The sequence below is a fragment of the Ammodytes marinus genome, assembly GCF_949987685.1.
Source record: "Ammodytes marinus genome assembly, chromosome: 5".
Lineage (NCBI taxonomy): Eukaryota > Metazoa > Chordata > Actinopteri > Uranoscopiformes > Ammodytidae > Ammodytes > Ammodytes marinus.
This window is the reverse complement of record NC_137234.1, coordinates 10,429,321-10,501,409: the sequence shown is the minus strand read 5'-3', so window position 1 is coordinate 10,501,409 and position 72,089 is coordinate 10,429,321. Positions and strand designations below refer to the sequence as shown.

The window sequence follows — 72,089 nt, the reverse complement described above, 5'->3', positions numbered from 1 at the left end:
CCCTTTGGTTGTGCCGGGACATACATTTCATATTCAAATTATTTCAAAGAGAAGCAGTTCATCTGCAACCAACTGGATAGTTAGCATGAGCTGCAATGGCCACTGTAGTGGAACAGGCATTACAAAATAGAGGTAAGCCGCATTTTGTCGAAGTTATGGTAAAAATACATAAAAGACATGCCAGACTTCTGCAGGAGAAACTTTTGAGATTCTTCATTTTTCTGAGTGATTGACTTTTTCCAAGACATTTAATTTACCAAAGTTTTGTTGAGGGAAGAATTGTTCCCCTATTGCAGAGCTTTTTTAAAGCTGTTCTACTCCAGTGAGTACAGTCTTTCAAGAATTTAAATAAAAAAAAATCATTGCAGTGCAATCAAGTGCCAAGCAAAATAAGCACAAGGGGATCATTTAAATTAAATTGAACACAAATGCTTTCCTCAATGTGTTAGGCAAGATACTAACTGCACTCACTTCTGTTCAGATCCGGACACTGTGAGATGTAACCCTGTGGCATCACCAGGATCTCCACGTCCTGCATCACTCCCTGCGCACAAAAACAAACACACACACACACACACACACACACACACAAGACCAAACTTTTATCAAATCCAGAAGAATAACACTTCACAGACAGGCAATAGGCATGAGATGAAGCATGCTAATATACAGTAAGTGGATAAGGACCCAGAGGGAGACGGTTAGGTTGCTGTCTAAGTGTGTATATGGTACATTTTCCACATGAGCTAACATGTGTTACCCAAGTGTATGCAGGACATGATGCAAACACAAAACCAACAACCCTGTTCATGGCGGCTTCGGTAAATGTCGCCGCAATCATAAAAAAACGGAACACAGTGAACCGGCAGTAAATCTGGAGCTGGTACAAATTAATTTGTTTCCATCTGTGGGAGTGACAGACGGAGAAGTTAGTCGTGAGAGAACATGTCTGCTCGGATGAATCATCTCATAACCGGGCACCAGCAGGAAGTTAAGTGAACCAATGATGTGGGAGTTTTGAGTAGCTAGATTGAATTCCTATTTTTCCTCGTCACCCTCTGATAAGCATAAACAGGAGATAGAGATTCAATTTGATTCATAAGACCCAATTGATAGCTATTTTCAATCCTGTGGTCGAACCCTCCATACACAATAAGCACAAGGATACTATGTCGCCATGGCAACCTGGCGCCCATGTAGAACAATTTGCTACATCATCATACTGTTTGAAACAGCACACTGCTGATATAGCACTGAAATGATGTCACTACAAAAGTAGGCTAAAATATATGTAGCCACCTCACGATGTGTGTGGATTGTGAAGAGACCATTTACGAGAGATGTGAAGCATAGGTGCAGTTACTACTACCGGTAGTGTGATTTTTCTCGTCTCCAGCTGACACCCACGTACAGACAGTCAGTGCCTGTTTGCCTGTGAGCGTGCTAGTAGTATGAGCGCATATGTACTAATGAAGCAGTGTGTTTTAAAGGAAGACAAGCCTTCCATAGCCACTAATCAAGGCTTCAGAGAGCAGCGAGAGGAGAGATGCCGCTACGTGACAAGATTAGCGGGTGACCTCCGTGGCTCCTTTCATCTACCAATTAACACAGAAGAAATTCAACAGCCTGGACACAATGTGTAAAGCGTTAACACAGGCACACACCCACACACACAAACGCACACGCACGCACGCGCGCACACACACACACACACACACACACGCGCGCGCAGACACACACACACACACACACAGAGCCAGTCACCAGCAGACTGATTAAAATAGTTATGGTTGCTTGTAAGCTGACATCGTGCACCGACCATGTCTCCCCAGGTGGTGAATTTACGACTGCAGTCCAGTCTGGGAGAGGCGATACATGTCTCCCTGCCTGATAAATAATTCTATAGACTAAACTTAATGAGCGTAGTCCAGAGGCTATTTAATGATTTCTCTTCCCAAATCAGCGATGTGGGGGTTGCTGAGATAATTGCACAGGGCTTAGATGCAGACTCAGGCAAAGGCAGGGAACAAACAATGACAATAAAAAAAAAAAAATTGAAAAAAGGAAAGTCAATTCCTAGGGTGGAGGCAGAACAATCCTCACATTAAAATGGTAAGCCTTGAGAAATGCGCGCAATTAAATCCTACAGCTATAATAAATAAGAAGCAAACAAGCCAAACAAACAGGGGAGGAAGACACAGCAGTACACACAGACTGCGAGTGAGCACACAGGGGGCTAAAAGCCGAGATGCATTACTTGTTCCATGCCATTCTGAATCATTTATCGCATATCAGGGAAAAAGGCATCAACATGTTTGAGTACTGAGAGGAGTTAGTTTGTACGCAGGCGCTAACCTTGAAGAAGCCATGAGCGGCGTTTCTCTGTCCGAGCCAGAAGGAAGCGTCCTCGGGTATGTCCATATAAGGGACCTCCACCACCCGCTCGTAGATCCTGCAGGACATAAAAACACAATGCGCATAAGAATCCCCTTGCAGCTTATGAGTTCTGTTTATGATTTTGAATTACTTTAATTTTCTAACTTATAACAACAACCATTTTCCACCCGCATGCACGGCACAGGTCTTGCCCGGTTAAATCCTTGTGTCAATTCTTTCCCTAAGGAGGGTAAAGATAGCCACATGCTCTGTGTGAGTCACATGGCGTTGCCGTCTGCTTCTATTATCCTGCCAGGATGCTTCTTCACACACAAACAGTAACAAACCCCTACCATACAACAGATGATGCAGTTCAACCCAACGTGCACAGAGACCTGCATTAGACCCATTTACTCTATATAGACGAGATAGAGGTTGCTCTCTGGATGTCGCTGTATGCAGAGACTCAAGTCTGTGGTGTATTTCCATTCACTTAACCTACTAAACCACAGAATTACATCTAATTACACTGAATAATTACCCATTAAGTTTGAGTTCCATCTTGGACTTTCAGTCCATTTGTATGCTTGCACCTCTTCTTTTCTCTCTCTCTCCTTCCACTTCCAAGGAATTGGGTCAATGAATTTGTGTGTGGTGTATAAATGGGTCTAAAACATTTAGAGCAACTGTATAAGTCTCCTTTCTAAGGACTGTTTTGTTCTTCGATAATAACAGAAGAGCAGTAAGGTCCCCATCAACAATACAGCATTTGAGACTTTCCTGCCAAAGCTGGCATCTACAATGTTTTTTTGCACGTTTTTCATTAATTGAAATGCCAAACTTTAACTTTTATCAAAACAAGAGATTCTATGTGACAGCTACAGATGTAATATTAAAGTGGAGAATGTGTGGATCCCATTGTTACTCCCAAATCTACCAGCCCTTTATCATTTCATGTCATATCTGATAAATGCAATTCATCCCCAGCAGCATCTTACCTGTTGCAGTCTATGTGTAGAATGACATGAGAGGCGCTTACAGCCACAGAGACCTTGTGCCACTGGCCATCAGCCAGGCTGTAAGGGAAGACCTCAGTGTGCGCCTGTTGGCCTTTGGTACGATAGTGAAGACGAATCTCACTGCGCTGGCCACTGCTCTCCAGCTCCAGGAACCTGTCAAAATAAAAGCACCAGCCACGGTTTATCTGATAATCTGCATGCCTTGCATTGTACATTATTGTTGCATTAAAATCGTATTACTGAAAGCAAATCCTAATTTCTCACAAATCCTCACCATGCATGGATCACCAAATTGTCTAAACTCAGGGAACCTCTGGGCCGCAGCTCAGAGGTATAAACATGTCACTCATCTTCCAAGTCGTGCCTGCACCCATATTTCTGTCAGATTTGCAACACTATTTAGAATGTCTTAATCACATCACTACTCAAGCGGAATAGCACTATGTATGGCGGTTAAGTGCAACATCAGCAAACACAGAACAAAAGCTCCCGTGCGGAGGTTCAACTCTTTTTACATTGGCGTATTAGTATTCTCACAGACTCCTCTTGTACCGCACAACTGCGATCCACCCAGCAGAGTGACACTAATGGAAGGAGCCGCCGTTAAAGACAGACTTATTTAAACTGGCTGGAAACATTATTCATAAAGAAAAATAGACACAAGAGTAGCAGTGGAATTGATTTATCTGCAAACCAAATCTAATAGATTTACTCTCCGCGCGTGCACATCAATCCCTGCTCCATAAACGCACTAGCTAAGACTTCTGACGCTGAATTTAGACCTTTTTTACTATGTTTCCAAATGAAACCATGCAGTGCTGCTTTGTTGCATGTGAGTAGCTGGGAAAGCTAATCAGCAGAGGGGGGGAAAGTCATTAACATCCCTGTGAGCTCCTCTCAGGACTGACTTTAATGTAGAAACCCGCTCAATCAACGCATTACGCGGGATTCAGATTGCCGTTTTGATCATCCAACGGCTCAGCTACCACACATCTAATGGGAAAACATTGGCATGCTAACGGCAGATAGCATCTCATCAGTTTTCCATCCACGACTGCAGACTCAATGTTTGGATCGTTGGTGGACTGTGAATAATACGCTGGCATACCAGGTTGATTTGCTTTGCTTACTACACTGTTGTGTAAACCATCCCAATGCTTTTCATCAAAATGCAAATATTCATGTTTCGATCAAAACATTACTGCTGTTGTAACAAGGCAGAGCGTGGAAAATGTAGGAAGCATCCTTAACTCTGACTGTATTAGCTTTACTGTCCTGTGCTCCATGTGCCATTGTGGGCTGTGGTTCTGTCTCGCACTGCTAAATTACGCATCTCAAATTAACTTCACAGTATTTAAATGTTTGCCAGAATCTGCATTATCACAGTTTTTCACATTATATACAGGCAAGGATTTGAATTTGTGATCATGGCAGTTAAATAGGCTTTTTGGAAATATGTCAGCTAAAAAAAGTGTGTTATATTTTGATTGGATGGCCTGGGCTACCCTTTTTTCTATGTAACATAAGTTGAGATGTGAGAAGATCATATACAGTACCTGTGCTCAGAATGATGGATGGAGAGGATCACCCCGGAGTTGAGGTGATCTTGTTTGAGAGTCACCAGCACAGTAAACTCATTCTTGCCTCTCAACTTCTGGACCATTCTCTCAGAGACGTCAACAGGAGCCACCACTTCCCTGGAGGACCCTAGAATGAGGAGAGAAAACCTCTGATATTATTCAAATGGATAAATGGGAAATTGGCGGCAGTTATTTAGCGCTCTTATCCAAAGCGCTTTACAAAATTGCCACCTATTCATGCACACGCACACGCACACACACACACACACACACACACACACACACACACACACACACACACACACACACACACACACACAGACTACCGACACACAAAGGGAGGAAAGCTACCACGGAATGTGCTGCCCTAACCATCGGGAGCAGTCTGGGTTTCAGCGTCTCTGCTGAGGACACTTCAAGCCGTGAACAGGAGGACCTGGAGTTTAACTGGATTAAGCTGCTAGCTATTAGAAATATTATGGCTATTTCAATGAACTATACTATTAAGAGACATTTCCTCATGGGAGAAACCTAATGACAATAAAAACAAGACGGAAAATGTATTTTTTATATGTAGGCTATTCTTTATTAACCCCATAAAGACTCTTTAAAGTTACACATCACAGCTTCAGCTCAAGGTTACTTATGAATATGAATTTGAAATACTAAAACACATCAGAACATTACAGTGAATTAAGATGAGCAATTTTACATTGATACTGCTAAAAAGGCATTTTCTCAACTTAAAATTACCTACATGCTCTCAGTAAAATGAACACCAGAGGTCTATTTTATTTAATTGTATGAAAAATAGATTTCTAGAATGAGTACATGATGGTGAAATATGCTGTAGTGTACGTAACGTGTCAAGATATGTAGTATTAAAAATGGGAAATGTGGTATTTTATTAACCGGCCACATGCTGTAAATATTTTATGTATTCACATAAACTCTAGGAGAGTTTGAATGTATAAATGTGAAATGAACTCCAAACCAACTAAACATGCATGATGTGTTTAAAAACGTCAAGAAGATGTGTCATATTGGTGTACTTCCTGTAAAAATTGTTCATAGCTCTAGTCAACATTTGATACATATTTTACAGGGCTCAAACTTGTTTCCCCAACAAACCCACTTCATTTAAACTTTAGGAAGCTACACGTCAAACACTATCTACTCATCCAATAACGCTTCTAAAATCATTTCAACCTCAAGACTTCTTAAAATAATAATGATGTTTTTTTCAAATTCATGGGTTTTAGGAAAGTAGCCAGACACTCTGAAGCTTGAGTGTTTTCAAGATGATGTCATCCACTCGTTTAAACCATTAGATAACAACCATTTTTTTCTCTCGCAATATACACTTTTTTTGATTGTACCAGCTAGCTAGCCAAAGATTGTGTTTGGTGTAAGGCTTGAGATAGGAAGCCGATGGATATTGGCAAGAAGAAGCTAAAGGCTAATGTTTGCTGGTTTGGATGGGAGGGCATTTTTCTGTGTAGTTAGCTCGTAAACTCCTGTTCCCACCGGTGTGACCCCTCCCTCGTCTCCAACTCCACACTAGCCCTCCATGCTACTTTAATGGAAGCTATCAATAAATGATGGCGTTTCTCAGAAGCAATCACATCAAAGAGTTCACTTCCAGCTGCAAGATGCCCTGGCACATTCAAGCGCTCCAGGAAGCTAGCGTGGCAGCTCCTCCTCAGTGTATTACCATTACTTACAGCTGGTGGGAGTAGCCAATTAACACAATGCAAACGCAAAACAGCCAGCAGTGCCATGATGAAGACTGGCAATACACAGTGTAGCCTACTCATCGGATGACGGCATGCTGAGAATACTGTCTGTGTGGACTTGCTTGGGCTGTCTATGCTAGACTTTGAAGCCCATCAGCGACACATTTTGAGTCATTTTCTGTCAAAATAAAAAAAGTGCTCAGCAGAGGAGATGCAAAGGACACAGTTTCATGCATATTGCATTGCCAGCGGAGTAACATTCCAGTGTCATTGGCAGACGAGGGACAGATGGTCCAATGACTGCTACAGGACCTCTGCCTAGCAATAATCTGCTGCCATGGCCAGATCCCACTCTAAATAACCAAATCAAAATCACCACTGCTGACATAATCATTTGCAATTTATTTTTCGTTTTAGGGTGTGTTTTCATCCAAATTACTGACCTGTTATTCAAGCTAAAATTGTTTTTTTTTTTACATTCAGTTTGATTTTTTGTTATCTTTTTAGAAATTCTCTGAAGCAAAGTTGAACTCAGGCCTTTACAGGATTTACAACGACTACGACAATATTTGTGGTCAGACTATTGCCGTGGCATGTGTTGAACATGAAAGTGCACTGACATCTCAATCATGGGGGAAATGAGCGCAGTGGGAGCAGGTGTCAGGGCGGGGTCCACACTGAGAGAAGGCTGATGAGGCAGTGAAGGGGGTGGGGGGGATGTTGTGAGGACAGAGGAACCTCTACCACTGGTCTATACTTTGGTCCAGAGCTTGGCAGCCACAAGCCTTTGATCAATGAGTGGTTGACTCTCATCAACCACTCTTTATACTGGGAGCGGAATGGGGGGCTGCCTCAAATGGGACTATGGGGGATTGGAGGGCGGACGCATCTTCTCAATTAGATGGAGTGATGAGATTGGTGTGTGTGGAGATGCCTGTTTGAAAAGCACAATGATGGTCTCAATCCTTCTTTACAGGCACTCAAACGAAGATTAAGACAGCCACAGCAGTAACAGCTCTGAATTCTAAAAAACATACATGAACGAGCAGGAGATGAGTTTGTGCTATGATGAGAAAGGCCAGTATTCCTTTCTCCCAAATCAATGTGGCCCTCCCCGATGCTCGATTATCTATTGGCAGGCGCCATGGACGGGCCAGCCACCTGCTTCTAATAACCACTCTGATGGGAGATACTGACACAAAATAGCTTGAAAATGATGATCGTGCTCATATCATTACAATCAGCATAACACAGCTCTTGTCATCTATCCCAGTTGTGTACAGGCCGATTGTGAGAATTTTTTTTTTAGACATATACAGAGTTGTATGAGCTGACTGGAGATCTCCAAAAAGCCTCCAGCTCAATAGCATGGCTAGGATGCGCAGTTTTGGACTACAACCTAATCTTAAATCTGGGGTACGTTGCGCTTTAATGGTTACACTCAGGCCGCATCCCTCCGCTTCACTTCTAATCTCAAACTTTCTAATATGGTTTTATTTTGTCTGACCCCTACCCACACAGCCCTAATCCCCCCACACTTCCATCACTGCATTATCATGGAAGTACATTGGCAGCACTGCACCAATCACTTGCTCACACATTTAGCATTTAGAAGAGGTGCCCCGCGGCACAGCTTGAGAGGCCAGATATACCCCGGCTTTGCCACAATCCTTTTCTCACACGCTGTTTGCACTTCTACCTGTATTTTGGAAAATAACTTTTTTTTTGTACTGGAGAGAGGTGTACAGCATCCCCTTTTGTTCAAGCCAAAAACAAGATACTCCTGAAGCAGGTTAAGTATATTTGTGTTATGTGTCAGTTTGGCTTGTAGTTTATTTATTGCCATGAGGAACTTGTGTGACTAAAATCAGTAGTACTGCTATTAGATAAGAAAATCACAGGCTTTTGTATTTGAATAATTTGGACCTTATTTCTGTCGTCCCACAAGTATTGCCAGAATAACATAACACCTCCTCCAACAATTTTGCAAAAAGCAAGCCATCTCTTGACCATTAGAAACAGTGAGCAATCACGAGACTCACAATAAACACGGAGACAGTAGCAGGAATAAACACAGTGACCCAATCAGCAGCGATAGGGACAACATACTTGCTTTACCCAGGTAAAAAAAGGCACTACTTTTCTTATTCTTATTGCATAATGTTTCCCGTTAGAGGAAATGACCTAGCATATTTCAAACAACACATTCGCCGCCGGCTTGAGTGCAGAGAAGGATACGTGTGGGAGGGTAAGGCAAGAAGAGAATATCTCTCCAGTGGGATTACAGTAATGATAAACTCTCCAGGGGCAGCAAACACCAAACCCTTCATTACTGTCCACACACACACACACACACACACACACACACACACACACACACACACACACACACACACACACACACACACACACACACACACACACACACACACACACACACACACACACATCTGCGTCGGTGACCACATATAGACGGCAACATGGGCAGACACACACACACAGATGCTAGAGCACATATACATTGTGTCTGGCCTGCAGCTTTCAAACAAACGTTGAGTCAACACAAAGAGAGAGAGAGAGCGAGGGAGAGAGAGAGGGAGAGAAGGACACCAAGTTATGCAGAAACATGGGCTAATACAAAGATAAATGCACAGACATACACACGCACTCGTACACAAACATACAATCGGCTACTAAAAGCTGGTGGCTACTGCTCCTGAATATTCTAGTCAATCTGCATGCAACGGGGCCCTCTCTCCCCCTCGCTCTGTGTCTCCGCTCTCCTGGAACAAATACTAAACTGAGCCAAGGGCACCTCCAGGATTGCTTTGGCCAGCAAAATTCCTCCCCCCAATTCTCAGATCACCTCTCCAGTGAGTGACCGCCTGTCTGACATTCACACATACACAGAGCTAATGACAGCCTTCGGGCCACCCAACTGTATAGCTGCCCAGGGGGGATAGAAATACAGTATCTCTCCCTCCCCTGGTCATTGGCCCTGTGTGGAACGTGGGATCAGGCTCGCCTCAGAAAGCAGCAAAGCAAAACAAACTGTAACCGCAGGGAGTTGGGGATAGTCAGTCAGTCAACAGTTTGGAAAGGTGGGGTGACTTTCAGGTCGAAGCAAGATCATTTACTGCAAGATCTACGGCACATATTGAAAGAAGTGTGTACATTTGTTTTTCATTTTGTTTGGTTTATTAAAAAACAAAGAAATAAGCCCAACATTGTGTCCTTTTAAGTCTTATTCTACTAAAATATGACACGCAGAATTATTTCATTTCTTGGAACAAGTCAGAACAGGGCAGATTGTGACACTATAATGCCAAGAAAAATTCTATTTTATTCTAGAAAATTCATGACACATCCTCCTGGTCACGTACCCATTTTTTTCAAAATGGTCTTAATGCAGGACTTCCATGCCTTTAAGTAAAGTGATTCAGTTATAGGTCGCTGTAAACGTTCATGCAGCTGAAGACTATTTTAATATAAGAGATGTGGTACAAATCCAAAATCCTTCTTCTGGGCCAAAATACTGCAGTGCACCTCAAACTAATGTGAGGTTTCTGAAGTCCGAGTTAAACAAATCAGTTGGGTATCTTCTCCAAAGTTACAGTCAACTAACTTTACAATTTCCACTTTGACAAAGTTTTTGGTAACTATCCCTCTGCTGCAGCTCAGCAAGGAAACGCTGTCTGTCTGCAACACAAAGAGAAAATATTACATGAGGAGAAACCCAACTGAATTGTGTGACTCATACCGCAGACGCCTCATATTAACTTCAGCTAATCACTTTATGAAGGGATATCCAGCCAGTTTAGAAAGAAAAAACAATGACAGCTGCTAATATCCCGTGTAATCAATGACTAATGGGCATATATCAGTATTGTTTTCAGACAATAAAAAAAAAAAAAAAGTTAACCTATCAATTAGGCTCTTCACTATCAGGGTGAACATCGGAGAACTTCATATCCTTTTTCAAGGATCATATATTAAAATGAGTCCTACTTAAAGGTATTCATTTCTTAACTCTGAATACATTATTTAAGCTGCTTTAACTTACAATTCAAGAGTGGCATTGTCTTTTTAAGGCCTAATTTAAGGCTAGATTGTTGTACAGGTTTTTACCTCATTAGAAGTTTTCGAATTTTGCAGTGTTTTTACTTTACCTGTACTACACCTTCTGCGCAACAGAATCAGCAATGAGACAAATAACAAAAGAATACACCAAACTTTGGATTCATGGGTGTATTCCATTTGCTAGTTGTGGCTCTGTTTAAAAGCACCTCACAGCATATAGATCATAGAGGTTAAGCATGAGTGTTACACAAACCACTTTTGTCTGTGTTAATTACCTTATTGATTCCTGTAGGTAAATTCTCATTTTGCTCTCATTGCACTTTCTTACAGTATAGCGTTGGCTACAAAAACAGCCCCCATGCTCATTATGAAGCTCCTTTCCTTGATAAACGCTTAAAACTAGGCTCTACAGTTGAAGGACCAAGAGCTGCCCTCCCACCTATTGCATTACATCCTTCTATAGTGCAGTATCCCAGTGTATAGTATGTATACGAGCAGCGCCAGTGCATAGTACGTACCTACAGCGGAAACACACTATTTTCATTCCTATGCAAACACTAATATCTGTTACACACAAACAGACATTAATGCAGACAAACAATATATAGTATCGTATAGTCCCCTCTGCCTTCCTCACTGCTTCACACACATTCACAAGAAAACGTGGACAAACACACACACACACACACACACAAACACACACACACACACACACACTCTCACACACACTCATGATGTTGCTGTATTATAAATGAGTCTCTTCTATCTTGCAGTCAGAGACATAATCACCACAACAGGAACACCTCACCGGCAGTGTTCAAAAAGTCTGAGCGAGAACATGCTTTCCGAGACAGACAGGATTCACATGCACACACACACACACACACACACACACACACACACACACACACACACACACACACACACACACACACACACACACACACACACACACACACACAAAGACAGACAGAGAGATACAATTACAAGGGAGTCTTGCGCTACAGCTGCAAGGATGCTTCTAGCAATTGTGTTGTTTGCACTTCGAACGAGAGTTTTGGTCCGTACGCTAGTAGCCGGAGAGGGAGTGAGTGAATGAGTGAGTGTGGGTGTGCGTACATGTGTGTTGGGGGAAGGGGGAAGGGAGGGAGGGAGTGCTTGTTCTGGGTGTGGCCCCCCTGTGCTCATTTCTATAGACACAGATAGAAATCGGGATGTGGAGATATTAAAAACTGCGAGAGAGGGGAGGGGGAAGTGCTAATGATGTGTGCTGATTTTCGTGTGTGACGTAGCTGAGCATCACCTCAGCATCGGGACATGAGAGGAGCTCTAGCCCGGGGGCTTTTCTCTCTCTCTCTATTATGCCCGTCCCCCAGGTCCACCTCTCCTAATGCCATGCAATGCAGCGCTGACAGCTACCTTCAAAAGGATCAGCAGGGGTGCGCTAAACAGCTATCCCCCCCCACACACACACCCGCCCACAACCTCCACCTACACTGCTAACTGCTCTCCTCTTTTTTCTCCGACACAAAAAAAATATATATAAACTTCGGCAGACAGAGATACATAGCGAACCGAGCAGCACAATTGCTTATCCACACAAACACACACACACACACACACACACACACACACACACACACACACACACACACACACACACGCACACACACACACACACACACACACACACACACACACACACACACACACACAAACTATGCATACATACACACACACACTATACATACACATTTCTATACTGTGAATTGCACTGCTCCTTCTCCTTTTAGCTCTCAGCAGCTACCCCTCCTCCTGCCTCCACCCAGCACCCAGAGATAACAGCCTTCCCTTCGGGCAGGCAGGCAGGCAGTCAGTGGAGAGGACAGCCATGGATATGTTCTGCCTGCTATCTAATGAGCGTCGGAATGTCACCGTGGGCCCTGGTCCCAGCCAGCCAAAGCATCCATACATGTGGAATCAGCACAGTCTATCAAACAGATGGCAGACAGGCAGCTCTCTGCAACCCCCTATTGCTCTCTCTCTCTCTCCCCCCGGTTCTCTCCTTCTCATCTTCTCTCTCTCTCTCTCTCTCCATCTCCCTCTCTCACTCCTTCCTTCCGCATCTCCACAGCTTGTGCCTCTGATTATGTACTATATACTGTATGTCTATGTATGTCTATTTCTGATCAACAAACAAGCAGAGGCCCGGGTCTGCCTTTGCCGGTACGCCTCTCTTCCTGCCTCCCCCTCACCCCAACACAACACCACTGACTTAACATAGACATCCCGAATGAAGAATGGAGGCAAGCCTCGCCATAAATAACAAGGCGCCGCCAGCTCCGCCTGGGTAACTGAACGTACTTAGCAAAAAGGTAATGCAGAGAAATAAAGAGTGTGTAATGACCGAGAAGTTGCCAGTCGTGTTCCTTTCATTTCTATTTCTTTTTTGGCAACAAAAGCGATGGGCGCTTCGTGCAATAACTGCCTTTGTTTCTCTCATGTCCCTCTCTCTCTCTCGTTTTCTGAAACTCTTTCTTGTGGTCTCTCGCTCTCTCCCTCCCTCCCTCCCTCTTGCTACCTGCCTGCCTGCCTGGGTAGAGCACTTCTGAGTGGTGTCTGCACACAGAGAGGACATCAAATGGCAGCTGCCTTCACAGAGATGCTGGAGTTTGCTGCTCCATGCAAGAAGTGCTGCTGTCTCAGCCGACGGTGCAGGGGGAGAATAGAAGATATCAGCAAAGGATAGGAGGGGAGAGGGAAAACTGTCGACAAATGATTCTGGTGTGTTTTTCCCTGTTCCAAAACAACATTATACTTTGGCAGTGGCACATTATGTGATCCATGTTTGAGATGCCACTTGAGAGGAGATTTCAGATGTCGCCCCCGTCTATGGTTTTGCCACTGATCTGAAAATGTCCTCTTCAGCTTCTTCTGGCTGGGCTTTATGACAGACATCTTCCTCCCTGTCTGTGTGTGTGTGTGTGTGGGGGGCGGGGGGGCTGTTAACAATCTCAGTTGGATTGTAATGCGTGTCCGACATCAAATGACAAAGACGTAAGACTGACTCTTCTACACATTCATATGTTGGCCTTTAGAAAGAGTTGAGGCTGCTTATACCCTCCAGATGATCACCAGTGGGGTAGATTCAAGCGAAGGGGCCCATTCCCTCACGTCACACATCTCCGTGAGGCGCACAGGGTTTTTTGTCCCGGGCCTAATCTGATTATGCCCCATTCTGTCCATGATTCCTTGCATGATCCACCCAATCTCTCCCCCTCTGCAGGCCCTGCTCACCCCACTTTTTCATGGGGACCCCAAACTGTGCCTATTGTTGGGGCAGGTGGCAGTCTGAAGGCCCCCCCATAACTAAGTCCTACTATAGAGCGAAACTGCAAATCCATCGTATACACTGCTGGTCTTGTACACAGTTGTGCTACAGACAGACAGAATCATATACAAGTGTACGGGCTATGGTATTATCAGATGATCTGACATTTTCACCAAAAGGCATCCCAGTGGGGGAGCTTATCTGCGGATTACTGGACTGCACCCAGTACAGTCCCACATTATTGGTCTGACAAGTTGTTGAAAGCAAATGTGAAACGGGAACAGACAATCACTTCTTTTCATTCAAAGCAGTTTGGTTCAACGTTGCTTAACATGTCGATCGCATTTTATGTCTAATCTGTTAACAACAGTACAAGGAGTGTGTGTGTGTGTGTATGCGTCTGTGTCACTTTACCCTGGAAGTGGAAAGCTCTCGACTCGCTGTGGAAGCCCTGGACCTGAGTAACTCCATCAAAGCCATCTTCAAGCATTAGTTCATCAAACACGCTGATGCGCAGGGCAGGGTCGACCCCAAAACCTACAAGCAATTTGCAAACACAAGAACAAGATTGTCATTGTTATGAGAAGGCAAGGACACCTGTGATGCTATGCAAAACGTCCTGCTGGTGTCAGGGGAAGCATGGTTACAAGCTATTAGATTGAAGCAGGTCTGATGATTTCTGAGAAGCCCTAGGTGGCAAATGAAAATAATAATACAGATATGTATCTTATCTTGCATGCTACATTTCATGAGGTGGTTAGGCTACTGTATAATCAGTGACAGCCCTGTGTCCTACCTGAGGTGGCGCAAAATATGCCGAGAACCATAAATAGCTGTAATAATCCCATGGTGAATGTGTTCAAATAAAAAAAAGAAAATAATTAGTCCATGTTCTGTCCACTTCCGAGAGACGGTGTTGTTGTTCAATCACATGCGAATGATTTATCACCCCTCGCACAGAAGGCGATCCTACCAATCCCAAATGCCGTGCGGAGGCATCATCACAACTTTAGAAGCCCAACGATGCAACAAAAAAAAGAAGCTAAATCCGAATGGAGAAGATTTAATTTAAAAAATATATAGCGGTGTGACAAAATTATTCCACGTAAGACGGGGTTTGCTCCGTAAGCACCATCCGCCGCGGCACAGGTGGGTAACACAGGAACGCACAAGAGCCAGCAGCCGCCGCCTTACCACCAGCTGAACAGACGCTCCTACAGCAGCGCGAGCGAGAGAGCTGCAGCCGTGGAAGGAGGAGAGGAGAGGAGAGGAGAGAGGGAATATGGGAAAGGAGGGGGCCTGTCGAGGAGTGAGAAGGATAGCAAGAGGGACAATGAAGCCCCCTTGTGGCCCGAGATGAGAGATGCCTTGATGAATCCAGAAACAGGCTGAGCATGTTGATTGCAAATACAGTGCAACTTATTAATCATAAAAAAATTAAAAAAATTAAAATAAAACATCATTTTGGTATGGGTGGGTAAATTCCTTGTCAATTCTCTTGGAAGCATGCATTGCATACAATTATTATTTTGGCAAAATGATGAGTAAAATGATAAGAGTTAATCAATTCCAGTTAAATGATAAGACATAGGCTAGTGCAAGGCAGGTCAGCAGTAAAGGTTATAGCCTACAACAGCTGACATTTGTCAATTAGAAAGTTCATAATTCAACAGAATCAATTTTCAAGTATAAATTAATGATGAAAAATACTTCAATTCAAACTAAGTACTATTATTTCGATTAGATTCCATTGGAAATCAATAATTACTTTTATTACCAAATTTCAACATTATTTGGAAGTTCTTAATCAGACCTAAAAATGAAGCCTTATCGTATACTGTATTTGAACCATGTATTATGTTTCGAGTTTGCCTTTTTTGTAGGATTGAATGACAGCTTATCTAGATATTTTCATTGAGGGTATGAATTGAACTAGTTTGTTATATGCTGATTACATTGTGTTGGTTTTTAGAGACAGCAATTAATTAACAAAAATGTTTAAATATTATGAGTTTACAGTGTAGTAAAAGGAGATTCACCATTAGCAGTCAAAAAACACAGATTATATTTTTCAGAAAGCAAGGCACTGATCCAAGAGGCTTTATCTTTCTTACTGACACAGGTTAATAGAGAACAGACTGTCTCAAAACATGAAGTTTACAAGTGTCTTGAAATGTCTTATGATCAGAGTTATTTCCTCCTGAAAGCATACAGTTTCATCCTCTCAATTAGTTAAGCCATCCAGTAAAGTTGCATTTTGGCTTTTCGGCAGGTGGTATGATAATTAATTAAAATGGAGTGCTTGGCTGTCTCTGCGACTCAGCCTCGTTAATGCCATTTTATAGAGCACAGATGCTTTGTGCTTTGTTTATTGCATCTACTTCATCCATGGGACTAATGACCATGTTGAAACATAACCATTTTATCAGCAGCCATGCCATACAATTGAGGATTCTTTTTAAAGAGCAGGACAAATAGTTTTATTTTCCCTCAATACTAATAAATGTCCTGCCATTTGGACATGGATAGAAGCCTTTTGGCCTCTTCAGAGGCGATCCCAAGTCCACAACAAGCCCGGCGAATTGTTAGATCGCTGGGAGTCTTTTGTTGGTTGTGCTGGTCTGTTGAGGTATGGCCATCATCACATGGAGGCCAGTAAATATGATTATAGGGACAGTTCCAGATCCTGCCTAAGGACCCCAGTTAAAGGTGGAGTCAACTATTCTGCAGAACAATTGTTGTCAAGATCAGTGAATATCTCCTTGTGATCTGCTACTTGACCGCACGGTATAGTGTTAATACACACCAACCTATTTGTCTTTTTCCTCTCCTTCCAAAGGGTTTCACTTATGCTAATGACAGGTTGTGTTTTAATTATTATTCATATGCAAATGTCTTCATAAGCATTTGTCTTGAGAAATAGGTGCTTATTCGTCTCCAATTCAGACTACTATTTTCATAAGTAAACAGAGTGCAGCTAATAGGTGATTGTCAATAAAACAAAAGCAGGTGTTCGCTCTCCATGCAGTGTCACATCCGCTGTATGAAAAGGCCTCCAACCCTTTATTCATTATTATTAATAATACTACATTTCTTCTGGGTGCAGACACAGGAAATGTAATTACTTTGTATTGCCCACAAGTTGTCATTTCCTAAAGTGCCATCAGGAAAATAAGAGTCATTAAAGCATGTGCCCGGCCAAGAATGAAAAGTAATAAACGCACACAGCGCAGACACACAGCTTTTTTCCGGCTGTGCACGCATACACACCAAATCTCTCATGGCAAGGGCATTGCAACAGTGGAAGTACTTTTGCTGATATCTAAAAGATCCAGATGGGTGATGCATTACAAAGCTCTCAGGGGCTTATTCACTTTGGCCATAACTGCACCATATAGACATACTAATACCGTAGACAAAGAGGAATCGCTTGAAGTAGCTCTGCAAGGATTTGAGGACTCGCCTGGGATTCATTTGTCGCATAATTCTGTCGTAGTGACCTTGCCTGTCTTTCAAATCTAACATTCATTCGTCACATTAAAAACTGCACACTCCAACGATTCATTTAATCTACCTTATTAATAATATGTTTAAATGTGATGCTGATACATTTTGGAAACTTTGGACTTGAGTGAAGCTGACAACAGAGTCCCAATATTTACCAACTGAATACATTATGATTCAATCTAAAGAGTTGAGGATTTCAATTAACATCCACCAGTTGTACAAAATGGTAACACATACACTCTCAAAGAGACTGTGAACACTAAAAAGGCTCAACAACAATAAATGAAAAGCGATACAAAGAATTGCATAAAAAAGCAACAATATGACCCAAAACATGGAACATATGACATTTTCTTTTTCATTTGATTCACTCCACTGAAATACAGATGGCTCTCATACTCTCAGTGCCACCTTGTGTGCATGGCAGAGGATTGCAGTGACTGTGTCAGAGTGTAGCAGTACTGAGGCACAACAGACAGTGTCACTCTTGGACCATCCTATAGGGCTAAATACTTGATGACCTGAGATTTGGGCAACACAGAGTTATACTGCAGGGACATGAGGGTGGAGGGTGAGTGATAAACAAAAAGAAAAATTGACTTTGCACTACAGGACCTCCCTGAAAGGTTAAATGTTTGGCGGGGCTAGTAAAGGCTATATATGTTTACTCTGATGTTAAATACATCTATTTTGACGTATCAAGCATAAACATCCTTGTGCACATAATGGAACAGTGTGCCTCCCATAGAGTGTACCTGCTCTTGAAAAAAAATATTTTGATATTATATCTGGATATAAGAGATGACGTCAAGACTGCCTATTTTGAATCTACTTCCATGTCAGAAATGTGCCAACAGATAGTAATTGGATTCCTAAATGTGTGCCAATGTCGAGGAAAAAGGCGACACGTGATTTGCTGAATATTCCTTGGTTGTGTGGCCCTTTCACTAGGTACTGTGTCGATCTTTTGCGTAGTATTATTGCTTGAAAGTATGGTTCCCAAATGACCAGTGGAGAAATGAAGTAGCAGTGTGGTGTGGCTCATGCAGCTTTTTTTGGAAACTGTGGCCCAATTTTACAATGTTGAATAACGTCTGGCAATGAATTCTCAAATGTGATATATAATCAGTTATTTAGCATCCTCAAAATAAATAATGCGCTGGGTCAACGGCTAGTGTGTTTTCTTTTGGTCAATGAGTCTTGTCTCAAACAACTTGATTTAAACAAGGAAAACGTATTAAGTTATTTGACCATGTATCCACTCTCTTTAGACTGTCTCTCTTGCAGATTAGGGAGACAGTTTTTAAAGTCTTTGGGAGTTATTCCCAAGAGCACCAGCAATTTTAGGAATTTGCCGCATATTTCAAAGGCTATATTGATGTTTTGTTTTTGTTATTCTTGAGTGTGATCTGGCGATCCTTCCATCATCCTTTTGCTATATTTTTCTCTCAAATATACACTTAAAGTAACAGGCTGGCATTACAACTGGTATTCACTCTGGATATAGTTATGGAAAAAGCTCTACTTCCTTAATTAATGCCAGCTTAGTATGGACGGTCAGATTCAACTGAGTTTAAAGGATGTTTTTTCCATGTAACCAGCTTAATACGGACGCACTCTTAATCGAAACATGTTTATGCGTATTTTGATCTTTTATAGACTGTCCATGCAGTGCAGTTGCTGCACACAGCCACTCCCATTCCCTCTGGATCCCATTGTCAATGTGTGCAGTGAGCTGGCTCATTGGGCTCTCATGGTGAATGGCCCAGAGCCATTCACTCGGCATACAGAAGCTCATTAGAACTCTATAGACACACAATTGTGAGGCTCACATTAGAAACTTCCTCCTCTGGGACACAGACACCGTACACAAAGTGCCAGTTTGCTGCTAAGCTAAGCGCATTGTCTTCCTGATTCATAGAGCTTGGCCCTCCATTCACGATATTAAGTTCGAGTGGTGGAATATCAATTGCGTGTGCAATGGGCCGGTATCTTTTTAAGAGCTTTAGTGGGGTTAAAAAGGAGAGAAAAGGGATCTCAGCCGGTCTACAGAGTGCTAGCTTTCAACAGGGCCATTGTGAGGATTCTGAATGAAGGGACCCCTGTTTTTTTCCCTCCATTTCTAAAAAGAGATGGACATCAAATAAATTCACATGAACTTGCTTCGGGGTGTTTCTAAGACCTTCCGTTTAAGAATAGCCTAATTATACCTCCCTCTCCTGGAGAGCTTTATCGGAATCTGGCTAATTATGAGGCAGTGAATCTTAATGATGATACGCTCTTAGTGACGCCTTTTAAAATGTGCATAAAGTCGTGTGAGACAGGTTCTACCTGAAATATCAATGAGAACAGGGAAATATAGGGTTTTAAAAAGAATACACAAGGCTTTCTGGAGTGTTGTTAGTCGAGGCGCTAGTAACAACTTTTAAAAAACTGCCTCAGGCTCTTATTTGTTGTTGAAAGACTCTTTCAGGTGGAACGAAAGCATGTGACTGTATGAATAATCCAAACACATATTCTCAATGTTATCACATAGAACAGTCCTTGACCACAATCAGCATCCTCTGACAGTCTAAAGAAATACAGTTATCGTAATAATGGCAACTGAGAGCTATGCTTTCTCTCTCTGTCATAAAAACAAAGGACTCTCCAACCAAACAAAAAGCCTTGGGGGGGACCATCACAGCCACAGATCTATTTGTAGCCTGTTAACACACTCTCACTACACAAAAGTAGATAGTGCACACAGCCTTGCTAACACTCATCAAGTGACAGAGCGCTGTGCCTTATCCACCAGTCTGAGGAATAAAACCTCAAATTTGATTACAAGCAACCTTTGGCTCCCTGTCCATCACACAATAGGCTGAGCTGTCTGGGCCAATTTTCATGCTCAGCATGAGGTATCTACACGCGCAGCCTGGAGCTCCCATGCCACCGCCACCCTGCACCCCCCGTCCGGCATGGATATGCCTGTTTACTGTGCCTAAACTCCGGGTCTTTGGCCCCTCTTGATGGACTTTCTATTATGATGTTGAGGATCATTAGTTGCAGTGTGAAAGGTTACACAAGCCTCTCATTGGATGTGTTTGTACCAAAAAATCACTACATGCATGTGTGTTTTTTGTGTGAACATTTTAGTTCTACAGCTGCAACCCTCAGATAAGCACCACATGACGACTGATGCTGACTTACAACTGACTCATTCCAGGACATACATCCCTGAGAAATTATTTTGTTTACTTACTGGCAAATAAACTTGTCAATATGTAACCAAAGAGTGACAGTTTGGAAGGTTGTCGTTATGTTATAGTACAATTGCTTTTTTTTTTATGTAAAGCGCAGTTGCATCCAAAGAAACATTTATTATTAAATATGTTCAAATAACAAGAAAAGCGTTATGGATTTACCAATGCATTTCTTATTATTCAATTACATACAATAGGAAAAAAAAAAACTTTGAAAAAAGTATTTCCATCAGTTCATTGCACTTTGCTAAAGATTTTTAGAGGGAAAACATTTGTTTACATTATTTTGTAAACCCATATTTATTTTCACTTGTGGCCTGTTTTTTTAAATAATTTTACAATCAAAAACCCTGCATCGAGCAATGTCTCTGAAATGAAACTGGGAAAAAAGCACATGGCAAATGAACTGCTGAGGGTTTTGTATGGGGCACAATGGGAGGCTGGAGAAAAGAGAAAACTATTTACTACTGCAGAGGACTGTTTGGTGCATGTTAAACTTTGGCCAGCAGTTCATTGTCTCTGATGTCTATCATTTAATAGGCTAGTTGACATAATGAATGAGCCAGACCCACCTTCTGCCACTCCAGAAAGGACCCCCAGCCTTATCTGAATTGAGAAGCACATTAGAGCCTCTCAGCCAATCACGACAGAGCCCTGTAGCAAAGTGCAGGCCCGAAAAGAGGAAGAGCAGAAAAACTGTTGTTTTCCTCAGAGTTTAATGAAGTTGGCCTGGTCACTCAAGAAGGGATTAAAGGAGAATTTAGTGTCACTGAGTTGTGACTGCTGTAGAGGCAACTCAAGTGTTCGGGTCACTGTGTGTGAACAGGATGGTCTCAGTAGTTCACAGCTGCACCAGGAGGAATATGGCTGGCTCCCCTCCTGCTTTACCAGGATTTGGGAACTCTGGAAAGAGTTTTCTTATTGACAATCTGCTGCAGTCACAGACAACTCCAGTCCGTCCAGAAGGGATGGCAAGTGGACACCTGAGACTAGCAGCATGCCAACGTCAGAGGAGGACCTGGGGCTGTGAGCTATCAGCTTACCAAAGCCAGGCCCACGGTCCCCAGCAAGTGAAAGATTTAGGAGGACCACTTGTGCCACACTCAGGTAAATCAATGTGTTATGCATGTCGACTTAAAAATAAAATTAATATACACTGTATTTATAAGGGTTAAAAAGTTAGTTGTTTTTTTAAGTTACGCTTTGACTTTTGACTTTTATTGAAATATATAGGGGAGAGTGGCCTAAGTTGTGCAGGTGGGGGAGTTGTGCCACCCCTTGTTTCTAGAAATCCGTGAAAGAAATTGAAAATGTGACCACATATTTAAGAAGAGCCATCCATTTGACTCATCCTGTTAAGAAGGGAGACACAAGGAATAAGATTAAAGCACATTTAAGCTAAAAAAAAAACGTTTTTTGCCTTTCAAAGTAAAATTTCCATGATCAAGGTTTTTTGATTATTGTGTCCAAACAATTATAGACAAGTTTGAAAAAAATGTACACGTGTTTTAGTGCTTTAGCATGCTACACTTTGAGTCTATACAGTTAGCACGATGTCAGCCCTAAACTGCTGCATCATGCCTATTATCCAAAATTCTGGGGTTGGGGTGAATTGTGCCAAAGGGCCTAGGTGAGTTATAAGTAAGTAAGTAAAATGTATTTATAAAAGCACATTTATGACAGTTTGCACTGTCCAAAGTGCTGTACATAGTGCATTCAGTAGGTAAACAATGAAGGTAAAATAACAATAACAAAAATAAAAGACATAAAGCCCATACATCCACAAATATAAACAAATATAGTAGTGCAGAGGTAAGATAGTTAATGGGGAGGAAAAAACAGGGTGTACAGATGGGTTTTGAGCCTTGATTTAAAGGCAGAAATGGAGGGGGAATCACATTTGTCAGGTGGCAGTCACAAGCACGGAGCAACTAGTGCAAAGTATATTTCTGAGAGTTGTGCCAGTGGCATGGCTGTATACACTGGTCACCAAAAAGAAAGTGATTGTCTATAATAGCTCAGAAGAGACTGCCATCTCCATTCCACTTAACGACACCACTGATGAGAGTTCAGATGGCCAGAAAGATGATAATGGTGACTTTGTCATTGTGAGCTTTGCAGGCAAAACCACCTAGATCTGCTAGGCCTTGTTTAAGAAAATTGACCTTCAATCTTTGTAAAATATTTACTTTATTTACTTTAAATAAACCTTAAATAAGTAATTGTCTTATGGATTTGTCTTGCATTACAGTTTATGAGATGTATATCAATGGCACAATTTACCCCATGGTATTCTCTCTTGTATTCTTACACCACATGCCCCCGGTGTGGTGTAAGTTGTGCCACAAGACAACTTTTTTTCCGAAAGCTATATTTCTTAAACAGTTTATTCCAGATCCAAAGTTTTTATTGCCAGGGATGCACAACATCCTGAAATATATGTACATATTTGAGTTGGAGACATAACTGTCAAGGCCTCACTTTAAAATCACTTTGAGTAAAAAGTGGCACAACTTAGGCCACTCTCCCCTACATATTTTTTTTTTTTATATAAATAATATTATTTCTTTCTAAGATATTAGGCTATAAGAGACTATTAAAGACGTGGAAAACATTCTCCATTTTTATGTAAGAAATTAGTTGTGCATTTAATAAAAATGTATATTGGATTAATTAGTTTCACTATTCACCAGACATTAGGCTATCCTGCGTGGTAGCTGCTCCTATCGGTGTATGAATGTGTGTGTGACTGGGTGAATGTGTACAAAAACAATGTAAAGCGCTTTGAGTCTGTGATAAACGGAGATATAGCGCTATACAAGTCCATTTACCATGAATGACGCCGTAAGCATTTTGTAAAATATAATTTTCAAGATCGGTGGGAACTTAAAATGTAACAGAATTGTGTGACATTTAGTATCATTTAAGTAAAAACATTTATAAAAGAAAATATATATCTTATAACTTATATTTCAGAAAATATATGCTTTAAGACCTAACTTAAAGAAATAACAAAAGTGCAAAGAAAGATAAGATACATTTTCAAATGAAATCACTATAAACCTGTTCAAAGTTAATTATATGAAATAATTAATTATATATTTCTTATATGTTATCAATGGAGACCAATTATAATTATAATTTAGGTAATTCATCCTAAAACTGAATTAGTAAATAAATTCATCATTTAGATGGGTAGTTTTAATACAATTTGACTGCCAAAACATAAAAATGTCAAATTAAAATATTGTCAATGCACCACCTAAAGTTTAGTTCCGTTGGACCAACATTTAGATAAAAAGGGAACAACACATAAGCACTGCTGGAAAAATGTGATAACAAGAAACAACTGTAGGACTCCAACTGCCAGTTTTGGCGGTGATCCAGGTACAGTCCCTTATGTTTAATACTTGTTTCACCTAGTTTCTTCGTGAACAGATCTGACTGTTCCTATCTGTCTTTGCAGGTGTACTGAGCGGTGTTTTCCTGCGGAGCCCGCAGTATCTACTGGCATGCTGCGGTGGTTCCAGCCCCCCTCCTGTCTTCTCCAGTGAGTGTTTTATGCCTCATCAGCAATGCCTCAGCTACTCTCTAAGCATTAGCAGCAGGGTCTCCCATGCTCTCCACAGCTAATTACCGATGCAATGCCAAAGAGCTAATTCTCCACTCAACTCTGCACAGCTCTATTCATAACTATTCACGGCTGTTTAGGACGGGGAAGAGGGGTGTGTTGCAAGGCTTTTAAGGGTCCCTGGGGCCCCCCATTTTGTTCTTGCAAATACACACTTTTACTAGCACAAATATGCAAGGCTAATAAACATCTTGTCTTCTGTCATATTAAGATTATAATTGCTAAGTGTGAATTATTTTTGCTGAATAAGGCAGATTGTTTCAAAGCTTAGTACTCCCTCAGCACATTCATAAGTGAATTCCAACATCTTTCGAGTTAAATTGTTTAGGCTGCATGAAATTTGAAACATCCACTAAACCTGTAATTGCAACTTCAATGTTCTTTTGAATTGTTTGACATGGTTCGGTTTATATAATTTAAATCTTCTGTAAAGTATTAGTTCTATAAATACTCAATGTTTTAATTTAGACTTGCAGTATCGTATTTTGGTATTGTGCCACAGCAATTGGAAGTTATTAGTTGCTGCAACCTATGATGCCTGTCAAATGTTGTGGAAAAAAAGAGCAAATCAGAAAGACCTCATCCCACACGTCCTTGGAGTCCTCTTAGTAGGCTGACACTTTCCCACAGTGCCGAGCAACACAACAATGCCAGGCCTGGCCGTGACCAATTGGCACTTTCACTCCACCATCCACACGCGACCTTACTGCAATTTTTCACTGCAGCAATGAACCCCGCTTAGCACAAAAAACTTGCCCATTCCTCTACAGAAGTGGGCTGGACCAGGAACATCCCCCAGCCATTGTGTGGCTAAAGAGCTCGGTTCACCGACCCCCCTCTTTTCTCCTGTCCTTCAACTCTCATTCCTGCCCATTGGAGACTTCTTGACTAGGACATAAAGCATTCAATGAAACTGACTTTTATAGACTTATTCGAGCTCATCTTCACATACAAACTGGCTTCATACCTGCAAGTGAAAAGATTTAGTGTTTGGTCACTGAGCCATCGAGTAATGGCCTTTCCATTGAACGGCTCTATTGTTGGTGTCCCACAGGGCTCTATAGCTGGCCCACTAGGGCAGACACACACGTTGCCCAGGAATGACCTGGTAATCAGCTATTTAAGTGAAAGCCATTGAGTCCCAATAGAGAAATGAGAAGCATGTCCAAACCGGTTATGTGCTCCCTAGAGGTGGTCTATGTGCAGATTTGTCCTACAGATTAAAAAGGCAACATTGAATGGATTGGATAAATTGTTCCACTTGACTTTTGTTGTGCCTGCACCTGTGAGTGAAGTAGCGTGGGATTGCTTCTCACAGTTCATCAATTCCCTTTTTTCTCAGTTGAAATGACTTCCTATACTATTAGTCACCCCCAGTTTGTTAATTTGGACAAATAGAAAAAAGAATTCAAAAGTGAGCAATAAAGTGAGTGTGACCAAAACAGGCACAATCTTGGGTTGAAAAGGTAGGAAATGTGGAATGGTTGGTAAAGTGTACATATTAATTGTGGACCGAATGGGATGTTGTGCCTTTAAATCCAAATAGTCTCATTCCTGAAGCACTGTTTCACTTAAATTCATCACAAACAGCATCTGTTTTCTCCCAGATGGGACTTGTAATCTATCTACCTTATTTAACAATGGTGTCCACAGTCCACAAATGACAACTACTAATCAATGACCCAAAACCTACTCACATTGCCATAGTAGCTTGGGTGAACACATTGAAATTAATATACTTTATATTTTTTCCCCCGCAAATAATGTTTCAGAGGGAGCAAATCTTCGAATGTGGTCTGCTGATATAAGTCCTAAATCACGCAGAGGGATCCTTCGGAGGGCTGTGTTCTCTGACGAACAACGGAAGGAGTTAGAGAGAACTTTTCGGAGACAGAAATACATCAGCAAGACAGACCGCAACAAACTGGCAGCTGATCTCAGTCTTAAGGAATCACAGGTAATCTAGTTTGAATTACATAAATTATACCTTAAAGACATAAGGCAGAAAAAAAACAATTAGACAGACAGACATTGGCATCTCTACGCTGCACCACTAGCACGGCTTAAAACAAATTGATTACAACTTCATAAATAAAATGCCTCTCCTTTCTTCTGCTGCTGCTTTAGGTAAAAATCTGGTTCCAGAACCGACGGATGAAGTGGAGGAACTGTAAGGAGAAGGAGGTTCACAACACTCATTCCCCAATGGATGAGCTCATGGCCCAAGGTCTTGCACAGGAAGAGAAAAAACCATCACAGAATCATGGCGATGTAAAAACAAAGAAAAGCCTCAAAGACACATGAGAGGCAGCAATGGCTCTCTCAAAAAATCGCAAAATCATGTAAAAAAGCTGCAGTACTAAGAGGGATGTAATACATTGTCTTTGAAGACTAACACTGGTAATAACTTTTCAATGTGCGTGACTGTTATATTGCCTCATTAATGTTAGAAAGAAAAGAATTAAGCTCAGCTGCTTGGTCAATCATCTTATTTCATTTTGCTGGCTTCAGTAAGCAATTGTTTCGGTGATTAAACTGACAAGTTTTTCCAGGAAATATCATCACTCTTCAATTGTCATTGCAATCAGTTAACGGCAAAAACGAGTGACTTAATTTAATGCATCTACATTTTTATTTTCCATGTTTTTTTAAACAGCTACACTAATATTCATAATCCAAAATCTTTTTCAAGCTGAATCTCTCTTGGTATATTTTTGTAAATATTTTTGTATAACTGTAAATAAAGCATTTGAGTGAATCCTGACTTCCACATTGCTTGTTCTTACCGTGTTGCCTCTCTGGCAGCAAATTCAGGACATTACAGGACAATGAACTTACTATGAATTACTACTATAAATATGTAGAGCTTGTGCTTCCCATTAACAATAAGATGACAAAAAAACAATAATGCGGGTCTACTTAAATTCTTTTTTATTGACCTCATCATTCTCAATGCTCAAAAGTAAAATTCTTGTCTACCTAAGACAATAATAATGCAAGAGGCACACACACAATCCTCTACAGGAAATTCACCACAAGGATATAGCACTTACAGTGAGAACATGATGTGTTGTTGAAATCAAATGTCAGCCAACATTTAAAGATAATACAACAGATATCTTTAGTATCAGGATTAACAGTCCAGTTCGGGGAGGATGGTGCATTTCAAGATACGGAGATAAGTTTTGACTTTGTTTGAGTCTCTTCTGAAACAGTAGAGTACGTCATGATGGTCCATTGAGTGATGTTCTCCTTGTTTTTCGAAAGAAAAGGCAGAAGAGGGCACCGAAGTCTCTGCAGTGATGTAACCAACAGTGTTCCCAAGCACTCCCAATAGCTTCATCTGAGATGGACAGAAGAATGCATAAAGACATATAAATACATAGAAGAGCATAGAATAGAAATACAACAACAATCCATAAACAATTGAATATAGCGATAGACCCAAACAGTAACCATTAATGATTGTTACCTTCTCAGCCATTTTTGCGACTCCATCCCTCAGCTCATGCACTATATCACTGATCTCTAGTGCCTTGTTGGAGCTGTAGTGGTTGACGTCTGGATTCTGGTCCTGAGACATGCTCTGGTAGAGTTGTGTCAAGGGTTTACCCCAGGCCACCAGAAGCCTCAGGATCACCTCTGTCAGTTGTTCTCGCTGCACATTAAGGAATTAATCAACTAAATTTCAGGCACCATGCAAACATTTTCTTCATGTTAACTATGATATAATGCAAGGTCATCACTTATGTGTCCAGGATTAGCCATGATCTTATGTAGTTAAAACACAAAATGCTTACCCCTAGCCTTTGTGCATTCTCCTTATCATCTGGTGTTACGATGCCGTACATGTGGCACTTCCGTTTTCCTATGAGGATCCTGCTGGGAAATAAATGTTTCTCCTGCAAGGACAGACACATATATCACACACAGTTATATTGGCGCTTGAGAAATAGCCGACTGAAACGAGTGTGATTGATGATGGATGAATGGAGGTCGGAGTGTGATGGATGGTGATGGATGATCGATGTCAGAGATGAAAAAAAAAAATAAAAAAGAACTCACAAATTCAGAGTGCAGATCATTAGAGAGGCCATGCATTCTTGAGGACTGTTGTATGACCCTGTCAAAGAGATCTGCCAGTGAAGGAACATGGCATTCCGCTTCCCCATAGGCACAGATTGGGGCAGTTCCAACCCTCATCCAAAGCTTCAGGTACACCAGTATAACAGCAAACCAAACTTAGGGGGCAAAAAAACAATGTGTCACTAAAAATTATAACAATAAATATTGATTGAATTTTTTTTTTGTCAATTTGCCAACTTACCCTTTGTCATTGTTCCTTTCTTGCAGTCGAGCATCAGATGATGAGTAACACTCTCGTCAGAAGCGAAAGCTCCTTGTGCAGAAGCTATCACCAACGATGATGAGGTTGATGACGTTGCTGATTTAACAAATTAGCCTTTGCACGTCACACAGTACGCTTCGCTAAGTTATATGCTCAGCCGAAAGCAGAAAAACATTGTAAACGAGCTAATTTGTCAGATTAATGTAATGAACATGGGACTTGGCTTTGGTGTGATGAAAACATTTTAGGTTCAAATTCATCCTTACAAATGTTGTATTTCTCTCCCTTTAGCATGACAAAAAAGTTAGATAATTTTTATTTATTCATGAAAAAATAATTTATTAGAGCTAATTAGCCTAACTTGGGAAAGTGATTCACTCGAAAAAAATGCATTGTGCATATTTGTTTTAAACTACACCACAGCTCTGATTGGTTAGGGGCACAACACAAAGAGAATAGTATCACAACAAAGTATAGAATAAGTCCATTGTTTGCGAACCCTGGCAAGAACTGTTCAGCCTAGTAGTGGAATTGAGGCTATTCGAATGTAAAGTCAGTGATTTATCTTCTCATTAGTGCCACATAGTAAGGTCAATACCACAGGCCGTTTGAGGCAAGTACAGTCATGACTCATTCGTAGCAGTTGGACTTCTTATTCATATCCACATTCCACATAATGGAAGGACCTAAGTATTTGTAAATGAAATGCACACAATTATGAAGTGAAGTTTTTAGGTGAAAAGGGGATGAAATCCACATTGAAATGAAGGAATACTTTTTTTATTCTTATGCTGCATGATATATTGTCCCTGAATGACTTCCTGACCCTTTTTCATTACTGAAAAGAGGCATGGCCCCACAGTATTAAATCAGTGCTCTGCACCTCCATTAGTGTGCCACCTTGTGGTGAAATTAATGGAAACTAAAAAAGGCAACTTGTTAACAGGGCCTACTTATTAATGTCCTTTTTATAGCTATAAAGGGCTAAGCAGTATGGTCACAAAATAAATTTAACTTGCAAATACTCAAGTTTATTTTCATAGAACAAATATTTTATTGTCATCTTTTTCCACATGAGATGCACATAAAATATGTCATAAATACACCAAAAGCCTTATATAAAATAAAATATACAATCAATTTACACTTATTAATATTATATACAGATTTGAGTGCATTCTATTACTGTGTGCTGTCAGAGCATAAGGGAGTGAGCTGCTAAAAGTAGCAAAGGGTATTGTAGTCAGAGTCCAGCTCGGTCTTTAAATCAATTTAAATGTTGCTTACTTAACAAAATTTCACCAACACCCAATGCCTAGAAACCTTCCAACTCTAAATTTCCCCTCCAAACACAGACTCAGAGCTCCAGTTTTTCAACATCTGTGGTGCTTCCACTTGCGAGTGGCCATTGCAACATTTGCGTCTTTTTTGTTCCAAGGGAAAAGACGGGTGAGAGCGAGGGTGCCATCAGGCTGCACTGAACCAGTCAGGACGTAATGCTGTGACCGTCCGGGGCGCACAAGAATCTTGGCACATTTAAGGTTGATGAGGAGCCACTGCTGGAGTAGGTGTTGGGTGTCATAAGGAAGCAAAGGTCCCTGGCGGATAAACTCCACCCGGCCCTCAATCTCAAACTCTGGCTCTCCCAAAGGTAGACGACGGCGATGAATTCTGGCAGTCACAGCTGTGGAAAAGACAGGAAAACTTTAATCGTCTGGTTTTGAAAAACAATAGTGGAAAAAACATACACAGGATACACGTAAAAAAAACAATGCTTATTGAAAGAGATCTGAAACTTACCAAAGTCGTGCTGGCAAAAAGCATTCAGGACTGTTTTCATTGAAGGAGCCTCTTCCACAGAAGGACAGTTCTGGCAGGCAGGTTTGGGTAAGTCTGATGAAATAAAAAAAGACAAACATAATTTAATAAAGGTGTGGGGCATAGTACAAGTATATAAGGACTTGTAAAAGAGCAAGCACATGGTAGTCCATTCTGCCAATGGGATGATATGTCAGTGAAGTAATACAGAGTTCTGATAATTAGTCTTTGGTCCATGCATACCTTTGGCAAACCGGCTAAATTTTGCATAGGGAGAGAGGCACATTTCATCCTCCGCAGTAAAACGGTCACAATCAAGTGCTTCAGGCCATGGATGTCCCTGGCAGGCGAGCACCGGGGCACAGCTGTCCCTTACTGCCACACACAGGCTACGGCAAGGCTGGATAAAACTGAAGTAAAGATGGACCAAATGTTAGACAATGAACACAAAAATACGGTAAAAATTAAGTTCAATTACAAGAAGATTTGACACTAAGAAGAATAAGTACAAAAGATAAAATGTCCTTACGTGGCAAGACAGACTGGAGCAATAAGGGAGCAGAGGAAGGCCTGGGCTTGAGGGTGGCAGCCTGTCTGCAACAGAGGCCTCCAGTCCTCTGAACGTGGCACCACTTCACGTTCCAGGTCGCTGTGACCCAAGAAGTTGGGCAGCCGCATTTCTGAGTATCCAACATCTTTGCAGATCTTCATCTTGTGAGGGATGGTGACGCAGCGAGTGGACTGTCCCATGTCAAATGCAATTAAAGGACACGCCATAGCCAGAAGAGCCAAAGTCATGAACAGGGCCATACTGATGAGAAATCCAGAAAGTCTGTTAGGTTGGTAGATGAGCTTTCAGTGAGGTTGCTTGCTGTCAGAAGCTTCTGTTGTCCTTGAATGGCTTAAGGTTTGCTGCTGCTGGCCTTATATACAGCAAGGTCAGCCAGCCCCATCAGTCTGTAAGTCTGTTATCAACTACATATCAAAGACGCAGAGACGATGTGTATGGAGACAACGGCTTGTTTTGTGATGACTGCAGACAGAGAGGGGGGCAGTTAACAGATGGAGGGTGGGTGTGTGAGGAGCAGTAGGGAGGGGTAACAGTGGGCAATTATTGCCCAGCTTTCACTGAGTGAAGCACAGTCAGAAGATCCTCTGAATTAGTTTGTTAAGGTCCAGGAGGAAGAATAAAATGATATGGGCACCTCATGGAAAAGAACTCTAAAAGTCCAAAGTATACGATACATGGTTGATAGGTTCTGTTCTGCTACTTGAAGTGCAATCTTAGTTTTGCAATAGCTTAGTTACCTCAAAAGGGAATGATTTTATTATTTGTTTTGTCCTCTCTAAATTATATCCATTTTGTGCACAATGAAAGGATGAGCCTTTTTCTTTCGACTGATGTGGAAAAACATCCCAATCTTGTCAACAAATTTTGCTGAGGGTCACAAACTGCATCTCTGAAAGGTCCTTCAGAAATAAATCTGAGTTTTTTGTAGACAGACAGACAGTCTCCTTCATATTGCTAGTCTCTTTCATGTGTCTCTTGCTTCCTAATTGGAGGGTTTCATCTGCAGAGCCTCCAGTTCTCATTAGCGTAGCAGTGTCTCTTCTGGCTTACCTGGCTTTGATCTGCCAATAACTCAAAACTCAGATCCACATGCGAAACACTCTTCGCCTTCCTATTTTGTTTCTCTGTTTGACTCATCAACAACAAATACATCCTGGCATCATACGCTAGTGTACACAGCACTCACATGAAAAGACTCAAATCGGTGTTATACGCAGCTCTGGAATGAGTTCATGCAATTTTTAGCTGGATACTGGATATATTTCTTACGGATATTTTCTTTCTTAAATCTTAAGGACTTATACATACATTTCATTGATACAAGATTATATGAGAAGCTGTCATTTGTACTAAAAAATACAATATGTTAAATAAGTCAATGTTTTATTTGAATAGTATATTTACAATAGAAAACCACAGCAACATGCAACATCTGCTGTAAGGCAGACGCAGACACATCCAATCATAACATCCCATTCAATAGACCAGAGATCTCGTCCTGAGATGCAGACCGGGGGCACAGACATGAGTGCTAATTTGGCTCACTCTGTCTGTGTGTGTATTTAAGCATCTTAATCTAACAATAGAACTACGTAACAGCATATTCGTATTTGTTTGGATGTCATCTGTTTGAAGATTTAGATGTTTATCTTGGGCTGATGCCTCCAGGACTTTCCCTCATGAATCAAGAGGTCTCTATCCCACCCAGCCCTCTCATGGTCATTGTGGCTACAGACATGCCATTGTAAAGGTCATTCTGATTGGTCCTACTCCTCACATTACCCCCATTCTTTACTCTCTCCTTTGCCTTGCGGTTCTTTTCTAGAATCGATTTTAATGTTTGTTTTTTAAAGGCTATAAATGGATAAATTAAATACATGTTGATTGATTGACTCCTATTTCTAAGCCTGTATACCGGCCCTGTCTGCAGCGAGGACTGCACTCTCGAAAGGCAAGAGCCAGAGAGCCCTTCGTCGGCCCCTGCTCAGCCTAATTTTACAGCCTGGTCTGAAGAGGGCAGGCTGGTTCCAGTTCGGGTAGACGAGTACAGCCCGTAAAATGGGACTAACTGGGCAATTAGAGTCACAGGCCAATTTGGGAGAACAATAGGTCCACACATTTAACAAGCTCCCCCTGCCAGGAACCCAGCAGGGGTCTGTTGTTGAGCCTAATGGCTGCCCTGTAGACACTGTGTCTGTCTTGCTAATGTGTTGCCTGCTCCTGCCCCAGTTAATGAGAAGGTGATATGAGCTGAGTGGTTGGGCACCTGTCTGTCCAACACAGCCCCAGTAGACAATTTTGCAAAGATAGTGCTCGGCATTTGAAAGAAACTTTAAAATCTTAAAAAGAAAAAAATGATGCCAGGCCAACCCAAATCACCAATGATCCTTTGAGGCACCAAGCATAACTACAATATCAATACATACTGATGACAAAACGTGTTTCATAGCCAAAACTTTGTTCTACAGGTCAACATCTTCATTGAGTTTGAATGTTCATGGCTTCTTTGCTAGTGCATATCATCCTGCTACAGCTAATATTGCTATGAAACTAAAAATGTAGTTTGTGACAATGCCAAACTATTTCAATAAATTAAAATTGATGATGTCATATTGTTGTCACTTTACAAACAAGACATTAGCCCAAATATATAGAGATTAAAACATATGGTAAGCAGGAAGTTCATTTAATAAAAATTAATAATTGAGCTGTGGAAAAGGGGTAAGATTAAATACGTTTCAACTTCTTCAATCTCCTTTTCAGGCATATCAATGATGGTTGATGGAATATATGTAATGTTTTTTTGGTGCTTTTCGTTTTGATTTGTATTTTTGATATGTCTGAAATAAATGTATTCAATTCAATAAGTATGAGCTTTTAGTGGTTGGGTCTTGGTCTGCTAAGGTAGTATTTGGTAAGATAACTCTACATAACCTACATTTGAACAAAAGATGACTTGTTTGTGATGACGAGATTTAGTATTCTACTGACTCATAGTTTGCCAAACACATAACTATACCATCCTACTTCATTTTACTGTGTTTTGTCACTTAGACTCTTATCAAACACTATTTCAACAAGAATTCACCATTTAGTTTTGTGCTTTTTCGTGCGTAGATCAAAAACCTGAGACATACATCAAAGGGTGGGGTGTGTTGTCTGAGCTGGCCTGCCTTGCAACACACTAAACTCAGATAAAAGCAGTCTCCTCCCTGCACATCAGAGGCTCATTAACTTAAAAGATTGAACCCCCATTTGCTTCTTTTCTCTTCCCTTACACCCCCTCACCATCCTGCTGGGCTCCAGTGGGACTGACAAGCCCTGTTCAGACTGTGTGTAGCACTCAATTGTCACATCCAGTCTCCGGACCTTGTGGGCAGACGCTGCCACGCCAAGGGAGGCAGACAACTCCCCCCCCCCGCCAGAATCTATCTGTGATCTGTGGATCGACTCAGTATGCGAAACCAGGGTAATGCACTCAAAAGTTATTATGTTGTCTTCTATTTTCACATTCTCAACAAAATGAGTATAGTAAAGCACAGGGGAACACTGCTGTTGGCTTTTAGTAGCATTTATAGTGCAGCATTTGGCAGATGACCAAAGTGGCACTGCTATGACGCAAGTCACAATATTTAACCCATTTTCTATTACAGCTTCACTGTAAAATGTTATGCACTGTCAAGCACATCAGCTTAATGATTGCAGAACACAGAAAAAAAAGGAAAAAAAAGTGCATTGTTCATGTGCGTCATCTTTATTTCTACGCCCGAGTGGAACTGTAATGGGCTTTCACAGAAACAAGAAATGTTCCCTTTTCATACAAATGCAGTGATTCACTGATCAAGACAGCTATATCTCACTTTGCAAACAATCAAAACAGAGACAAGCCAAGGAAATGTGAAGAGGGAAAAAAAATCTTAGAACATAATTAGACAGTCGGATAGACGGAGCTGAGATACACCATCCATGACTCCATAGTCCTCTTATTCACTCCTTTGCTCCTGTGAAACCCTATGAGAGAGAAAAAGAGATGGCTTCATAATTGGCCAACAACTGATAAAAACATAACTTTTAATGTTCTTTATAGTCAAAAATGACTTGGATAACAGAAGTTCATGCACAAAACACTGGTTTGCAGCAAAGATTAGGCATACGTTATCTTAACAATCAAACCCGTGTTTGTGTCAAATATACAGTATACAGTATAAATTACACCTGTACAATCTACTGTAATTTAATACATCAGCCCTGGCTTCAATTATACTTTTATAAAGTTTATGAGGGTTTTTTGATGACATGAGTAGGGCTGAATATATGATGAAACAAAGTACAACGCAACCATTAACTATGACCTCATTCCTAAAACAATTCTTGATTGTCAAAAAAACCAAACATCCTAGGGAATTGTTTTGGATTGCACCAGATTGTGAAATTGTTCCTAATACATTGACAACTGAAATGAGTGTAAAAATCCATAATGAATAAAAACTTTCTGATAGCTGATCAGTTTACTTACACCTGAGTGTCTCTTAGTGTGGGGGGAGGGTCGCAGCCCAGATATGCCCCATTGATGAAGCAGTACTGCAGCAGAGCCCTGAAGCATGGGTCCTGGAAAGAAATCAAGACATTTAAAAAAGGACTTAATGCGCTAGTTGTATGACACTAATATATATTTAAAAAAAATATATATTTTACAAAACCTAGGATCAAATATTGCATTTAGTTACTCACCCTAATGAGAATGTGGGGGTTTCCAACAATTACGAGCAAGGCTTTGGGACGAGTTACAGCCACGTTGAAGCGTTTGGGGTTGGACAGAAAGCCGAGCGCGCTCTGCAAATCATCGCTCTGTACCGATTCATTAGAGCGTACCTACATTTTAAGAGAATGAAAATAATCTTCAAAATAGGAAATAAACTTAAAACACCATGGGAAGGGTAATGATTCATGTTCTGCTCCGAAGAGTACGACACTAACGACTTTTTTCAGTAAAAAAACAAACACAAATGTGATGTTTTTACTGTAGTTACAGGTGCAATGTTGGGTTTTTCGTTATTTCAGCCTTGATGCATAATTGTATTGAATGAATACACACATATATAGTTATTATCATTGAGTATTTTATGGTTCGAATTGAACACTATTCAATGTTGTTCAATCTGTGCTTCATTTTCCATAGTTCATAATGTTTCTCCATTTACTAAGTAGTGTAGAATATTAGATTTCAGTCATCTCACAAGCTTCCAAAACAAAGACATTAATTAACATTAATTGTCAACTAATTCTGAAATAACCGTCTATCATTTCTATAGCTGAGCAGAAAGCATTTTGTTTTTAGTTCAAAAAGTTCATTAAATCATTTAATGTCTTTAAACTCAGCACATTTTTAGTAAATTCAAGGTGGAGTCAGCGAGAGAACATTTCTTGTCAAAGTCATTTTTCCGTCACCTTTATCCGATAGAATGCAAGCTATGACTAGGAAAATGTTTACATGTCCTGTGTTATCGACAGTGTGGGATTTAAATGATCGAATCTCTGAAACTGCAACACATATTTCAAAAAATACATTAACTGACCAGACAGTGGTGCTATAGACATATTTTGATTTGGTCAGTTACTGTTATACTGCTCGGGAAATAAATTGTGATTTACAGAACTTGATTAAGCAGACGCCATTTAAGGTAAAGTAATAGATGTCTCACTGAGAAGAAAGCACATTCTGTTTTTGCATACCGTAGACATGATGATGACCAGGAACTCTTGTCCTTGGAACTCCTCCACCGAACCCACTTTGATGTCAGAGAGGCCCACCTTACCCAACAGCACTCGAATCTTCTCACACTGAGAAGTTATAATAATAATAATTATTATTGGGCTAGAACATGCCATTTAAACATTTAAAAGCCATTTAAGCTATCTCGGGGTCAAAATTTAAATTAAACTGGGATTTGCTTTTATAAGACAGTGTTCAAGAAGATTTGACTTGTGCAACTAAAGTCACTTAAAGCTCTGATATGAGACATGACGTGAATAAGCCCAATACACATTTCACTGATGAACTATGCAGTCTTACTTGTTTCTTGTAGGGGGCAATGATGCCTATGTCAGAGGGATCCACAGGGTTGTAGAGCTTCTTGGCCAGCTGGCAGCAGTAGAGCATGACTTGAACAGCCTCCACTGGGTTGAACCATGACGGGTTGTTGCCTTCCCTCATTTCTGTGCCCTAGGGGCAGAGAGGAATAGATAAATATATGGGTCTGAATATCCTAATAACATTAGGTCACATTGGAGGTCAACTCAGGTGGAAGAATATTTCAGGAGACTTGGATGAATTATGAAGCAATATTTATTACAGACTTGGCCAAGGAGAACCGGACTGCAACTCTCGAGACTTGCACTTCAATTCTGACAATCTCATGCTTAGAGCTGTGTTTTAACCTTGCGCTATCTCTACCACCTCCCCGGCTCAGGCACCAAGCGTACCAATGTTTTAGTTCAGAGCTGAACACAGTGAACCATAACATCATAACAAGAATTACAATTTCCAGATGTACCTAAATATACTATTTCTTAAAATTCTTCATGCATTATAAAGATTACTTACTCGAACTCCATGGAGGAGCAGTGGGAAGCCTTTTTTGGGCAGGGTTTTCCACTGGCAGAGAGAGTCTATTACGGCCCTTGGGGCCTTGTAACACAGTTCGCCGTGGTAGAAGAGCTTGGATGGCAGTGTGAGCAAGGCTTCATGAGAACGGTAGTTGTAGATTAGCTTAGTCACCTGTAGTAATAATAAGACATTTATTATCAAGTATTATCCTATATATTCCTGAAAGATTAGCCATTTGTGCTTATCCTGTTCAGCTGGCTAGTATCAACAATAACACTAAAATAAAATAAATTAAAATAAAGAGATGGGTATAGCATAGCATAGATTTTCTTTATGAGCACCAATCTGCAAACTGTTAACCAAATAACATCAATTTGCTTCAACAATAGACTTTCTATGCAGTGCACCAACCAGCTGAGGGTTGTATCCCCAGTCGTGTCTGGAGTACAGTTGGTTGGCCATAAGTCTCTCCAACAGAGACACGCCCAGGCCAAAGGCAGTGGCCAGTTTGGACTTCACCACTGGACCCAACTGACAGGGGTCTCCAGCCAACACTATCTAAGCAGACAAGGAGGGAGAAAAGTCATTATTAATCATATAAAAAAATAATAATAATAATTAAAAAAAAGAAAGAATACCACGCATTGAACCACACACTGTTTAACTGATTAACAAAGTATACAAAAACATGAGTGAGGACTCTCATTGAGCTGGGAATACATTGGGAATCCTACTCCTTGTCTAGACTACTGACAGATTCATTGGAGAGGTTTGAATGTAGTCATTGCATGTGCGTTTTGAACTGACCTGTCCATCTTTCTCTGAAATGAGACTAATGGGGATCAGGGACTCTGGGGCTGTAGCCTGGCCCGCCTCATCCAGAAACACGTGGGTAAAATGTCCCACTCTGAGGAAAAACACATCCACTGTTAGTGAGCCGAACTTAAAAGTAGGAGATAGAAGCTAACACTAAAATGGTTGGTTAACTACTCCCATTCCAAGCCAGGCCTTACTGTAGTCCTATATTGTGAAACATGCCAGCACTGGAGCAGGTGCTGACCACAATCCTGTGAAAAGAGGCATGACGGATGTCTTCTCCTGCCCTCGAGTACAGTCTCAGCACTTCTGGAATGGACTTAGGGAAAAAAACACATTCAAATGTTTTACATGATAACGCTATGTACTACAGGTAGGTGCAGACAGAGGGTCTTTTTATAACCTCATCCATTTTTTAAAAAGGATTACCGACTGTACCGCCCAACCTGTTGGCAAATGGCAATGGCATCGGTCTTACTGCACACTTACATGCATTATTTTCCTTTGATCATACACAGTGTAAGTAATGTGTCTCATGCCAAACACCTGCACACTTGCACAGTGAAGGTATTTCCCCTGATGCCGTTTGGTACCTCGTGCTGCCTGCAGGATGCGTTGACACGAGCCAAACTTGCAGCATGCAGATAACCACTGTGATGCAGGCGGACGCAGATGAGGTCGGCAGCACTGTTGGAAGGAGTGCAGACCAGGACCCGACTACTGGGCAGGAAGTGGTAAACCTGGAGGAGGGGGGAAATACTTTAGAGAGTCACACAAGCAGGGGAACAGAATGGGAGTAAGCTTGACAGACACACAACCTCAAACTGATCGCATTTAAGCAGAAGTTATCTTACACTACAGCATAATGTGAAAAACATGTTGTATGTACTTGTTCAAGAATACTGTGTGACATTTGTCTAATCACTGTGGCAATAACACAGGAGTCTTATATTACCGACTATATTCAGCTAACGGGTATGTACTGTACCTGTAGTATGGCCTCTATGAGGGTGATGGTCTTTCCAGTGCCTGGAGGTCCAAACAGCACATAAGGAATGGGCCGACACTCTCCTGAAAGGATCCTCTTGACGGCCTCTCTCTGCGGGGGGTTCAGGACCGGGTTAAAGAAGTGCCCTTGGGTGGGGATGGGTTTGGAAGGCACGCTACCATCTAAAAGTTAATAACGCATTTGTCATTGATGCCGTCAATGTTATCAGGTATGTGTACAGGGAAAAGCTTGTATGCAAAGCAGAAATCTAATACATGTACCTTTAGTCTGTGTGCCCTTTGACTTCATGTCGTTGGAAATGCTTGAAACCTCTCCATTCTTCAAGGCTGGAGTCTGGAGTTGAGATACAATCTTAAGCAAAGCTAGACTCAATAACATTAATGTTTCGCATTTCTCTTTCTTTCACCTCATTGTCTCCCAATGCTTTGTTTGGGTCTGGCCCGTCTACCCACTCTCCCGTCCATTGAGGTGCCTGAATCGTCACTTGAGAGGGGAAGAGAACTGCACAAAAATGTGGGAATGACAGCAATTTAAATCTCACTGGACTACTTTCAACATTACCTATCAGGAGAGCCTATGTATAGCACTCCAGTGTATAGAATCCAGACATATTAAAGAAAAATAATGTCATTTTTGGCTGCCCAAATATAAAGCACTAGAGCAAGCAGACACTGCTGGAGAAGTATAATTTGATATTTAAATCATCCCTGGGGGGAATTCTATTTCTCCTGCTTTTGCTATGGAAAACAGAACGGGATGAGGTTAAGAGCAAACAGCGCCCTCTGGAGGCAATTTTGCGCGTAACTGTGTCCTCCAACTGAGGGATTGCATTTCAATATATTGCATAGGTTTGCCACAAAATAAAGACCAGCAGATGGGAACTCTACCAGAATTTAGAGGAACATAAAAATATACCTGTAAATACCGGTCTTCATAATGTCTTAAATGCCAGGACGCACACTCTGTAAAGACTTCAAGCAATATGAATAAAAACCCCACTTACTGTCCCCAAACGGTTTGGTCTGTTCAAGCGCGTTGTGACACCGCCTCATGGTCAATCTGGTAAAACAAGTGGTCAAAATACTCATATTGCAACTATGACACATTATGTCTGGTTGAAATGCTTTAACATTGTGCCTGTGAAATCATAAAACTAATCTCTTTTATCCAACCTGTTGAAAGAGAACTCGACATCAAGAGGCTCGCCGAGGTAGCCGCGCTGAAAATCTGAGTTCACTCTCAAACTTACATCCTCATCGTGGATCTGTTAAGTTACAAGAGAGCAATAGACTCAATATAAAATGTAAAGAGTGTCTCTGTTTGAATATGATGAGAAAAAAATATGTCCATACCTCTGTGACATAACAAACATACTCCATCACCACTCCGATACTCTGTGGTTTCTTCAATACTATTCTGTCACCTGCGGAGCAAAAGAGTCAAAATCATTCTCATACCGTAACAAGAACCTTTGTATTGGTTCAGCAATAATGAAGACAAACAGCTGAGGCCTCCTCGCCTATATTGATACTGGGTCTGCCCTCTGCCAACCCAAGGACCTCTAGGTGCAGGTAGACAGCTCCTTTCCTGAGGAGGGCGCCGTAGATTGTGAATTCTCTCACTTCCCTCTCTGCGTGCAGCTCTTCCAACCACAGAAGGGTCGCGAAACGTAAGTGCATGTTGGATGCTGACAGCGCCTGAGCAAAACAGACACAGTGGGAGAGGAAAACATTTTGATATTTCCTGGTACTGAGTTTAGCAATTGTATTGATAAAGCTTTAAAGAGACCTAAATGAATGTCTCTACCTTGCAACATCTGCTGTTAAAAAACAAAAAACTTTCTACCCATTGCGACTTTTAGGCCCCTTTCAGTTTTCATGCACCCAGTACATCCTCGGTTTTCAATTATTCTCTCCCTCTTTTATTCATCATTCTTTTTCCTTTCTCTTTTGAATATTTTATATAAAGCACTTTGAATTGCCTCTGTGTATAAAATGGGCTCTAAAATAAACTTGCCTTGCCTTACTGTGTGTCCTCTCTCAATAGAAGGACTGTTTAATATCATCACCCTCCTTAGAGACACAGTGGCCCGGTCCTTTGTTAGGATGATGACTCGGGAGGCACATTCATCAAATAAATAGATATTGCTAGGCTCCATCAATAACATATTTCTTGTGCAGGTGGCTTAATCAAGCTTACCTTCCGCTTTTAATGCCTTATTCTACATGACCAACTAAACACCATCATGGGCAAGCTCACCTCTCCTAGGCACGGCTGAACTACCAGCACGTCGCTCTGTGCCTCCACACAGTCTCTGAGAGCCTGGGGCACCGGGAAGTTAGGTAGGAAGTTTGGCATCCGCCGCTTAGTAAGTCTACCAGTGAGAGATGAAAATACTCATTAAATACTGCCTTTGCACAGGGATAAGTTATGGAAGGAATAGTTACATCAAATATTGAGACAAGAGTAAGTGGAAAATATTACAGTAGCTATCAGATAGGTAAAACATTCATTTAAAGATTGGTGATCTTCCTCAGGCAGCAATGAATTTTGGTTGTTGTTGATACCTTGGTGGCTCTTTTGGAGCAGCGACGGTGATCACGTGAGCAGACGGCTCGGTTGAGACGAGAGTGCGTGCGTTACAGGGAGAGTAGGGCACATTGGGCTGCAGCAGGGTCTCCTCTTCACTGCCCACTGTCACCTCCAGGCGCCTCCCGATGGAGAAAGAGGAGAAGTGCAGCAACAGCAGCTCGGAACAGCTTCCCAGGCTCCTGAGCAAAAATGTCCCACATAGTAGTATTCAGTGGTACAGTAAACACACTACCAAGAGCTCCAAATAATAAGTCAAGCTTATTTAAATGGCAAGACAAGCATATTAAAATATACAAGCCAACACAAAGGTGAAGTTTCCATTTTCCATTCAATAGTCACCTTTTTTAAATTATTCACACACATGCCACTACAAAAGATTTATAAAAGAATATAAAAAACGACTTGCTTTGCTTGGCAGGATACTACAATAGACAGTCTCTCTCCTGGGGGAATATCCAGCTCTCCTTTCTCGCTGCTCACGCCAGTGGGATGGATCGTCTCCTTCAGCACCTTTCCATTGTCTGCGTCTTCCTCTTTTGCATCGCTGACGGCTTTTTCAGAGTTTTCTTTTTCCGACTCGGAGCAGGTTTCTTGCAGCGGCGTTTTGTTCTGTCTCGGTGGTTTGGGCCCTTTGACAGTAACCAGGGTGAACTGTTCTTTTGAGTCCCAGCCAGCAAAGTCCCAGCACTTCAGTGTGTGGTGGACATCTGGACTTTTATTTCTGTCATGAGAAAAAAGATGAAGATTGCACAGTACTGATGGGGTGCAACTGATGGATATAGTCATTTTCTCTAGAACGGGTTGTTGTATACAGTCGTCTTATCTGGAATAAAGGAAATAAATATTTATTTCAAGAAAGTCTTTGACAATGATCAATGCCATTTACCAGGACTATAGTTATATTTTACAGAGGTTCTCTTTTATTTTATTTTATTCCTTCTTTGGTCACTTACTGTATCCAGAGCACCAGCTCTCGTTTCTCCCCAATCATCAGATTCCCAAACTGGCCGTAGTCTGTCACTTCCAGCCCCCCTTTATTTTCCAAAATGCTCTTGAGTTTAGCCTCTGGGACAGGTGTAGCAGAGAGATCCCCACTGCAACAACAACACAAAAAAGCAAACTAATCATCTGCATCGCCAACATTAAAAGTTGAACAAATGTGGAAAATTCTATTTGATTTCTGATCATAAAGATTTTAGATCCGAAATGATTTTCCCAATTAAGTCATTTATTTAACAAAAAAATTGTTACAGAAATAATACAAAATCTAAAAGGTCCCACCTTCGTAAATAGGAGGATTTGCTGTTTCTCCTATATAAATGGTAATCTTAATAACTTTGAGTTTCGGACATTTGGTCAGACTAAACAAGACCTTGGAAGACGTCACTTTGGACCCAGAAGTTGTGATGGGCATTTGTGTCATTGGCAAAACAATTGAGCATAAAAAAAAATATTAATGAACATACTTAATGTTAGTTAATGAAAATAATGACTGATTAATCGTTGATGAAATTGTAGTCCTATAGCAGACACAACCTTTAAAAAAAAACTGTGGTTAATACCTCTCCAGGCAGGGTGCCATGCACAAGGCCCTCCAACAGTAAAACGACTGACTGCTCTCCACCATCACCAGGTTGACCATGTGCCCTACTGAAGGCTGGTAGTTTGCAGGCAGCAGCAGAGAGTCCAGGCAGAAGAACACACTGTCCTCCACCACTCCATTGTTGCCATACACACTGGTCACACGCACCTGCACAATTTAAAAAAAGTCATAACATTTTTAACCAGACAAGGGTTCAATATAACTCAATTGGATTAGACACAAATGAATGACTTTTGGAGAATCAACACTAAGTTAGTTTTAGAATGTTTGAGAACAGGATCTACTTACAATGAGTGAGCACAATGCAACCATACATTTTCAGCGATGCCATTACCTGGTCTAGGCGGCAGTAGCGTAAAGGGGCCACAGAATGAGCCTGGGTGGTCCACTTAGTAGGGTTAATAAAATATTTAGCTTGGACCCAGTCTCCTTTCATTGGCTCATAACCTAAAGAAAAAAGGAGAGAAAATATACAGAGTTAATATCAGCCTTCAGCAAAGTGCAAGTAAAGTGTGGTGGGGGCTGTGTGTTTGTCAGAAAATGAACTGTAAAAAAAAATAAAAAATAAAATACAAGTGGCTGTTGATCAAAGATGCTGGACAGTTCTGGGACTGAAAGAGCTGTGTGGGTGTGTATACAGAACATAGTTATTTTGTGTTCAAGAAGTTCACAGTTTGCAGCATTCTAAGAACAGTAATACTGGTACCATCCCAAAGAGTGTAGAGTGGGAAGAACGTGGTCTGGTTTATGTAGCCGCCATCTCCATCAAATGCCGTTACTGTGCCAATGAGAGGTCGCAGCTGCATAGCGTCGTCTTCTAGAGAGCTCTTTCCTCCATCCTCCCAAGCATCTGCACTCTTCTCCACCTAAAATTACGAGAAGAAATGGTGCTATTGCTGCATATCTGACAGCACTCGTTATAATGGCCCTATTTAGTATTTACCTGACTGATAGCACTGCAAATAGAGGGAAAAATAAACAGGTATAATGCGCTTAATTCACTCGGGACGACACTAACTTAAGAGATCCACCAGCATGTGGATGTTGTCTATTTTAAAGACAGAGCACATGTAGAAAATATTGTCTGTCCTATTTCACAGTCATACACAAACACACACCCAAATAAACACACAACTTTCCTGACACATAGGTATACAAATTGGGAGTTGTTTGCAAATTCATGCTGAAGTAAAGCGAAGGAGGAGCTCACCCTCACAGCTTTCCATCCCCCTTGGGCACCGTCTCGGACCGCTATGCAGTTGACACTGTCCCCTTCTTTCAGTGGCATCCCTCCCAAAACCTCTGCACTTGTGTAGTAGATTGTGTCGTCTATCATGCCATAGTCAAGGCACAGCTGGGTTACCACACTGCCCCGCAGGTGGCGAATGTTTTCCATGCCTGACAAGCAAATGAAATGAGGACCAAATGACAACATGGCATTGAATCTGTTGAGTCGTTGCTATTGTAAAATACAGAGCGGTTATGCTAACTGAGAGAACTCTACCCAGCCAAACGTTGAGGGAATGTTGCAATTACCTTCTCCACCGGCAAAAAGGCCGTCTCCTTCCACCTCAACTGTCCTCCACAATGGAGAAACCAGCTTAGACAGCATACACCGCACAGCAGTAAGCATATTTGCAAAAGGTCTACCTGACGTTGCACACAAAGAACAGAACTTTTTCATAATTATTATTTTGATGCACAGATTGATAATATTATAATATGGTGGCTAACACGCCAAGTAACCACAAGTAGCTAATGCAAAAAAAAATAATAATAACTCTTCTATTTAAATAACTACAGTTCGCCAACCAATGCTAGCCAAGCTAATTAGCTAGAAGTAAAGACAAGGTTATTTTACACATTGAAAGTTAATGTTTGCTCAAAGTTACCTTAGCTATAGCGCAAAGGGTGTCATATGGATAAAGGCAGATTCAAATAAAACAAATTACAGGTACAATAACCGTTTTCCGCACAAATATTGAACTACAGTTCACGTGTTGGGCACAAATCCTGTTCGCTGTTTTCGCCAAGAAGGTGACGCACTTTACGGGTACGCGTACGTGCGCGGGCGCGCAAAACAGTCCACATGGCGAGGGGAGGTGTAATGAAGAATTTGGTGAACATGAACTCACCAGAACGCTGTGAATGCGGAGGATTGGACGAGGCAAGAATATCGTATCCATTTAAGTTGCCATTTAAATTCAAATGTAAATCAAACATTTGTGAATTGTCTGCAGTAGTTGTCATTTCATTAAAATGTTGTTATCATAATGTTATCAGAAGAAACGTCTTCTTTTATCCGGACTAGACGCATCTACAGCGTATTGCTGCCCCCCACTGTTAGTTTGTCATGTATTTCAAATTTCCATATCTTCTTGTATAATCCAGTAGGGCCTACTATGTAGCCTAGATATTCTAACAGTAGGCCTATCTTAGTTTTTGTCCCAGAATAAACTGAATACTGAGAGCTGCATTATAAGAAAACATGGGCCCATTGAATCATGCATTTTGAATTACTTCGTGTTTGAAACAGTTTTCTTAAAATAATAGGCTAATAATAATGAAATAACTGAAAAAGCTCCAAGGAAACTCGCATGATAAATGGCACCGAATTGTCATCTAAATAAGAATAAATAAATCCAGCTAAGAAGACTGTCAGTAGGCCTATCTTTGTACATATCTTGAAAATGTTTGTATTTTATTCTCCAGAGTTTGTTTAGGCAAAATAAATTCCATATAATATGTTAGAAACACCATGCATACATATTTGAAATGTGTGTGCAAATGGCTAATTCCACTTTTTCATAAAAGCCTATTCATATACAGAATCCACCTTATAAAAATCAAGCTGAAACTACATCCCAATCTAGTTTATACTCACCATCACCATCACTGTAAGGAAAACATTACTTCACCCTTTTTTGAGTGCAAGGGATTTTGCAAATCCAATCCATGGATAAATAAAATCAGTGTTTGCAACTTGAATCTCTGGAAATGTAGGCCTATGTCAGGCAGTGTTATTAAGTGTGCAACATACAGCATAGAACAGACTATAAACCTGTCCTATTTTGTTTTTGTTTTGGCAGCTTTCCTGTTGGTGTTAAGAGTTGGATAAATATTAGGGATGTTTTGCATTAACTGTAAAAACTGTCTATGTTTTCATAGGTTGATAGTATAGCTGAAGGCAGGGATTTTCGAGGTTAAGCAAATACTCTGTCACTCTCTGTCAGGCTTTGATGGTCTGGCTCTTGACTTACTCTACAGTATGTTCAAGTAACCCTATCTGTTTACTACATATCACATAGCCTTCTTTAAATTACTACCAGTTGTACCACAAATTGTGGTACGTTTTTTCTAGGTGTTAGGATTAACATGTAATATCTTCCAGGGTGACAATTATTCTAAAAATACACAGGTCTTGAGTCAAAATTGTCTGAGCACAGCCTCAAAAAAAATATTTATATGTTGGCTAATATTTTGCCACTAGGGTCTCACAATCAATACACTAACCAAATTTAAACATGATGTTCACTGTGATTTTTATCTGTGCAAATCATCAAATCTCCACCAGACAGTTGATTTCACACTGCCTTAAATATCGGAAAGAAAATCCCAAAGTCTTTTAATAATAAGAATAATAATAAAAGGGGGAGGCTTTGGAAAATACACAGCAGTCAAGTGAGCTATGTATGATTTGTGGTTAATAGACTTTTAAAAGGTAGTAAAATATGCAACAACACTGATATGGTCTATGGCAGAGCAGTTACTGTATGTTGATTTACAGCTCTTCCCAGAAAGCATTTTTATGTAGTTGGTTTAGAATTGTGTGCCTTCGGGATACTGTGGCAAGTGACAGCACATTAACATTGCAAGTTTATATATGAACCATTTAAAGCGTTTCCAAGAGTGCTGCCCAGAATCATATGAGCACATGTGGTGGTCATACTTACTGTTTGAGTGCTGCGGAATGAGAAAAACAGTTATACAGTGAACCAACACTCAAGCTCTTTGTGTTTCTGCTCACATATTTCAGGAAGCTTTTAATGTTTTCATATCATCTGACATTGCTTTCAGGCCATGTGCTGTCAATACTTTCTCTTTTTTTCTGACATTGATGTGATGATCCTACTTCTACCACAAGAGGGCAGTGGTGGCACTCTTTGAAAACAACAACAACAGTCTGTTACTTCAGAGTGCAAACGAGGCCAAGAGAGGAATCAGATCAGATACTGTGTGTGTTGCTATAACTAGAAACTCTACCTACGTTGATAGCAAATGCTCAGAAATGATGCCAGCTACTGTGAGGAACCATGGGGGGAAAAACAGATTCAGTCCTTAATTAGATTGTGTTTGACTGTGGGCCTAGACTTCCCCTCTGTAATTAGCAGCACAAATACACAAGCAAGCGTATCGGCAAGCTGCAGTACAGTGGAGGAGACAATCTGATTGTAGTACAGAGTTTGGCCACAGCAGGTTATCTTCTGGGCGCCTGCAGTTATTTAAAGAAGAGGCTGGCTACCTGCCCGTATTGCGAAGAATAGGGCAGGCCAACAAGAGATAAATGTTTACAGATGTTTCAAATTATTCAAAACTTAAGGGAAATAAACACATTTTAACATTTAAAATGTCTATTTGAGATCTTTTCGAGTTGCCAAAACATGTTGTCATTAGGGAAACATCTCACTTCACAGCAAAGAGGGGGAAATTAATCCGTTTCAGAGGCGTCAGTCATCAAACTCTAAACTGGAGTTTTCCTTTGGTTAACAATCTGTCAAGCATAATTTGTTTGTTCAGGTAACAAACAAAATGTGTGTTTACGGCAGTCTGCAGTGTATCATGCAGTCCACATGAAAACAGTGAGATTAATTAGATAATCCCTTCCGAGATTTGCCTCCATTCTCTCCCTCAGTATGGAAACCAGATGTAAACGTGAAATTCATTTTGCATGATGAATGTATGCTAAACACAGGGGGAAGTGTAGGAACATTGCAGTGGCACACAGAGCCAATATTTGGCGTCTGTTGTTCATCATATTGGAATGAATGAACAACAGTGTACTGTATGAAATTACACACCTAAAATATCTTTCATTGTGTATATTTTGACATTTTTCAGTGCTTTGATATTTTTTTTCTTGTTTGAAATTGACAAAACTGCAGCCAAACCTTATTTAAACTAATACAGCAGCTGTTGTTTGAGACAGGAATTTGCTTTAACTATACCTTAATATATGGGCGCTATGGTGGCGTGGTGGGTAGAGCGCCTATACCCTATTGACTCTGTTCTAGTCGCAGAAGGCATGGGTTCAAATCCATCTTGCAGAACTTTACTGCATGTCATCCCCCCTCTCTCTCCCCATTTCCACACTATCCCATCAGATCCTCAACCATCAAAAAAAGGTTAAAGTACCTTTAAAAAAAACTATGCCTAAATATATGTAAATGCAGTCAGTGCTGTTGTGGTAAGTGCCCTATGTTTTAAAATAGAGCTGTAAGAGAGCACATACCTCCACTGAGGTTGCACAATCTTTCTGTTGTTTTGATGATAAAATTGTTCACTTTTTTTGGATCTGCATCTTGATCCAGAATTGAACTTTTTTTCTTCTTCTTTTCTCTTGTGTGCTCTTTCTAATACATTCTCTTCTTTTTCATTATGTTGCAATGTGGGAGGGAGCTGGAGATTTAAGAATGTCATTGCCAATGGTTTTGCCTGTATTCATTGTGCATATGATAAATAAACAAACTGGAACTTGATTTTCCCAAAAAATATAGGCTTTGAAATTGTTTACAGAAATAGACACGGGTCATTGAAAGCCGAATATTTTGCCTGTGAGCTTTTTGTCGTATACATTGAACAATGCAATAAAGTTAATTGGTCAACCATGATGGTGTGATATTTAATCAGAAGTTGTTAATATGTACAGGTTTGCTCACACGTCTCATATTTTAATCGACAAAGACCATCTTTGGTAGAACCTTTGACTATCGTGTCTACTGTACATATATGGCAAGAAAATAAGCAGTGTGTGCATGGGTATTTATTTGTATTTCAGTGCACCTCTACCCAGCACCTGCTATCAATTTAAAGAATAGCTCAACATTTTGGGAAATACACAATTTCTTGGCTGGTTCCCTCGCAATCTCACAGCAACCACAAAAGTCCATGCCAAGATACAGCATTTCCCTGTTTCCAGTCTTTATGCTAAGCTAACTAGCTGGTGACTGAAGCTTAATTAATCACTGGACAGACATGGGAGCAGTAGCCTATTGTCTTCTCATCTGGGCCAGAAAGTGAAACAAGTGTGGTAGGTCTGATGTTAATTGTAAAGTGTGTGTGTGTGTGTGTGTGTGTGTGTGTGTGTGTGTGTGTGTGTGTGTGTGTGTGTGTGTGTGTGTGCGCGTGCGTGCGTGCGAGTGTCTGTGTGTTTAACTATAAAACAGGAAAATCTATCAATTAACTATCAAGTATATACTAGCAAATTGGAAAATCCAATGGGAATGAAAACATAGAATCTTGTTTTAATTGTGTTGCCTGTATATCAATCTGAATGTTCAAATTAGGCTAATCAAAAAATGTTGTAGGCTATAAATGTGTCTGGCATGGAAAGTACAATGTATCCATTTGTAGTAGTGGAGCATAATGTGCAAAGAAGCAGATGATGGAAATGCAGAGGTAAAGTAAAAGTAGCCAATCACAGCCTATAGGCTAATCAGTGATGAAGAGGTGTGTCATTGTGATCAGTGACTAACAATGCATTATGCGAAATATGGATGACAGGGGGGGAGGGTGTCTCCTCCTGTTCCCAACAACGCCCCTGTTCAGCAGACACAGCATTCATATTAGAGATGAGAACTGGGGAAGAGAGCACAAAGAGAGAAGGGGAGAGAAAAGTCAGTGAAGGAAGGAAGGGAGGAGGAGGTATAGCTGCGTAAACTCCGCCTCCTGTCTCGGCTCCTCTCGCAGTCCCTTATTCACAGCGTCTCACGTTGAGTATAGAGAGAGAGAAAGGGCAGAAACGAGCAGAAGGGCATACGAAGTCGAAGAACAAGAAGAAGGGGAGCAGCAAAACGACCATGGCAATATCCAAAACGTCTCAGCTTGAGATAGTGTCCGATCACAGCGCACCTCTACCGCCGTCGACCACTGCATGGAGCATGCAGCCGCACAATAGACAGAGTCCAGATGAATGAGGAGCCGTATACCTGGGCCGTGGACAAAATGAGGGTCATCTTCATCCTAAACGCCGGTTTCGTCGCAGCTTTCTCGCCTTTTAGACGTGAGTCGGTGATGTTGGCAGCGTGTACGACGACAGATGACGTGAACGAGCCACAGATAGCCACAGATAGAGCATGCCAGTCAATTGAGGAGTGAGGAGATTAGATCAATTTTATTTAGTCTTTTTTTTTTTTTTTTTTTTGGGGGGGGGGATAGAGCTTGCGCACACATAATAGCCAATAATATATCATCTTTAAATCGAAAGCGTGTTCAGCTTTCGGCATGCTGCCTGCTGTCGAAATCTGACAACATATATTTTATTACAGAATTGGCACTAGAATTATTATTCTTTTTTTTAAATACAGTGATATGTAGGCCTATCAGGCAATTATAGACCGATAATGTCCTAAAGACTTGTTGTGCTTAATCCGTAGTAGATTTGATTATATAGCGATAATAAGATGAATAGGTAAGAGGAGGCATCTCTGTTTCACTTTGATTAAAGCCAATAGATCAATGGAGACAATCTGGAAATGTTAGTTTCCACATGTAATGATATGAGTAGTAGGTTACCTGTTATTCCTTGTAATTTATTTATTTATTATTAGGCTACTATTATTAGACCTATAAGTATTATAGCCTATTATCAATTTTATTTTAGGTAGGTAGTTAGTTTGAAATATTTAACAGTGGGAAGGTCGATTTCAACACTTCCCTATAGTGAGATGGAAACCGCTTATTTATCGCCCCACCGGGGGGCAGCCCGTCCCGAAGCCCAGAAAGGCAAAACCTCTACGGGCAAACCGGCGGGGGGTGACCTCTCCCCTCCCCTACTCGCCGGCATCTCGCCCGAAGGGAGCCCGACGAGCAGCGATGGACGGAGGAACTCGGGCGTGAAGAAACACCACCACAAGCACAACCTGAAACACCGCTATGAGCTGCTGGAGACGCTGGGAAGAGGCACCTATGGCAAAGTCAAGAAGGCCATTGAGCGCCACTCCGGCCGAGAGGTGAGCCACTTCAGTGACGCGCTGAACAGCTGTTAACATCTGTCGAGATGCTTTCAGTGGCTCCAGACGCTTGTTGTGCATGCATACTTTTGTAAGGTCCTTAATAGCAGCCACTCCAAACAACGTTGCTCTAACCCTATAATAAGTGCTTTGCTGCTGTCAGAGGCGTGTGCATAGTCCTTCCACTGGGAATCCCCCCCTTATGCTCCAAAGGGCCCATGGGGCCAGTGAGCTGTGGCTGCACACGCCTTGTATGTTGGGCCTCACGACCGGATGCTGCAGTGAAAATCCTGCTACTGACTGATGTGACTTTAGTGACCCCAGTAAAGCATCATGGAAAACAACTGACAGTCCCCAAGAGATACTCCTCTAGAGCCCACTCACATTTTTCTGCTCAGTGGTTTAAGTGTTTTAGTCATGGCCTGCATCCTTTTGGTTTTGCTTTTGTTTATTGTGTGGGTGTGAGTGTGTTTTCATGGGTGAGTCCACCACTTTCTCTTTCTTTATTTTTATTTTTTAAAGTTACTGGTTGTTTATTTTGCCATAGTAAACCCACCATCTGCTGGTGTGTCCTTGCAGACCAGCACATCCCTCCAAATATTTCCACGTGTGGCAAAATTTGACCCCCTGAGCCCAGTCTGGCAGGACATGAAGAACTTTCCGTGCACTGAGAATGCCAGGGGGAAATTTAGTACAGGTCAACAAAGTCCCCTAAGGCTTTCATAGCTCCTGGCAAATGCATGTTTGATAGGGAACCATAAACCCCTCTGGTAGGCCTTATTTTCCCTCTGCCTGTCCCACTTGGCTCCTTGTCCTTTCTTTAGTGTGTTTTCTCATTCACTGTTACCATGGCAGCATCCTTAACGTGAATTATTTGACTTTCACTAGCATTGTGAAATTGCACAATGCGCACATCTTACTTTAATATGGGCGAGTTTGATATACTGTCTCCCCAAGATTACTCAAGTTGGCTCGACTAGTTGGCTTTAGATGATTCACTGAAGACTTGTTTTGAAGGGAGTAACAATATTTCACACAAGTTGTACACTTGTTTGAATTTGTAAGGTTACTAAAACCATGAAATAAACTATACCTTCCTGTGACTGATGTATAGAAAAATTCCATCTCCTAGGCAAAATCAAAATATAGGCCTAGACGTAAACAACAAATCAAAACTCAGTGGCCTAACGCCTTCCATTCTCATGTAATCTGTTGCTATAGCCATAGCATAGCACTCAGACTTAAAATAGCATTGTGTATAGCACAAGTCTAGGACTTCCTTGCACCACTGTGATGGGAGTTTGTATCTTATGGAAGTCCTCTGAGAGTCAACACCTCATGCAGAAGGAGTACACGCAGAAAAACAGACAGAGCATGACCGCCTCAGAGCCACCTCCCGGGCCACGTGTGTCTGCCACTGCGTTTGCTGGAGTTTACGTGACCTCTGACTCAAAGCTAGTCCCTGGTGTCCATATGACAGATACTGCAGTGTGGTGAAGAGACTGTTATGCAATCACCTCGACTCCCTGTACCTTTTTGGCCCGGCTCCCTTCACAAAATCCCAATGAGAAGAGCAGAAGAGAGAGAGAGAGCTGAGTGAGTGAGTGAGTGAGGAGACAGACTGAGGAAGTTGTGTGTGTGCACATGTGTGGAATGAACTGAAGGCACTCGAGGAAGATTGATTAGATGCGGGCATATTCAGTGTGTCAGCGAAAGTGGAACAGAGTGACTGTCTGCTTTAATCTGCGACGCCATATGTCGTACTGCTTGGCAGCTCAGTGGAAACCCCAAACATTAAATGAAGTGCAATGTGATCGTAGAGATCATAGTGGGGAGATGCATGCACGAGCGCATGTCATTGTGCATGCCTTCGTAAGATGTGTTTCATACCCGTATACTTTGTACGGGTATACAGAGAGAGACTGTGTGTGTCTTAATGCAGTGTGTGCCATGTAGAGATAACTATAGTGAAAAGGTTGCGGTGACAGCAGGGCCTAGAATGGGTAGTGACACATGAAAGGCCATCCACAGCAGGAAATGAGATTGGAGGGGAAGGTTAATATCCTGTACGAGGGGATCCATCACAGACTGGGAGGGGGGACGGGGCAGTTTAGCACAGAGACACAGGGAAGCCCACCACCACCACCATAACAAGCAGAGGGACAGCCTCAGTTAAAGGGGTTAGAGAGTCATATTAATTTGAGTTTAAAGCACCAGATTACATCATTGGCCAACAATGGATTCACTGGAGAGAGGTACGCGAGAGGGGAAAACACTGACATTCCTCGGCTATATGTGGTGTCATTGATGAGGTAGTATGATTCCTGTCTGTGTTTGAGACTATAGTTCTCTAGAAAAGAGCGACGGGCCTCTTCCTCCCACTCACTTTCTCTTGACCCCCCTAAACCCTTAACTCTGACGCAGACACACACACACACAAACACACACACACACACACACACACACACACTACACAATGGATGATCATGATCTTTAGAAAAGGCAGGGAAAAGGGTGAGCTTGTGATGAATACTTCATCTATTTTAATGGCCTGAGAAAGCGCAGGGAAGATGTCAGGCTCCAGTGAAGCACGACATGGACTTTCACTTCAAACAAGCTCTTGGGTGGGGCTGAGGGGGTGAGGGAGGGGGCACAGACGAGACTGGCCCCATACCTGGCAGGGGCCGGCGTGGGCAATGGTGCAGCGCCTGTTTACCGTGAGTGACAGTAATAGGGATCCACTTAAGGACAAGCGTAGCTGTTGTCAGCCGGCCCGGGCCAGCTGGCAAGTGGCTGATCTGCAGTCCTGTTTAATGATCCACATCGGGGTCAGGGCAGGGGAACATGAGGAGAGAGATACACATAGAGATACCTGGCTGTGTATCAAGCCCCAATGTGGGAGAGCTGGCTAAACTCCCTGAGTTAGCACACAGTGTGGAATTGTGATCATGGCTGTTAAAGATTAATTGCTACCCCTGGTAGGAGAAAAAGACAATTTTGGTTTGGTTTTAGGCTACAGCCAGCCAAATACAGAGAAAGTTCACGTGTTGCTTTTTGTTGGTCCTTCCTCGGTCGTTCCTCCAAATTAATGAATTCCTGAATTAGTTCCTACATTAAAACCCAGGAAAGGTGACTCAACGTTCTGCCTCACTTGCTAAACACCAAAATGTTATTTGCGTTTTGGGGATCAGTGATAAAGTGTTGGTGAATCGGATGAGGCAAAGGAAAACATCAGTGTTTAGGATACAAACAACTCTTATCCATTGTGTGCACAGCATGTGTGGACCCCCCCCCCCCTCCCCCCCCGGACCCCACCGTGTTTATTATGGTATAATTTCTTTAAATTCTGTGTGCAATCAAGGCGTGCTCTGGAAGAGAACAATTCCGGTTTGCGTTTATTTTTTATTGATGTACACGGTAATTAGCTTGGCACTTGCTACTGCCTGTGGTTTCCGCTGCATGGAATAAAGCTGGGCTCCTCGGAACACTACCGCTTAGCAAGGAGAGGACAAAAGTTTAAACTAACAGAATTCAGAGCGGACCAACTCTATCCAGGCCTGATCAAAGCAAAACCCAGGACTCGATCCGGAATGTTTAGGCTGCAATTACAGTGAAATGACTGTCTGCTCTCGATTGGGTTTATTTGGAGAAAGCCGCTAACCTCTCATTTAAGGGGTGCAAGGCTGGAGGATCGGATGCATCCAGTTGTGGCTGACTCTTTACCCCGGTGGCATTTGTCATGACAGTGAAAAATCACCAAATCAAGTGCAGTTGTTGACTGGTGGTAACAGGCTCATTGGCAAGGCTGATTCACTTCCTCAACCTCTGCTATTTCTCATGGTTCTGCCATAAAACTCCCAGCAGGCCCCAGCTTTTCAGGCTATTTCTACAGCAGAGGCCATTAGCTGTTAATCAGAATGTCTAAAAATAAGAGCCCGGGTAGTGATTTAATGTCCTCTCAAGGACTTTTTGATGGGGATGGAAACAGCAGTGAAGTTTTAATAACGACATCTGATTTATAGAGGAGCGCTCTGACCTCCATGCCCCCCCCCCCACCACCACCATCCTACCATGAACACCTTTGCTTACCTCTTTTTCATGATACTCATGTTCCTCTTTGGCTGTACTGTATATGGATAGCAATGGTCAGTCATTCAGTTTGGCGCAGACTGAAATATTTCAAAAGCAATTGGATGGATCGCAATTAAATTAACTACAGACCTTTTTTTCCCACTCTTACTCTGTCGCCATCATCAGGCCAACATGCAACACTTTGTTTAATGACGGAATACCTGCAAAACTATTGGCATTCCTATCAGCATCAACAGCACTTTGTCTTTAGTGCTAATGAGCATATGATAGCACCTCAGCTAACACACTTAATCAAATTCTGAACATTACCTAAACATCAGCCTTGTCATTATGAGCATGGCAGCTTCTGTGCGCTGGATATCCTACGTTTCACCACTTAAATGGAATTTACTCAATAACAGTAAATTACACAGTGCGAGGCTTATATGACTCCTTATACTTTTTTACTCATCTTGCTGGCATGACAGCAAGGCCTGGTGATGAGGTCAAAGGTTGTTTTGCCCCTGAGAGGAGAGGTAAACGAGGTTGAAGCACACAGGGAGAGTGTTTTAGCCAGAGTTGGACTCACATGTTTGTACTGAGACAGACAAGACATCACATGGTGTAGAGCATGTACCCTGCGAGAGCCATGCACGTTTTAAAGTCCACTGATAAGATAATGAACGTGTCGTCCTTTGATCCTGTTTTTTTTTTTACTTTCATTTCCCTTTCCAGATTCAATCAACACATCACATATGCAATCAGTTTAAGTGACACAAAAGAGAAAATGTATTTTAAACTGTTACACGTGATGATGCACTCACGCCATGTATTACTTTGAAATCCAAATGTTATGATCATGCGATAATCAAAGCGTCTTCATGTCCTCTGCCTCCAGGTGGCCATCAAGTCGATTCGGAAGGAGAAGATCAAGGACGAGCAGGACATGGTTCACATCCGCCGAGAGATTGAGATCATGTCATCCCTCCGCCACCCACACATCATTTCAATATATGAAGGTGAGGCTCTGCTGCATGTCACCAAAACGTGCACAAACACACACAAGCAAAATCGCACACGCTCGTTTGACTCGGGCACACGTAAACAAAAAGCACACATGTCCAAAATGTGCCTCAGCTCATTCAGCACTTGATGCCAGGCTGCAGGATTGTCATGTTATGACATGCAGATGTCATAATAAGACCTGGACTACAGCTCTGGGATGTTATTCATCCTCTCCGCTCTGTCTAGCTGCCTGGGCCAGAAAGACGTCTGGATGGCTTTGACGGTGTGCGTCTGGATCTCTCAGAGTATGTGTGTGTGCGCGTGCACGCGCGTGTGTGTGTGTGTGTGTGTGTGTGTGTGTGTGTGTGTACGAGTGGTGGTATTCTAAGGGATTGCCTCTCCCACATCTGAGAGGTCTCATCTCTTGTCTTCTCTGGTCTTGATCTCAAGGCCAGACATCTGCTGATATTTAGGGACAACTGCAGCTGGGAACCAGACTGTGCTCTTCTAAGTGTGTGTGTGTGTGTGTGTGTGTGTGCGCGTATGTCTTTGTATATTTGTGTGAGCCTGTCTGTGTGTGTGCAGCAATGGAGACACTGGATTGACCCCAGTCACCCAGGCCTGCACCCGGTCCAGCGCTATGCAGAGGGAGGAAAGGCCTTAAGCCTTCCCTGAAGCAACATCAACATATATCTACTCCAGGAAGCAACTCTCTAAATATCAAAGCCTTCGAGTCAGCCAGTCTTAAGCGGCTCGCATATTTCCTCAGTGGAATCTCCTCTTTTTATATAAGACATTTTGAATGACCTTAGCTTCACCGGAAGAAAACCTAGATAAGAATTAAGGGCAAGTGGAAAGGCTGAACAATTCCCATTGAATTCTTATGACATATTAGTTGCAATTAATCGCCCCTCATAATAGTCTCTGTCTGGGCCTATATGAGCAAGCAGTTAAGGTCACAAGGCGCTGCAGTGTGTGTCGGTTTCATATGATTTGTGACTCGTGACTTATTTTTTTACGCCTGTGTCAACAAGGCAACCGTTTCAATGCCCCTTTCAGGATAGCTGCCCTGGCACAATGGCAGCCAGTTGTGTGCCACTGCCCAAACTGGCTTACCCGCTGTCCTTTGTTCAGTTTCAAAGTCCCCAGGTCGTTATCAGCAAAGTGAATGTGTGACAAACACCACTATTTGTCATGGGAACGTGCCAGTAGTCAGCTGGAGGGCTGAAGTGGCCACGGTTTAAGTGTTTTGTTGGGGAATGATTAAACGAACACCCAGCTTTATTAACTCTGAGGAAAGTTGTGTGGTGTTCCTATGTGGGCTGCTTTTCTTTTATAAGCAGCGCACTCGACCAGACTCATTGCCCTCGCTCTTTCTTCTCAAACCTAGCGTTTACTGTTGTGGCCTGGCCTCTGCCCAGCCTTGCTTTAGAGATATATAGGAGGCCCCGGGATTTGTGTATCCGGCAACACCCTCTTCAACAGCCCCTGCTAACTGCCTTGTGTGAAGCAAAGCTGAACCAGATGTGTGTGTGAAGATTGATTTGTTCCACTCCCTCACATTCTGCATCCATCAGCATGCTTTGCGGGGCATTTAAAAAGTGGATTTTCCTTCTCGATTCCTCAGGCATCACCAAGTATCTCCAGTGCCCCTCTTTTAAAAAGCAAATAGTGACAACGAAGAATGCTGTGAATGAAAAAATTGACACATCCGACTAAAATGTTGATAATTCATGTATCTAGTGACTGGCACATTGAAGCTAAGCCTGACAACTGACACACAACTGTAAGGAATAGTTTCACACTTCAGCCAACAGCTGCTTGGTTAAGCCAAACTATGGTACTTTCCTTATTTTTTCTTTTTTTAATTTTTTTTATAAACGCTTTCTGCCAAGAAATGCTTTTCTGCTGGCCTGGCTCTAGTGTCATATTTACCGCACTGATATGAGAGTGTTATCGCTCTTCTCATCTAAACACACAGCAAAAAAGCAAGTGTGTTAAAGTGTATTTCCCAAAAGAATGTCAAACCATTCCTCTATGAGGGGAAAATGGAAAAAGGGAGGAGACATAATATAATTGACTCAGCTGAGACTGAAGAGATTTCTATTGTATTCATTACACTGCATTTTCCAAGGGTGACATAAGCCTAGATCAGCAACTCCAAGGAACTTTTGTTATGGCTCAGTTTAGTAAACAAGATCAGTGTAGAAATAAGAAATAACCAGCTGAAGGCAAACAGCATTAAAAAAAACTGCTTTCAGTGCTTATATTCTACATCTCAACCAGTCTTCTGTTTTACCCTTTTTTTTTAAAAGTCTTCTGATTTGAGTGCATTTTGCATGCTTGCCACACGGGTCTTTCATCAGTCCATAGGCAATAGGACAATAGGTGCTAATTGGTCAGATGCGAGGACCTGATCTGTGAACAAAAGACTGGTGAGTGACAGCGAGGCTGGCGCACCCAATGGGCTGTAACAAACCCAAGTTATGTAAGCCAGGTAATTACTTCACCAACCATGGGGTCAAAGGTAAATGGGTGTGCAAGCTGACAATTGGCTTTTTAAGCACAAACCCCACCACGGATCACTGTGATTGTCACCCCAGGTCACCTCTCTGGCCAGCCAATCAGAGGGTTAGATCTATGCTTGGGCTTACCCCCCACCCCCCCCCCCCCCCCCCCCCCACTCCCCAACCCCGTCTGTTCCTTTCCCCTTACAGCCAGACAGTTGCGATCAGGGAGCATTACCATCACACTCACTAGCTCTGTGTTTTTGTAGAGGATTATGTCTTTTAAAAAAGGACCTTGAGAGGGGCGGTGAGGAAAGTGGTGTGACAAGCTCTGAAGGTGCTCACTCAGGGGTGCAGAAAGCAGAGGCCCTCACCCCCTGTGACCCCGCTGTGTGGGAAAATCCACCCACACAATACCAAGCAACATGGCCGACTGTGTTGTTGTCATCTCCTCAGTCTCTCTCTCTCTCAGTCTCTCTCTCAGTCTCTCTCTCTCTCTCTCTCTCTCTCTCTCTCTCTCTCTCTCTCTCTCTCTCTCTCTCTCTCTCTCTCTCTCTCTCTGCCTAACCATTTTTCATTCCCTCCATGCCAATGAGCTGGGAGAGAAGTATGTTGCCAAGTTGAAATTATACACCAGAAGGCTAAATACTGACACAGAATTATATGTTTGGTGACTGCAGTTGGATAGTCATGCATGCGTAAGGGTAATTCAACTGTAGTAACATTACTCACGCCAGTCACCAGATGTGTAAAAAAGTCTCTGTTTGGATTGAAGGGATACTGTGAGTTATGTCGACAACAAAAAAAGAATTTTAATCTTGTCAGTATGAAGATAACTTATCCACCTTTGTTTCTTATCCTTATTCCTGAAGGGTTTGGTCAGATAAAAATTGCATGCCCGTTAGATATACAAGTGTAGATGGAAAAAAAATTGTTATTCTATTATTAGTTGGCCTCCATTGTAATTCTCACAGAGGAACACATGACAGGAAATGTACGATTGGTGATTTTCTTCAATTAAAGTGAAATACTAGTGTTGGGTCATGAATTACTGAGTAATACATGCCTTAGTGAGTACTATGAGCCCTAATCTGCTTTGAGAAAGGGATGTTGCACTGTGTCGGCACAATAAACAGCTACAGTGTTTGTGATATTTATCAGATGGACACTCCGTATGGTGGTTAAGAATGTGGGAGTGTGTTGGTAAACGTGTTGACACGATGTGAAGTTGAAGTGCTATGTGTCAAGGGCACCGTTTGACACGGCAGTGTGCCTGCCCTCTTGTCTGCAAAGCGAACTCTTCCCCTCTTTGATAATTTGGCACCTGCTTTCCCTCTGTTTTCCACTTGCTCTCCACGTGCTCTGATGTCTCACAGGGGTGGGTTTGATTGTGTTAACGGTCCCTCCCTGCAGTGCTGTGTAGGAGCCTGACACATGAGGTGGGGTTTGGGTGATGTAACCCTGAAAGAAAGAAGTGTAGAGTATGTAATATGCTCCACTGAAATTTGGATTCCAGTTTAAAATCTAATAAGGGTGGGGGGGGTGAACCGGTTTACTCTGCTTTTTCTTTTACATAACATTGTCTTTTTGGGATTTTAACATGATTGAATGAACCTGGAATGACTTTATAAATTGTGCCCCCTCCCCCAATGTATTTATATGTACTGTATTTTATTAATGGAATCCAATGTGTTTTTTCTTATCATATGACAGTTTTTGAGAACAAGGACAAGATCGTGATCGTGATGGAGTATGCCAGCAAGGGCGAGCTGTACGACTACATCAGCGAGCGCCGGCGCCTGAGCGAACGGGAGACGCGCCACTTCTTCAGGCAGATAGTCTCCGCCGTGCACCATTGCCACAAGGTGAGAGAAAACACATGCCTTTGCTAGTACATTGAGGGGGGAAAAAAGAACATTCAATTTCTCGGTCACCTCAAATCTCTCTTTGCCTCTCACTCACACACACACACACACACACACACACACACACACACACACACACACACACACACACACACACACACACACACACACACACACACACACACACACACACACACACACACACACACACACACACACACACACATACTTTGTTTTTTCCAGGCCACAGCCCGTCTATTGTAACATTAACCATGCACCTCCATAGTCAGCCATATAGCCTGTTAATTCGCAGGCCCCTGCTCAGTATGCTTTTCTTGGCGCCGCCGTTGCGTTACGGAGTCATCTGTTTCTGAGGGGAAGATGGAGAGCAGGCCAGTTTTAATTCTAAAGCTTACGCTCCGATTACAGTGCACCAAACAATCCCTGCATTCATTCTGTCCTCATCTGCCGACACGCTGATGGCTGTCCCCAGATACCCCCCCAAAGCTTTTTCCCTTAGAGATTTAAGCTCCAGATACACACACCCATGTTCAACCCACTGTTCCACCACACCTCACCAACTCCCATCAAAAAAAAAAAGCCCCAAGGTCCCAGAGCTGTTTTGGATTGGCTCTCCCCACCGCGTGTCATCCTCCTCCCAGCTGGAGATAGGGATGATGTCATGGTCCTCAGATAGGAGAGTCCCAGACAGCCTTGAATGATGAGTCATCAGTACCATTCGCAGCCTCCCGCGGGGTGGGGTTGATGTGAGTCACCAACACAAACAAACAAGCTACCATTTATTCCTTGTATCTAACCAATCAGGCTCGTGCAAACTTGTTATCTCTGCCGAGCGCTAGCCAATGAGAGAGGCCACGCAGAAGGAGGGCGTTGATAGTGTGAAGTCACTCCTCCGCATCTGAGCTGGGGTTCTGTCTGTCTGTATACCACATGTTAATTCCAGGGGTTTTTCTTTTTAAACCGAGGCATTAAAATCAAAGTTTATCCCAAGATGTTGTAAGAACATCATTCATACAGGGTGGTAATTACAGGCTCATGTTTATGTGACACATGTGAGTGGATTTTACAAAGAAAGCTGGCAGCAGATGTCTGCGTAAAGACCCCAGAGGGGACAGGACCAATTAAAGAGTACTAGACCAACAGGCTGTCTTGATTTCCCCCGAGAACCGCAAGCTAGCTTTGTAGGAGTAAATCATCTCTTAGTACAATGGCCCGTTTTCTTCCATCGAATCGATCTCTCATGATTAACACGTTGATGGTTTAATCAATTATATTGTTTTGTTTCTTGTTGTCTCTCTCAGAATGGAGTGGTGCACAGGGATCTGAAACTGGAAAACGTGCTACTGGATGAAAACTGTAATATTAAGGTATGTTTGAACCCTTGATCTTGACTTCACCTCAAATGATCTTTGTATGATGGAATAACAATCACATGGCCGATGATGTGCAATTCACGAGTACCCCTTGTTTACACAGATTGCTGACTTTGGGCTGTCCAACCTGCACCATAAAGACAAGCTGCTGCAAACCTTCTGTGGCAGCCCGCTCTACGCTTCACCAGAGATCGTCAATGGGAGACCGTACCGTGGCCCAGAGGTGAGGGTCTGCCCGCTGAACCAAACACACTGACAATGACTTTTAAAAAATACACAGCTGTTTGTGTGTGAACTTCATTTCCAGTACACGATTCCCCTTTTTTATGTTTCCATCAACCTCATTGTCGTCCTACCAAATGTGGCGTGACCTTCCCAGATATCTCAGCTTTGTATGGCTTTCATCATTATTATCTCACTAGTGATTATCATCAACACATAAAGGCCATACACAAAGAGGTGGAGAGGCCTTATTTTCAGTTTCTTTGATGGGATTACTATGAGTCTCCAGTCAAAAGGGAAGTCCGTCTCTCAGTGCAACCTCCACAGTGGGCCAGCTCACATATTGTCTGCATCTCTTCTCTCGTCCTCCCCTTCCTACAATGTCTGGGTGCTTTGATGTGAGGAACTGGAGGATAGTTTTTTGCTCACTCTCTCTTCATCTTAATGGGCTCCGAATGAGCTCCGCAGACTAAAGAAAAAGACGCTGGTCAAAGTCAAGCGGTTTTAGTGAAAGAAAAAGTGAAACCGTCTCCCCAAATCCACTAATCTGGGAATTCCACATTCATTCTGAAGGGCGTTTTCACTGAAATTGCTTCAGTTACATAAAACAAAGCAACAGAGGAGGAACTTGCATTTTTAGATTTATTCAAGTCCAACCGTTCAATTTAGCGTAATTCACTATAATTTACTCCAGAGTGCTAAAAACTACAGCAGCCCCGATCGCAATCAAAATTACAGAACCTCGGGTTGGGGTGAGGCCACAAATTACTGCAAACACAGGCCACAAAAATAGAACACAACAATAGTGCGTGCCATGTCTCGCCTTTGGGAATGGACCAATGGCAACAGGCTAGTGAAACATTCCTGATGTGGGTCCAGATCCTTAGAGGAAGTACACCAACTCCTTAACTGGCCCTATCTGATTTCCTTTTCCTAGACTATATAGTCTCAAGGCTCCGACCATACCGCCATCAGAAGCACATTCCTCAGTTAGGACATCTCATCCTCCCCTAATGCACACAAAGCTCATTTCCCTCACACACACACACACACACACACACACACACACGCACACGCACACGCACACACACAGATCTGCATCGGTGACCACGTATAGACGGCAACATGGGCAGACGCACACACAGACGCTAGAGCACACACAAACATGTCATCTGCTGATAACTGAATGACAGGGAGTCTCCAGCCAGTAGTCAATGGTCCAGGATATCACGACTGGCCATCTCTGCCGGACTCATTACCCTCCACTTCCCACGTGGCTCTGCATCTCCTCATGCCCCAGACACAAAGTCTTCTTATGTAACTGCGCTTACTTAGAAAGCCACATTGGATTAGGTTGGTGGTCAGAAAGTGCTTGAGAGATGGGTGTGGAGTGGGATGGGGTGGGGTGGGTGTGTTTATCTGTGTGGAAACAGGCCATTTCCCACCAGAGTACGGGCATTTGTCATGTTTTTTTATGAAAGATGGATTGGAGAAGCACTGCAGCGTCACAAGCTCTTTAACAGAGATGTTCTCTCATGTGACGTTACGGTGAAAAGAAAAGCGATCATGGTGCTTATTTATCAGTCAAAGTAAACTCATGAGCGAACCTCAAGGTTGCTGCTCTGATGTTTTACATAGCTGAGCTTCCACAACATTCATTTTAATGCCATGAATCATAAATCAAACCAAGGACTTGGAAGACTGCGTTTCCATTGCATAACACCAGATCTATTACACCTCGACTTTTTTATTTATTTTCATGCGCCGTACAGTGTCTTGTGCGATTGGCAGTGTGTGTTTTTGCGTATGACTGAATGAACTAGTTTGTGACCATATTTATATGTTTATTTTCACCAGGTGGACAGCTGGGCTTTGGGGGTGCTGCTGTATACCCTGGTCTATGGGACCATGCCATTCGATGGGGGAGACCACAAGAACCTCATTCGCCAGATTAGCAACGGCGAATACAAAGAGCCCACTCAGTCCTCAGGTACGGCAGGAACCTCTGTTTTTCAGTTGTCCTGGGTTTTTGTCATGCTAGGAAAGAACACCTGATCCAAGTTCCCTTTATAAAACTTTATCATAAACTGCACTTGGCAAATGTACTTCATCTGGAGCGCAGATAGAGCCGGTGAGGTGCGCCATTTGGCAGAAACTGAGAGCCTTGACCTTTTGACTTTCTGTCTATAAAAACAGGATTCACTCCTTTGTGTAAATTGAATTCCAGGAAATACTTTAAAGACTTTGACACGTTGGTTCATAAACTGTTGAATGGAACATGGATCAGAGTGTTCTAAGTGTACACATTATGTAGAATCTGCACAATCCATTACATATGACGCACAATGCCCTCTTCTGTCCACACAGTATGAAGACACTCAATAATGGCACCTACGCTGCAAACCACACATTCATTTTCTTAACGTATTCATATTTAACTAACCATAAGTAATGTTTATTCAGGAACTCACTTATATCGTTGACTCTGGAATGCAACATTCAAAGTAATTAATAAATAAAATAAAAAATTATTTAGTTTTGTTAATTATTATTGTGCTGTGAACTGAAAAAGACCCTCACGTGCTGTGAATCTTTTCACCGCCACATGTTTTTCGTGTTCTTTAACTGAGGATGCATTACTGTGGTTTACACTGAACATTGGAATAATTATGTAAAATATTTAGTGACTAATACTTTTCGTGAGCGTATAAAAGCACTGTAGTTATTTTTAAAAGCCTCTTAATTGAATAAGTGCAACTTATGTTTGAAGAAAAACAAAATAAGTGGAATGTCATAAACAATTGAACCACAAAATGTTTTCATACAGCCCTAATTATTCCATTATTTAATTAAACCTCTCACCAACCGTGGCCAGCTCCAGCATATTTGAATAAAGACAGCCTGAAGTAGTGATTAGAGTGTCAAACTCAAACTTAAATTTTCCATTCAGTACTCGGTAATAGCTTATAGTGGCATTAAGTACATGAGCTTTTAGTACACACAAGCTGACGGATTGTTTTTGTTCTGCTTTCCTTTGCTAGATGCACGTGGGCTGATCCGCTGGATGCTGATGGTGAACCCCGATCGGCGGGCCACAGTGGAGGACATAGCCAACCACTGGTGGGTGAACTGGGGCTGGAAGAACAGCGTGTGTGACTGCGAGAGCCAACGCGACCACGGGAGCTCGCCCATGCTGGCCCGATTCATCGACTGGCAGAACCGCACTGAGCCACGTGGTTCTGGAGGCAAAGCTTTGGCCATGCCCTCGCTGCTGCGCCAGAGGCCCAAGAAGTCCAAGAAGGAAAACGTTGAGGCGGGCCAGACCCACTGTGGAGCAGAAGACAAGCCCGGTCTGAAGAGACCTAAAGGGATCCTGAAGACCAGGGTCACTGAGGAACAACAGTCTGCTTCCAGTCTGGAAGAGGTGGAGTCGGGCCAGGCAGCGCTGTCTCTACAAGCAGATGGGGTGGAAGAGGCCTCCAGTCCAGAGCCAGAGGAAGAGGAGGCCACTCTGAGAGGAGGCTCGCCGGCCAAGATGGTACCATCACTGCCCAAGAAAGGCATCTTGAAGAACAACCAACAACGGGAATCAGGGTACTACTCCTCGCCAGAGCGCAGCGAGTCCTCCGAGATCTTAGGGGGCGCCAGCATGTCTCTGCTGGCCACCTCCCCGCCCAAGAGAGCCATGGGGAGGAAGGGCATCCTGAAGCGAAACGGCAAGTACTCCACCTACAGCGGGCCTCCCTCGGCGGCGGCGGTAGCAGCAGTCCTGGGCGAGCCTCCTCCTTCTCAGTCAACAGACTCTGGTCTGTCTCGCAGTCAGAGCCGACCCTCCAGCATGGTGGGGGACGACAGCTCCGTCCTGTCCCTGTCTCCGAGCTCCCTCAGCGGGGCTCAAGAGTGGCACCCCTCCACCCCCCTCCACCGCCCAAACATCAGGGCCTGCGTCTCGGCCGAAAACCTGCTGCAGCTGGCCAACTTCAAGGGCTTCCAGGCAGCCCCGCCGCTCCAGGGGCCCAAGTTCGGCCGCGGCTCCAGAATGAAAGGCTCCTCCCCGGGGGACAATGGCAGCTTCTCTATGCTGGGGGACCTGGAGGACATGACTCAGGTGTACCAGCAAGCCCTGGACATCAGCAGCAACCTCACCCAATAACAGACAGGGTGGCAGAGAGAGAACAAGCAAGAGGGAATTGAACTTGAATGTGAATGTGTGTGCGTCTGTGTGTGTGTACGTGCGTGTACAGATGTATGTGGGTGGCGTTAACGACCAGTGTGTTACTGGGATACACCTTTTGGGGAGTTTTTTTTTCTTCTTTCCAAATTGGGTTAAAATCTTGATGGGAATTATATGTCTGCGCATACACGTACACACCCAGATGTACACACTAAGGTGCACTTCTCTGGCCAGAGGAAATTTAGTTAGGGGTTATGTGAACAAGAGAGAGAAGGAGCTGGCACGAGACAATGCCACCCAGTCTGCTCTCTTGGCCCGCCCATAGACTTTGCTGTGTTCAACATGTTTACATATTCAGCAAGAAGGCAAGTTAGAATCACAAACGCAGCAACCAGAGACTGGTTGGCTCTCCTTGTGTACCCCACCCATTTTGAGTTTACAAAAGCACCTTAAAACTCACACAGAGCACATGCTTTTGTGATCTTTACTTCCTTTAAAAAAAAAGAGATGAAACAAACAAACCAGGGTCTTGTTCCAAAAATAACTGACATTGCTGATTATTTATTGATATTTTCGTAGCTTTTAGTTTTTAAGTGCAAAACTGGTTGGCGCCGGCTGTTACTGGAAGAGTGGTAAAAGCTCCTTTGTCTCCAACGCTTTGTGTGGAACTGACATATATAATAACGTAACTCAGTGATGAGAAACATATATATATACTCAGCATATATAAGTATGTCTGCGCTTGTAAAACACGCAGGCAAAAAATATACCTTCATAAAAGCGTATGTCCTATATATGTGTATGATACTAGGGAATATGTAGGAAGTGCCTTTTTTGATTCATAATAAACAATTATGTATGTCATTTCCTTAAAGTCGAGGGAAAAGCCATGCCAACCTGTCACCAGTTGTGCTTTTTATTTAATTTTTAATTTTTTTATGTTGTTTGTGAATGTGGAGAGACCCAGGGCCTTTAGCGCACAGCTGACTAGCTTTACTTGTTTTGGGGGTTCAGAGGTCAATCTCAGACAGTTGAGATCAAGCAGCCAACTCCCCCCTCACCCCACGGTTCCTAGAATCATACACACACAGATATGCCAGGATTCCACAGGCTGCCTTTAAAAGACCCCCCTCTATGGTATGTGTTATTTGTTAGTGCTTAAGCCTAAAGTTGGGTTTGTCAGCAGTTTTAAGTGGCTTGGTTGAGGCCAGATTTGCTGGCAGCACCAAAAGGCCTGGAGGGGCTCACCTAGTGGGACATTTAGTCAAGGGAGATGGCGCAGACACCATCTCACAGTCCTGGAATGTGCCTGGCTCTCTTAACCTTGGTTGTTTCACATTTTCAAGGCTACTTTGATAAAACAAGCTGTTGTAGTTCGAGATTTTTTTTTATTATTTTACCAAAGAAACGTAAGCTGGTTTTCATTGTCAGACTAGTTAATATTTCACCCCCCGGAGCGCTTCAAAAGAGCCAAGTAAGGTGGTTTGTTTTAGCCGGGGCTGATGACACAGCAAATTCCTCAGACAAAAGGCTTGGAGACGTGTTGGTGCTCGAGATCGCTATCAGGCCCCAGACCGAGTCAGCACAGGTGGGATCTGCAGTGCGTGCTCAGCCCCTCCAGCTGTGTATACTAGTCCATTATGTCAAGCAAGCACAATTAGCCAGCTATTGTTTTCATTTGACAGTAAGTGAGAGGCAGAGGCGTAGAGATTTAATAGCGTTAGAGGAAGAAGAAAAAAGAGTGTGAAGGATGGGAACGTGACGAGATCAGAGAGGACTCTCCCGCAGTATACGCAGGAAAAAGTCGAGGAGTTGGATGGTTATTTTTCGAAGGAATTGTAGAATGTAGAATAGTGAAAGTAAAGAAAGTGTGTAGAAAGAGTAGACGGAAAGTTTTTTTTGTTGAATACCAAAGATGTGATTACGTTTTGACATGATTCAGAGGAATGGATGGGTCAGGGACTAAATACGAGGCCTTTGGATATTTTTTTTTTTGACTTGGGAATCCCCATTGGCGAATGAAATCATCCCTACATTGGCTTTACCTCACGCTTTGTTTTATTATTCTTTTTTGAGGCTTTTGTTTGAGGTGCCGGAGGCTGTTGATACAGCTTGTCTTGAGGGTCAGTCGGTTGTGAGCCTTGTGCGTTCTGGTATTGCCTTAGAAAGTGTGTTACTCTTTTTTTAACAGCAGTAAAAAAATAAAAAAATAAAGTGGGAGAAGGGTGACTGACATCATCCAAAATATCAAATGATGTGGATGGAAAACCATGCAGTAGATGGACCCTGAGGAAATGAATCACATGTTGAATGTTTTCAGCGGTTCTCCCCGTGCGAAAGGAAAGGTCCTGGGTACTGATTTTAAAGACGGCGTATTATATTGCATTTTATTGCCTTTTTTTTGTATTGCATTTTTATTGTCAACTGGATTTACAGTGAGAAAATTATACTATGTTAGTATTTTGTTTTATTATGCTTCTGTTTTTGATTTTCCAAAATATAAGAAACTTTTATATTGCTTTATGTTATGGCAGAAAATACTTCCATCTTCGAAGTGTCAGAATTTCTCCCTTAGAAACAGACAAATCGGATCTGAAATTGGTTTTTACCCTGTTGTCATACACCTGTGTGTACGAGAGGCCCATTAACAACCTCCAGATATCAAGGTAAACTCTCATAAATTAATTAAAGTGGGGCAAAATGCAAAAATATGTACGCATATATCAACAGCTGACCCTTTAAAAATTGCATTTCAACCTCTTACCAAAGCAGGGAAGGTCCTAAACGCTGGAACAACCTTTGGGAGAAAAAGGAAATAAAGCAATGGAAAGAATCTGATGATGAAACATTAACTCTGCCAAACTGGAAATAAGTGGTGCATATCTGTTAGTTAGCAGAAAGTCTAATCATAGGAAAACTTGACTGGATATTGTTATGACAATAATAATAAATTAGCATTATTATGTTATTTAAGTATTATTTTCTGTTATGGCTCATTACTATTGTTGGCTTTAGCCACAGTTTTTTTGGTTTTATTTGTCTTATCTGTTGGTGATCCTGGACTGCCAAGGTGGAGTAAGTCGTGTGCCTTTGGTATCTTTTTATTTTTTTGAACTTTAATTTTTTTGATAATGAAAATTATTATCAATGTTTTTTTTATACTTGTATTTATTGGTGATCAAGCCATTTAATTTGTTGTCAAAAATACTCCCTGTTCATGCTTTTGGCCTGCTTTGGACGGTCAGGACGTACTGCACACACACAAACACAAAAAAAAATGTGTTTGTTCAAAAATAGAGTGGTATCATCTCATTGTGAAGGCAGTGGCCAAGTGTGTATTTTGTAAGAGTAACAAATCAATTAGAGTTCCTCTAAATCCTGTAAACAGAAATGTCTTAATTCATCCATTTGGGTGGTATTTCTACTCATCACAATGCCTCTGTAGTACTGTATCAACTCAAATAAATGGATCTTGAAAGTTTACCGTGTTTGTTTTATTGCTGCGTGTGGTCATTTGAGTTTACATAGTTCTCTACAAGCTCAACAACTGGGTCACATCAAACTGTAATTAGGACATTCCCTTGAAGTGGACAAGGAGAAGCCCAAATTCATACAAGAATAAATGTCTCCCATCCCATTCACAAAATAGGTCAATATTCCAGGACTGTTGTTTCTTCCTCATAAACTATTGTCCCTTTCATGTTTTTCCAGAGTTCAGACTTGACCTACAAGGGCTGCTAATGGGAATATGCTAAACCTTATTATCTTAAAGTTATTTTGGGTTGTATCCAGTGGTGGAACCGCATAAACAAATAGTCCCAGGGGAATTACCGCTCTCCTTCTTGGAAGGGAAAAGCGTAACTCAAACTTAAGTTGGTGAGACGTCCTAATTTAATTTTCCTTTTTAGGACTTTGTGACCCAAAAACCTACATTAGTGCATTTAAAGAAGGTCATATTGCAGAAGGGTGTTCTATTTGTATCTTCAACACTGACATAATGATTTAGCTTTTTAAAGGGGCCAAAATGCTTTACTGAAAAAGTACAGATAATTTTTACTTAGTTTAAATGAATTTGTTAAGGCTCTTGTGGCCTGTTTTTGAAGCAGGCAGCCAGCGTTTCCAAAGCAGAAATACCAATGAGAATTGGCCAGTTCTGGGCACTGAAATTAGCCAGATTTTCCACTCTTGCCTGAGCCTTTAAATTAACTTGATGGATGTTAAAGTGACACTCCACCCAAAATCTTTTTTTCCTCAAGTATTTAAAAGTCATTGCCTGCAGGCTTGAAGGGTGGCTGTAAACATTTTTGCAGTATTGTCCCTCACAGAGCAAAGCAGCTTGTCGGTTACAATGAATTCCATTCCTTTTCTCAGTGGAAACGAGAATGAAAACAGCCATAGAGGGGTTTTAATCACTTCTGCAGGATAATCAATTTTGGTCTCTGTCACATTTGTAGGCTCACAATGCTCCACACACATCATATTTCTGCCAAGATATCAGAGGCACACATTTTTATTTCATTCCTCACATACAATACAACCCTGTTAAACTCACAGTGGAGCCTCCTGCTTCTCCATTGGACAGAAGAAGTGACTGACTTTTGAGAAAGACGCCAGCAAAAAACAAAAGAAATGTGATAAGGTTTTGTTTCTCCCTTTTCACTTGGCCCTGTTCTTCCCAACCTCCCAGGTCTTTAATAATAATTGATTTAGGGGACGCCCTTAGCTCAGTTGGTAGGGCGTCCCCCCCATGGGCC

General features: G+C 42.0%; 6 protein-coding genes across 6 annotated transcripts in view; 2 read left to right on the top strand and 4 right to left on the bottom strand.

Moving 5' to 3' along the window:
* nell2a (neural EGFL like 2a) overlaps positions 1–14,978 on the bottom strand; it is a 73,892-nt gene extending 58,914 nt beyond the window's left edge. Inside the window, exons 1-6 of the mRNA XM_080028565.1 lie at positions 14,919–14,978; positions 14,537–14,659; positions 4,952–5,102; positions 3,375–3,548; positions 2,356–2,452; positions 472–544 (exon numbers count right to left, since the gene is read on the bottom strand). Of these exons, the coding sequence (XP_079884691.1) occupies positions 472–544; positions 2,356–2,452; positions 3,375–3,548; positions 4,952–5,102; positions 14,537–14,659; positions 14,919–14,970 (670 nt within the window). The 5' untranslated portion in view covers positions 14,971–14,978. The remainder of the gene's footprint in view (positions 1–471; positions 545–2,355; positions 2,453–3,374; positions 3,549–4,951; positions 5,103–14,536; positions 14,660–14,918) is intronic.
* Positions 14,979–21,701: 6,723 nt separating this feature from the next.
* On the top strand, positions 21,702–26,809 carry dbx2 (developing brain homeobox 2; the record flags this gene model as incomplete). Its single annotated transcript, XM_080028536.1, has 4 exons — positions 21,702–21,981; positions 24,341–24,424; positions 26,278–26,462; positions 26,633–26,809. 4 exons carry the CDS (start codon positions 21,702–21,704, stop codon positions 26,807–26,809), a joined length of 726 nt encoding a protein of 241 aa, XP_079884662.1.
* Positions 26,810–27,638: 829 nt separating this feature from the next.
* On the bottom strand, positions 27,639–28,842 carry LOC307251214 (prolactin-like; the record flags this gene model as incomplete). Its single annotated transcript, XM_080028535.1, has 5 exons — positions 27,639–27,848; positions 27,978–28,163; positions 28,306–28,407; positions 28,571–28,746; positions 28,833–28,842. 5 exons carry the CDS (start codon positions 28,840–28,842, stop codon positions 27,639–27,641), a joined length of 684 nt encoding a protein of 227 aa, XP_079884661.1.
* A 1,384-nt stretch (positions 28,843–30,226) lies between these two features.
* On the bottom strand, positions 30,227–31,481 carry szl (sizzled; the record flags this gene model as incomplete). The annotated part of the gene is made up of 4 exons (XM_080027383.1): positions 30,227–30,537; positions 30,654–30,746; positions 30,915–31,081; positions 31,201–31,481. The coding sequence occupies 4 exons, from the start codon at positions 31,479–31,481 to the stop codon at positions 30,227–30,229; spliced, it is 852 nt and encodes a 283-aa protein (XP_079883509.1).
* A 4,273-nt stretch (positions 31,482–35,754) lies between these two features.
* On the bottom strand, positions 35,755–45,502 carry mov10l1 (Mov10 like RNA helicase 1; the record flags this gene model as incomplete). The annotated part of the gene is made up of 25 exons (XM_080028534.1): positions 35,755–35,850; positions 35,974–36,114; positions 36,976–37,083; positions 37,316–37,465; positions 37,847–38,020; positions 38,261–38,407; positions 38,657–38,756; positions 38,863–38,984; positions 39,220–39,405; positions 39,654–39,835; positions 39,935–40,007; positions 40,123–40,175; positions 40,678–40,733; positions 40,847–40,938; positions 41,027–41,097; positions 41,206–41,371; positions 41,934–42,048; positions 42,242–42,445; positions 42,700–42,987; positions 43,220–43,360; positions 43,829–44,016; positions 44,204–44,316; positions 44,576–44,735; positions 45,080–45,267; positions 45,406–45,502. 25 exons carry the CDS (start codon positions 45,500–45,502, stop codon positions 35,755–35,757), a joined length of 3,411 nt encoding a protein of 1,136 aa, XP_079884660.1.
* Positions 45,503–51,252: 5,750 nt separating this feature from the next.
* Positions 51,253–70,816, top strand: nuak1b (NUAK family, SNF1-like kinase, 1b). Its single transcript, XM_080028220.1, has 7 exons — positions 51,253–52,097; positions 57,067–57,187; positions 61,394–61,545; positions 62,868–62,933; positions 63,043–63,162; positions 65,019–65,151; positions 66,203–70,816. Exons 1-7 carry the CDS (start codon positions 51,813–51,815, stop codon positions 67,312–67,314), a joined length of 1,989 nt encoding a protein of 662 aa, XP_079884346.1. The 5' UTR covers positions 51,253–51,812; the 3' UTR covers positions 67,315–70,816.
* The last annotated feature ends 1,273 nt before the right edge of the window (positions 70,817–72,089 follow it).

Coding starts and splice junctions, on each gene's coding strand:
- nuak1b (XM_080028220.1), top strand. CDS start 51,813: ATGGAAACCGCTTATTTATCGCCCCACCGGGGGGCAGCCCGTCCCGAA. Junction 57,188..61,393: donor CATCATTTCAATATATGAAG/GTGAGGCTCTGC, acceptor ATCATATGACAG/TTTTTGAGAACAAGGACAAG. Junction 65,152..66,202: donor AGAGCCCACTCAGTCCTCAG/GTACGGCAGGAA, acceptor TTCCTTTGCTAG/ATGCACGTGGGCTGATCCGC.